We start from the raw sequence: 67,500 nt of genomic DNA, 5'->3' as shown, positions 1-67,500 counted from the left end.
TCTCTCTCTCTCTCTCTCTCTCTCTCTCCCTCTCCTTCTCCTCTCTCTCTCTCTCTCTCTCTGTCTCCCTCTCCTTCTCCTCCCTCCTCTCTCTCTCTCTCTCTCTCTCTCTCTCTCTCTCTGTCTCCCTCTCCTTCTCTCTCTCCTTCTCCTCCCTCCTCTCTCTCTCTCTCTCCCTCTCCTTCTCCTCCCTCCTCTCTCTCTCTCTCTCCCTCTCCTTCTCCTCCCTCCTCTCCCTTTGCTCTGAACGCGATATCTCCAGAATGTCTTGAGGGAATTTCCTCAAATTTGGTGCAAACATTCACTTTGACTCACAAATGAACTGAAAACATTTTGGTGGACAAAGGTCAAAAGGTCAAGGTCACGGTAGCCGCACAAAGTATGTTTATGTTTTTCTTGAACATGATATCATAAGATCAGCTTCAGATTTGGTACAAACTTTGACATGGAATCAAAGATTGAGACCCAGCCGGAGTGTCCTCCCTCCTCACTCACTCACTTTGCACTTTAACAAAAAATACCAACATTAATCAGAAGTGATCAGGACCTGTCCACTACAGGAAGTTTACTTAATACATATTGTGATATAAAACCTGTCAATAAATACTGTGATATTACTTTTACGTCATATCGTCCACCCCGGTGTCTTTGCATCACTTCAGCCTCTGTCTCTCACTCACATCTCACAGTTTGTTCACTTGTCTCGTATATTAACAGACATGACTAATGCAAAATAAATGGAATCAAACAGGAATGATGTTATTAGTGTGCAACACATTATAATAACCCATAAACTGTCTTTCTTTATCCTCCCCAGAGCTTCCCAGGATTTCTCTCCTCCAGAAGTCTCCCTCCTCTCCAGTCAGCTGCCACGCTACAGGTTTCTTCCCCGACAGCGTCATGTTGTTCTGGAGGAAAGACGGGGAGGAGCTTCATGAGGACGTGGACCTCGGAGAGGTCCTCCCCAACCATGACGGGACCTTCCAGATGAGCGCTGACCTGAAGGTTTCATCCATCTCCCCTGAAGACTGGAGGAGGTACGACTGTGTGTTCCAGATCTCTGGTGTGAAGGAGGACATCGTCACCAAACTGGACAAAGACTCCGTTGAGTCCAACAGAGGTGAGACTTGAACCAGTGAGGACGCTGGGACACACACATTTCATCTACAGTAACAGTCCTGCAGGTCGTGTTTGCTGATGTGTAGCAGGAGAAGTTTTCTTTCATCAATGTATATAAATACATTTAGATCAGTGTTAAACCAGTGCATGTGCCCCCCCCCCCTTCATCATCATGTGACTCTGAAAAATTAAGTGAGTTTTAATGTGTCTGCAACAGTGTCTGAGGATTTTATTACTGTTATTATCATCATTGATCAATTAGATTTACACATTTATAAATGTTTAAATGTACTTGTATGATTGTATGATTTTATTCCATGAAGTGTTTCTGCAGGTCTCAACTAGAGCCAGACTGATTTATCATGGGTCAGATGTGAGCCTTTCACAGACACACTGGGATCAGGGTGGATGTTTGATATGAAAACTTTTATTCTACAGAATTAATGAAGCAGAAAAAACAAACAAATCTCTCGTTCTTTACCTCGAGCAACAACAGACATTTAGGGACATTTCTTCAGGCAGTTTATAACCATTTCAACCATTGACTGTAAATAAAGATGGACGACATGACGGCTCCTCAAAAGTGAAGCCAAAGCGTCTCGGTCACTGATTGATGCTATAAAAACAGGGTGAAATGTCATGATTGACAGCTCATAATTGACAGCTCATGATTGACAGCTCGTGATTGACAGCTCATGATTGACAGCTCATGATTGACAGAGCATGTGTATCGGCGGGACCTCGTTACCGTGGCTCCATTCCTCCGTTCACTACTGCACAGAGTCCAAATGTGCAAGATGGCGGCGTTCGTATCCGGGATATTTTAGCTTCATTTGTGGAAAGTGGGAGGAAGTGGAGACGTGTCGTCTGTGTTTATTTCCATTAGTCTATGATTTCAACATGTGAACATTATAGTCACTGTTAAGACTCGACTGCTGCTCTGTTGTAGAAGATGAGTCCATGAAATGATTTAGTTACTGGAAGTAAAGTTTAAGACAAACCAGCGTGAATAAGCACAGATACAGTCATTATGTACAGAAGAAAACTGAAAGTAGAAACACCAGCAGGACAAACTCACACGTTTAGTGTCTGTGTGTGTTTGTTGTGTCTCAGGACAGGATTGTGGTTCAGGGAGATTCTTGTCGTCCAACCTGCTTCATCTGTTCAGGTTGTGATGCTTTGTTTTTTTATTCCGCTCAACAGAGAAGCCCATCAGCGTGACCACCATCATCAGCATCGCTCTCGCTGTCGCTCTCGTTGTCGTCAGCGCTGTCATTGGACTCATCGTGTACAGGAGGAAGAAAGGTGAGAGACCAACACAGAAGCTTTGTCCAATAGTTCTCTGGTGTTTTGATTTTAGACTTTCTAATTAATGCTCGTTCAGATCAAACCTCATGAAACAAACTTCAGCTCCTCACACACCAACATCTGTTTCAAGAGCTGCAGGGTTCACACAAAGTTTTCTAACTTCCCTCTGCACCACAGACTGTTTATAAAAAGCTCTGCACACAGCGTCCAGCACACAAACAATAAGAAGTGACAGAATGTTGTCGATCGTTTGAGGAGGATCGCCACTCGAGAAAAACATGACACAATTCAGTTTGTGTTTTTACTGTAATAACTGAAATCATTTGTATTTTCTTTTTATTTCAGCCCAATGTACCTCACCTGGTAAGTAAAACTTCTATTTCTGTTCTGTTTTCTTTTTATACTAATGTGCTTCATGAGGACATCACGTCACGTTTGCACAGCAGCTGAAAGTACGAACATGTCCAGTTTTATAAAACACCCCCAACACCTCTTTGGTCCACTTTGTACTGGTCCACTTTGTACTGGTCCACTTTGTACTGGTCCACACCGGCGACAGTCAGGGAGGCGTTATGTTTTCAGGCTGTTCATCCGTTCGTCCCCATCTCGTGAACACGATATCTCAGGAAGGCCTCGAGGGAATTTCTTCAAAATTGGCACAAATGTTCACTTCTGCCCATTTTTATTTCAGTGGATATGAGGCTCCCCACAGGAACCTGACCCAGTGCAGGACTCTAGTAAACCCTCTGTAGATTAGACAGGGTTCATTTTGTGCTGCAGAGAGTTTTCAGGACGGTTCCCTGCAGTGTTGGTTGTTTGTAATAAAAGTGTCTGTTCAGAGGAGGATGGACTAACGATGTGTTTCTGACCTCACAGCTGTAAAAGATCCAGGTGCCTTAGAGCCGCTGAAATCAGGTGAACGAGGTTCTAATTCTCCAAGTGAGACGTCCTCCTGAACACAGTGAGTTGCTTCATCTGTTCAACAAAACTGCCTCAAACTAAGTGCAAAGTAACATATGTGTGATCATGTGTAAAACCTCTGTTTTAATTAGAAATAAAAAAATCTGTTGAGAGCAAGGCACAGATCAGAAACCTTCACGTTAATAGGACAGATTAAATGTTGAATTCAAACTCAAATATCAGCAGTGACACAACAATTCAAATGTTAATAAACCCAATATTTAGGGCTTATCAATTTAAGATCAGTGTATTTTTTCTGAGTAAACTTTAATTTCACTGAGAGAATGATGGAAATATTAGGTCTCAATACTGTAAATACATAAAATATGTGGCTTTGTGGAACTGAACATTTCATTTTAATTTCTTTTTTCTCTCTTCAGGTTTATGGACGAGAAGCAGTGTCACCACAGTCTCCCCCTTACGCTGGGAACTCATTGATTATTCATCACTCAAATCATAAACTGATATTCAGGGTCAGATATTGATTGAAATACAAATAATACAATTTTTTTTTAAAAACGACAAATATGAAAAATAAATGGTGGCGTTGATTAAATTTGATCTTTTAGTTAAAAATAAGAAATGTAAACTTCCCTCTGATAAATGTTTGTTTAAATATTGGTAAATCAAATGAGGATTATTACTTTTTCTTTACCTGGAGTGAAGTAAAACACATTTTAAAAAACAATGAAAGTATCACAACACTGTTCACATGCAGTTAATTTATAGATCATCTTAGTTACAGTTTTATATTCCTGGTGTTGGGGCATCCTTATAAATCATTAAAATAATACAAATCTAAATATACATATATAGACACCCACACATCCACATCTTAGGGTCTGGAAATATGATCTGTCTCATGATTCCATAAATCTGTTGCTATGTGACTCACGTATCTCGAGAACCGTTCATTTTATCAGCTTCACACTTGACCTGTGTGTTGTTAAGGGCCCAAGGAAGTGCAGTGTTGAATCTGGTGGGATTTGGACAAGTGATACAATCAATGTTAATGGAATTAAAATAACTTTATAAATTACACACAATAATGAGTTGTTGTCACACACGGACACACAACACGAGCATCAGTACACAATTAGTTTTCCAGTTAAATATTCTCATTTTATTTTATTTCTAATTTGGCCTGAACAAGAAATGAATTAATCCAGAGTTGCTTGTTGTTTTTTGTTTGGTTATATTCATGCTTTGCTGTGTTCTTAACCTTTAAAGTTCATTTTAGTGGAGATTATCAAAGGGTTGTGGGATGTTTTAAGTATCTCATATGAAATGTTAATATTTCCTGTTAGTTTTTAGGGACAAGGGACTTTTCTGTTTTAGCCTTGTTAACATTTACACTGCAAAAATGAAAAGGTTCGAACAGCGCAAAATTACTGAACTTATCTTTCGTAAGTTTAAAAACTTCACATTTTCTCAAAGCTGCGAGTTCCAGTGTCCCTGCTCGTCAGGCTCCAGAGGATTCAAGCAGTTTACTCCACATGCAGACGTGAAGTTGATCACCCTGAGCAGTGATGTTCTCCATATGAACATTTGAATACATTGATATCGTCTTGTTGACCACTCAGACACTTTACCGTACTCACTCAGTCACATTCACTCATACAGTGTTTGTTCTGTCACACGTCAATCACACACATTGTCCACGAAGCTGTCAGGGGTAGTTTTAACATTCTGATTCTTGCTTATGGACACTTGGGCATGCGGACGGGAGTAGCTGGGGATCGAACCTGTGCCCCTCTGGTTAGTGGACGATCCAGTCTACCTCCTGAGCCACAGCCGCAGAACCAGAATTTCTGTCCTGTATTCAACCTAAACACTCACCTTTATGACGTTAGGTCACGTTTCCCCTGATGAGACATGAGACGTGTCATATCACAAACGTACCATTTTGTGTTTTGCCAACATAACTTCAGCAACTTTACAAATTTAACTTAGCAAAGTTAGTTGAAGCAAATACGTTTACAAATCCATTAAATATTTTCTGTTGATTATATTTAGAAATCGCAGTAACACAATTTCAAGTTTTCATTTTTACAGTGTAGAAACTGAACGTTGAGGCTCAACTTCTCTTCTTGTGTTGGGTTTTTATAAATAAATGTTAAATTAAGATGCTTTGCTGTTTCATTCCCTTTGTACTTCTGTTTTTAATAAAGTCTCTGATGTTCTCTGGGATTTCTGCCTCTTTGTGATTCAACGTGTAGAAAAGTTCAACACATCTGTGAAAGTTCAAATGTTCATTATTGTCCCAGAGAATAAACTAATGTGGATTTGACCTGTAAGAGCAGCACGGAAAAATCTATTTGGTCAAACCTGTGAGTCTCAACAGGAAAACGACAAAGACATTTTACACATGACAAGAAAATGATTGTGGTGGTTTTACTATGAAGTAAATTCTCATGTTTGATTTGCTGCTGTCTTTAATAATCTCATTATTATTATTATACAGTAGTTTTTTTAGTCGTGTGTAAAACCACTTTGTGATTGAGTGTGTTTTCATTATCAGACATGAGCAGATCCACTGATCTCTCGCTGACACTCACTCAGATCAGAGCGGTGCTTTGCTTCTTCCTGGGAAAACTGAAATCTGCCCGGAAACTGATGACATTGGAACTGTGAAGGAAGTCGTTTTTAGGCTGCTTGGACTCAGCTAGATGTAATGTGCTGTGGGACCCATGGGCAAAACCTGCAGGCCGGAGTTCTGCACGGCAACAGATGACATCACAGCTGCTGCATTACCAACCAATGAACAAGTACAAACTTTTGACATGATCTGATATAACCGTGTCCTCGACTGCGAGACCAGTTATCAGTGTCACGGTGAGGCAGTCTCAGGTTTAAGGTGGATTTTGCACGTCCTGTTTGTCGTAGTATTTCTCTAGATCCTCCCGTAATGATCAGGTGATCTAATTAGGACCCGAGCACCGACGGTGGGAGGCCCTATTGAAATTGTAAGGATTATTATTATTATTATTATTTCTCCGACAAAAGAAGGGGCTTTTTGAGGGCTTCAACATGCTCAAAAGCTTACCAAAGTTTGCAGAAAGTTAGAAAGTGGTGAAAATTTACGTATTCTGGAGTATTTAGAAATGGGCTTGGCAAAATGGCTCAACAGCGCCACCTGGAACGCAGCCCCTAGGTTTGCCCTCAACCCATCTTCACCAAAATCGGTAGTAGTAGTAGTCGTAGTAATAATAGTAGTAGTAGTAGTAGTAGTAATAATAGTAGTAGTAGTTGTTGTATTAGTGGTAGATGTAGTATGGTTGTATTAGTGTAGTAGTAGTATGTTGTAGTAGTAGCAGTAGTGGTAATAGTAGTTGTAGTAGTAGTAGTAGTAGTAATAATAGTAGTAGTAATAGTAATAATAGTAGTAGTCGTCGTAGTAGTAATAATAGTAGTAGTAGTAGTAGTAGTAGTAATACTAGTAGTAGTAGTAGTAATAATAGTAGTAGTAGCAGTAGTAATAATATTAGTAGTAGTAGTAGTAGTGGTAGTTGTAGTAGTAGTAGTCGTCGTAGTAGTAGTAATACTAGTAGTAGTAGTATTTCTACTCTGATGACCGTTGTGACCTAACACCGCAGCTCGTCAACAGAGTGTTTTATTTTGAAGGTTTCAGCGGATATCCTGTTCCGGTGACTTGTGGGTGTGTTGCCATTAGCAGAGAAGCTAACCGGAAGCTAACAGCGGGACAGAAGTTTCTGAGCTGGTTCTTCACCGGAGTCACGTCACATGTTGAGTGACGGGGGATCGCGTCAGATAACAGGTCGACACACCGGGGACACGTGACTCCGCGGCTGGACGCACCGGTAACTAGTTACTCATCGGTAACCTGGTCAACAGGTAATTTGTTAGTGTTAACTAGCTGTTAGCTTAGCACGAGCGCTGCGCCTCGAGCTGGAGTCAGTTCGGTGACATCACAGAGAAACACGTAAAACTGTTTTTATTAATTAAAAACAAACTCAGGGTTTAATTCGTCTTTAACTCTGTGTTGATTAAACTTAATTTTATTGTGTTTGTTATTAACTTTAATTCTCGTGACACTGTTGCTGCCGCTGTCAGTTTCTCTCGGTTACTCCTCCCCCGACGCCCCTCTCAGCCAATTGAGTCGCTAGGTGGTTTGATTGACAGCACTCCCGACCAATGGCAGCCCCGGATCAGACCCGCTGGCTCTCTCGGCGGCGGGGCGTCTGTTTCCGGCGCAGGAAGCAGCTGCTGCTGGGGCTGATGATGCTGAGGCGCGTCGCTGATCTGTAGCATCTCTCGCTCGCTCCAATGTTCGTCGACATGTTGTGTTGTCTGCGGCTGCATCACTGTGTTGACCTGTGTGTGGGCGGCCTGCTCTTGTTCCTAGCGGGGCTGCAGCAGGTGGAAGCAGCCGCCGCCGCCACCGACGAGATGAGCCACTTGAACTGGAAGCCGTTCATCTACGGAGGCATGGCCTCGATTGTCGCAGAATTCGGTACGTGATGCACCACGAGCCCGCAGACGATCACCGTCATGTGTCCGGCTGCTCCTCCGCGCTTTGATGCTGTGGTTTCACATGCTACATGCAAACAGTGTTTTGTATTTAGAGCACATGCAGCCATATATGGGGATGGGGGGGGGGGTGGAATTGTGCACCTGCTGCTGCAGAGTGATGCTAGTGAAACACGGGGATGATGCATCCAGATGAAAGAGATCAAAGCTCTCCTGTCACTGCAGATTCACTTAAAGGTCCAAGTGGGTAAGATTTAGGTGAAAGGATCTATCGGCAGAAATTGAATATAAAATAGTCCTAGTGATGTTTAATCATCTAAATTGTACAAAATTGTTGTTTTCTTTACCTTAGAATGGTTCCTTTATATTTAAATACTTTATATTTACATCAGGAGCAGGTCCTCTCTACGGAGGCAGCCATGTTTTTTACAGTAGCCCAGACTGGACAAACTAAACCTTTTGAGTTTTTATGACAACTGAAGCTACCACAGGTTCTCTTTCATGTTTTCATGGGAGGGTGACGTGAGGGGTATTAAGCTGCAACATGCAACGTCACCACTAGATGTCACTAAATTCTAAACACTGGACCTTTAATCCAAAACATTATTCAGCCAGGTTGTTGGTAAATGTCCACATTGTTTACTTAATAGTGCACACTATATAAAATAGGCCCAGTTTCTATCTCCTAGCTCTTATCGCTTTTACATTTGAGCCACTTAACAGGGCTATATAAATAAATCAATCAATTATTTGTGTAGCCCATATTCATAAATCAAAATTTGTCTCATAGATCTTAACGAGGTGCGACATCCTTTGTTCTTAACCCTCAACAAGAGTAAAACTACCAAAATATAACCTTTTAGTGCAATAAATGCCACAGATAACAGAGAACATCAGCAAAACATTAACAGTTTGTAACATAACATATTTAAAAGTAATATTTATTTAGAGCATACTTTACACGTTAAAAACATATCACACCTGTTTTATTTTAACCTAATCAAGGACCTGGGCCAGAATTTAAAAGTTTCACTAGTTATTTTTTTAGATAATAATGTTTCTGTCTTTTGTGTTGTCGTATATTTTGTGTTATAACTGAACATTTCAAACCACAGTTAATATCCTCTGTGCCTAATTATTGTCAACTCTGGTATTTCTGTAACTCTACCACCTTAGTCTTCTTTTAAAAGTAAATCTTTCTACTTCTTCTTACTGTTATTATCTTTATTTTCTCATTCTCAGGGACATTTCCCGTTGACCTGACTAAGACCCGACTGCAGGTCCAGGGTCAGTCCCAGTACACAGAGGTGCGCTACAGAGGCATGTTCCACGCCCTCTTCAAGATCGGCAAAGAGGAGGGAATTAAAGCGCTGTATTCTGGGTATGGAACCTTTTCATAATAACAATACCAAACTAATATCTGTAATTCCTGCCTTTGCTCAATTTAAATCTTCCTAAAAACTACTACTTCAAACAGTTTTTCATCTGAGCAGCTTGATTGAGGGCTAACATGCTGCTAATGTGCACTCTCACCTTGCTATCTTGCCAAATTGGTGCATTCACCAGTTCACCCATGTCCCGTTTCCATCACTGCCGATCGGAGCCAATTAAAACCCGTGTGTGAGTCATTAAGTCATTTGACCATCGAGCGAATGCCAATTTGATCCATTCCCATTGCAGACAAAAGACAGATGTTAGTGGGTTTTTTGACCAGTGGAAAAGGGTCTCAGGCTTCAGTCTTAAGTTGAAATCCTTGAAACCTTCACAAGAACTTCCTCAGACGTTCTGTACAAGTGACTCTTAGTTCCAGGAAAGTGAATTAAGTCTAAGATGCCTTGTTCCCTCGGTGGGAGAGAGATTTCCGTTTAAATTCTTAACGTGCTGTTAAATAAATTTACTTGCTTCTCTTTTCTTCTCACTCGCAATTTGTTCCATGCTGACACAAACAGCATGTGTTCACTACAATCAGCAGTAATGAGCTTTTCACAGGGAGCTGTTACACTTGGTGGGTGGTTGAACTGTGACTTTGACGAATCCAACTCCAGCTCTGAAAGAAGCCCAGTGGGACAGAAAATGTTTTGCATGTTGAAAGTGGATGAGCTTTTTTGCCTTAAAGCAGCGGGTGGGATTCACGTGTTTTGTATTTACATTTGTTAAGATTAATTGTTGCTTTCGTGTAGAAGACAAAACGCCTGGATTTCACACTTAAGCAAAGAATTACATGATTTACATCTTATCACATTAAAATAACTAGAGTGAGAAAAGTTAAATCCCAAAGGGTAAAGGTTAATAAACATGAGCCGCTTTCAGACATGAACTCTGGAGAATGTCCAGACCAGAAGGTCCAGAGTTTCTCTGGACCTTGTAGAAGAAGCGGGGGGGGGGGGCAGCAACAGGAAGTAGCATATTCCGCTACGGAGATCACATGTTTTTGTTTACAGCACATTGAAACCAGTGTCAGCCGTTATCACCAAAGGTTTTCTTGACATCATCTCCGGTGATCATCAATCACTAGCTCACAGTGAATCCTCTGGAGAATCTCCTGATGTTTTCTCACCTGGGATGCTTCGGACATTATCTGGAGTTTTTTCTCAGCGACTGGCAGGAGAAACTCCAGAGAAAGTCCGAAGCCTCTCACTCGGACATTTTCATTCTCACATACAGCCCCTCAGGAGAATGTCAGGAGATTATCTGGAGTTCGGTGCATGTCTGAAAGCAGCTATGATGTACCTCTCCTTTCAGGATTTCCCCCGCTTTGTTGAGACAAGCTTCTTACGGGACAATCAAGATAGGAACCTACAACACTCTGAAGAGGCTGTTTGTCACTAATCCAGAAGGTGGGTGTCCTGTCGTCTTCTTCTTTTCTGCTTACTGCTCATATACTGTCTTTCATCTGAAGGGTCTAAACTTACAGTCTGGCAGCAGGGAAGGAGACCACCTTCTTTAATTCACAGGCTTCGCTTACTCAGTGTCACACAAGTCACCTGAAACCTTTTCATCTGCAAGATATGAGTCAGGAAAAACATCGTCAGTTGAGCTTTGCAACCGGCCCAACAGTGTTTTAAATGCTACCAACAGTGTGCAGCGTTGTATGTTAAATATACATTTATATTTGTAGAGATCCTCTGTCTGATTCTTTGTCCTGTAGATTAAGTTTGGTTTATAAGCGTGGTGATTTTCCTCCAGTATCATAATGAGCAAAACTCTTTTAAAGCCCAAAATAAATACACAGACTAAGGCCCCCGTTCAGACTTGGTCCTAAAGCTCGTCGGACAGCTCGTCATTTCAGTCCTGGTTTTAAAATGTGTCCTCTTGGGATCAGATCTCACTTCCACGCTCCATTAATAGTAATAGTCATTTCTGTTTGCAAAACCAAATGTGGTTTTTACTAGAACCTGACCAACTTGTATTTTTCGAGGCAGATGCCGTTTTAACCTCGGGCCCGACTGAAACTGGAAACAAGTTTGGAGCCACACGTTAAAATATAAGTGACACTTCAAACATAACCCAAGCTATTTTTATTTCAAGGATGCATCCAGCCAAAGTATATTAAGTAAGTTTATCTTATTTATAGGACAACAAATCAACTCTGCAGATCACCAGAGGGCTCTAGTGCTTTTAGTGCTTTTAGTGCTTTTACGTTCTACTGTGGAATCATAAATACAAAAAGTCCCACATATTAAAATCAACCTTGCTGTAGTTTCTGAAACAGTTCAACAAATCTTTGTTAGTTTGAACCCAAAAGTTCTTCTTCTTCTTCTTCTTCTTCTTCTTCTTCTTCTTCCTCTTCTTCTTCTTCTTCTTCTTCTTCTTCCTCTTCCTCTTCCTCTTCTTCTTCCTCTTCTATTGCATTCCTTCTCTTTCTGTTTGGACTCAAAACACATTTTGTGCCTCTCACAACACAAAGGCCTCACAAGCCTTCTCTGTTCTTTGTGTTGGGGAAAATGCACACGTATGCATGTTTTGGTGGCAGGTTGCTTCTGTTTACAGTGCGGACAAGAAAGTTCAAACGACATTTAGTTTTTAAATGGCTTCAAGCTCAAGATGTTTTGACTCAAACACGATTGAGATCAATTCTGAGATCTAGAAAAACACGTCTCTGCAGCAGGAACACTGTACCTCAGTTGAGTTTATTTCTGTAAACCGTTCAGAAACGTGATTGTTTGCTGTTTCCACTCTGCCCTGTGCCTCCATGGGGCCACTGTGTTGTGAATGCTTGTTTTGATACAGGCTTGGGTTTGCCCTTTGGTTGTGGTGGGATCGAACGCCCGGTCCCCGGCTTCAAAAAATGAGCGGTGCGAGGACCGCCGCACTAACTGTTGGTCAGATTGATCTTGGATCACTGTAACTATTGTTCTAAACTCTAAACTCTATCTCCTGTACTTACTTTACCGTAGACACCATTCTGGGTTACTACTAATGAGATCCACCACTTTCTAACACTGACAAACTCTGGTGACGCTAACGGCTAACACTTGTTTCTGCTCATTTAATAACCTGTTTACAGTGTTCAGTCTCTTTAGCAGCATTTACAACTTAGTGTCAGTTTGTTTTGATCTGCTCAGAGTGTCACATGGGTGGAGTTTGAAACATCAGGAGAGAGAGAGTGTAAATAAGTTTGTAGGTGTGACCACGTAAATTCACGTAAACACCCGTGTGTTCCTCCAGGTGGATAAAAACAAATGTAAACTCGTGTTTAGACAAAATGATTTCTAATTACTGACAATAACAATGTATGATTTAAACACTGCACACTTAACAAGCTGTAGTTATTAGAGATAGAATTTATAAAAATGATCACTTCCCTTGTTTTTTGATTTGATCTTACAGTTGTATTTTCCCATTTCATAACGATCTTAATTCTGTGACTATGCGAGGATCAAACAGGATGCAAATTTAATTTTGTTTGTGGACTCTTAACGTGTCACTTTCAACACGTTGTCTTGTTTGGGACTCTACGCAAACTGATTAAAAGAAGAGTTATGTTTGATTATACTGATAAAGCCTTTCCCTCAAAATGAATTCAGTATTTGGCAGTAACAGCTACGATCTGTAAGTTATTTACAGACATAAATATGATCATCTTTATATTTTATAGAAGGATTTTATCAAAGTAGCTCAGAGCCGTTTGTCAAAAACATCAGGACATGATCACAAACAAGATCAAGTCGTGTTTTGAAAGTGACACACGAGAGTCTGTATAATGTTTTTTTGATCTATGTGAATTTAAAAAGTTAAAATCATAGCTGATCATGACTTCATTGTTTTAGTGTTTAATTAATAAACTGTCTCTCGTCTGTCAGATGAGACCATGGTCATCAACGTCTTCTGTGGCGTGGTGTCCGGAGTCCTGTCCTCTTCTCTGGCCAACCCCACCGACGTCCTCAAGGTGACTCTCTCAATACTTAGACTTATTTAAACCTTTAATAAACAGTAACTACAGACTGCTGTACTTAACCACGTATTTATGCTTCATAACTTTAATCATGAACAAGAACCTAAATGTTGCATCTCTAATTGAGAAATACTAGACTGGATGTACAACTAAAAACGGCACAAACAAATCTTCAGACACAGAGTGAAGGATTTTTGTGAATCAGGGGAGATCACAGGGTTTATATTTAGTTTGTGTTTGTGTTTGTTTCAGATCAGAATGCAGGCGCAGGGCAGTCTGCTCCAAGGCAGCATGGTGTCCAACTTCATCAACATCTACCAGACAGAGGGCACCAGAGGGCTGTGGAGAGTGAGTGCTGCTTCACTCTGTGTGGGGATGTTTGTGTGGCTCACCAGGTGCTGAAGGAAATACACTTTTCATTATTTTATTTTTTATGAACCCAGTAAGACCTAGGGCCAGAATAAAGTCTCACTCTTGAGACTGACAGAATTGCCAACGTTTAAAAACCTTAATTTCTCAGCCTGTGAAGCAGATAGAGACATGGAATTAAAGCATTTGATAACTTAAACATTTGGATTTAATTGTAAATCATTTCCTTAAACTTCATGAGCATTTTAGAAAAACATATGAATTCGGCGAACTCTCCAGGGTCCAGGTCAAGTCTAGGTTAATGACAGAGCTTGTTTTATGCTGTTTTAACTCTGTGAAATGAATTGTCCTGTAATATCATTACAATCAGACTTATTGTCTTCACCCTCCTTTTCCTCAGGGTGTCATTCCCACAGCACAGCGAGCCGCCATTGTCGTCGGGGTGGAACTTCCTGTCTATGACATCACGAAAAAGCACCTGCTCAGCTCTGGCGCCATGGGAGACACCATTTTGACCCATTTCATGTAAGTTAAGTTATTAAACTCTCTTTTAATCCCATTAAGGCCTTAAAAAATGCCGTTAGAGACTTGAAATAAAAGCATTTAATATCTTAAACATTGTTCTTTCATCCTTAATCATTTCCTTTTCCCAAAGTTCATGAGCATTATTTTTGGGTTAACAATAAAACCAGACAACTCGCTGAGATCCCCTTCATCTTCCTCCTCCTCAGACATGTCTCTTACCGACGTCTGGGTCTGAATCTGCTTCATTTATTCTCATTGTTGGTTTTGTCACTGAAACGCTGCTGTAATCTGCTTCATTGTCGTCTCCCCTTGATTGTCAGCAAATTGTCTGAAACTGTATTTTAAAAACTCCACGGAGGCTAACAAACAAACTACATTGTCCATAATGCATATTTCCTTTCCCACAAGTATTTTATCAGTCACATAAAAACGACGCCAGCTGCTGTAAAGTGAGGCTCCACACGCACATGTTGCATCTGCACTCAACGGGTCTCCACGTCTCTTGTGTTTTCAGTTCCAGTTTCGCGTGCGGCTTGGCAGGAGCGCTCGCCTCCAACCCCGTAGACGTGGTCCGGACTCGTATGATGAACCAGCGAGTTCTGTCGGGGGCCCCCATGTACAAAGGAACCATGGACGGACTGATGCAGACGTGGAGGAACGAGGGCTTCTTCGCTCTCTATAAGGGCTTCTGGCCTAACTGGCTACGACTGGGGCCTTGGAACATCATCGTATCCTTTTTAAAACCCACAGCGTTCCCTCATAGAGACGGATCTCCAGATAAAAAGCCTGCAGTACGATCTGTACACCAGACTGCTGTTAATCTACCTGCTAGTTTCACACACGTCTTAATAAGAGCATCAGTAAGTATCTGTATCGTCTCCAGTCTGAGCTCTGTTGTGATTTGAATCATGGAAGTTCTCCCTTAACTTCACTTCTCAGTTCTTCATCACCTTCGAGCAGCTGAAGAAGCTTCCGTTTTAACAGGGAACAGGAAGTGGGACTGCGCTGGTCTGTGCGACTGTGTCAGGGAGATGTGTGAGCACGGCAGCACCTGGAGTTCAGACACCAGTATTTTCACACTCCCCCCTCTGAATCCATACACACGATACCACACAGTATCCGTCATCTGCCCATGCTCTTCTCCTTTTCATGTGATTTATATTTATTGTCACTGGTTTGTTTTCTTTAATGCAGTTTTGATTTGAACTGTCACCCTCAATCACCTCAGACACTCCCCAGGCAGCTGAATGTCTGAATGAAAGTTTAAATCCTCGAGCTGCTGAGAGAGACGGAGTTTAACTCTGGATTGGCTTTGGGAAAAAAAACCCCAGAGGTGAGGCTCAGGATTCATTCACAGAAGAAACATGGGAAATGTATTAATACACACAGGAAATGTCGGCTCAGACACAGTTTGTGGCGTTTGATAGAGAAAGAAAAGAATATGAAGTTCAGCAATGATTAACGTGTAGGAACCCTGTATTATCTGGACATAAGCACTGCATGAACGTGAAACCTGTTCAGTAAATAACTCAGATTTTCTGTTGAATGTTGAGGAACTGCATGAAAAAATTAGACAAAAGTCCAGTTGACTGTTACAAGTGTTTGCTGTGGAAATCTCAGTGTTTTTGTTTACAGCAAATCGACTCCTGCTTTAACTCCTCTTTTTCATCCCGACATTCGTATTCTTTTCATTTTCTCTGTTTTGCGTCCGTTACTCGCTCGCTGTGAATTTTCCAGACATTCTCCTGCTGTATTCTCACATGGTCTCGCTCATTTTCCAGACATGTTACCAGGGGGCTGCAGGAAAAGTTCCACAAAACGTCTGGGGCAACTGACCCTCTGGAAAACGTCCTCTGGAAAAGTTCTGGAAAATGCTGCGACTTCAGTGCAGGTCTGAAAGCAGCTTTACATGTTTTAGTTGTTTATTGGAACATAAATTTAGTGATCTTGATCTATTTAAAGAGAACAATGTGAAATCTGAACCAAAGCCTCTAATGAGAAAAGGGAGAAACCTCTGTCTTAATCATTCACAACCAAAACAACTGTTTTTTATTTGTTTTTGAGGTTTTAAATGTATTTTTTATTTTTAAGGAAACACTGACAGACACTGAATCCAGACAGGTGACAGATATTGAAGTTTTTTTTGTTTTGTTTCTGTTTTGTGTCGACATTTCATTTCCTGCACCTCCAGTCGGCTGCAGTGTCGTGAGGTAACGTGTTGAGGTTTGCTGCCGTTCATGTCATTATTGACCCACAGTGTAAAGACTGTTCAGACCTGTTCCCTCACGGAGGCAGATTTGATCTTTCGCTTGTCCAGGTGCAAATACGACACCTTGGTGAACTTTTCCTGTTGTGTTTCTCATTCGTGGTCATAGCTCAGTTAGAAAAGAGGCAGCTGGTGTGGAGAGAGAGAGACATGGACTTTGGTGCCAAGTATGTTTTTACCAAACCGGGTTGAATCAATTTGCAGATGATTCTTTTAGTTGTTGTTTTGTTTGCAGCTACTTTGAGATAAAATATGATTTGCAGGCGAAACATTCCCTAAAGTCGACAACTCGTTTGAAAACAACATATTTAGGTTTTTGTGAATCACATTATCTTAACAACCAAAAGCATTTTTTTTATAATTTCATTTATAATTTATGTTATAATAATAAACAAGGTAACTTATTTTATTTTGTTAAACTCACTCAGTAGTACGGCTTCCATCGCAGGTGACCTCACTCTTTCACCCCCCCACACGTCTTAGGTTGTTTTTATTTAAATGTCAGATGTTATATTTAAAGTATTTGTAGCTCTTTTGTTTTTTTCTTGAAGGTTTTTTAAGGTGGTCAGTGGAAGGATTCTCGTCCTGGCCGTCATCGTTGTGCAGCGTTGATCCGATGTTTGACTCAAAATTGTCTTGAGATCGACACAAATCATCGCAAATTAGTGAATTCTACATTTTAACTCGTGCACTTTGAAAACAGCGCCTCGACGTGTAGCTGCTGTCGGCAATGATGCTGGTTGATTTTACTGTTCTGTTGGATGGACGCGGAGATGCCGTGTTCTTTCTGTGTCTGCGTGGTGTTTCTCCCACAATCATGTGCAGCTTACGTTAATTGGAGACTCTGAATTGCCAGTTGGTGTGAATGTTTGTCTCTATACATCGGCCCTGTGATTGGTTGACCTGTACCAAGGTCAGCTGTGATTGGCTCCAGCCTGCCAACACGTCACAGAAATTTTATTTAGCTTTTTTCCATTTATTAAGTGTTCTTCACTTTTGTCATTTTTCCGGAGTGAATCTGCAACATCGTTTTAAAGCAACACTCTGTATCCGTTACTGAGCAACAGCGCCCCCTGTAGCCACATGTGGTGATTGATTCTGCCGCTGTAACAAATCCACCAAACTCTGTTCAGAATTCTTCATATTTTCAAAGTTTCCTGCTGAATATTGGAGATAAACTCTGGTTTTTAATAACTTCTGAGTCTTTTTAACTGATCTCAGTTCAGCTTCACTCTTCACCTGGAGCTGGTTGTGACAGTTGAAGCTGACTCTCAGTCAGTTCTTCTCACAGGAGATGGAACCCACTCACCAGAGTCACAGAGAACAGACGCTCAGGGGAGTGAAGGAGGAAACTTTCTCCATGGTCACACTCACTGATATGTTAAGGTCAAAAAAAAAAGTTGCAGTGTTGCTTTAAATAGTTTGGACGCGGATCAGATCCTTTGCTACTGAAGAGCTGTGCTGGTTCGAGTGGTCGTTGTGGTTCTGAGTGTGTGTGTCGGACTCCAGAGAACCGTGTGTTGTTGGTTAAAGTGTGTGTCAGCAGTGTGTTGCTGCTCTTTCTGATGAACCTGGTGTCGAACCCAGTCCTGGAGTCCCGGGAGTCTTGCACTGTTACAGCCTTACACTTTGCATTGATCACTGGTTAATAATGTGAGTTTTTCATTTTTCTTTTACTGTCCACAGATTTTACTTTAATTTACGATGCTCCACTCTGCTTTTGAAATTACTCTTGTGAAATAACACATGGCTTCTCACTCTGGTAAAGTTACAAATGTATTCTGTTAATATTACAACTTGTTTTCTTGCAATAATACTTCATGCTTCTTGGATTTTGTTTTCTTCAACATGGCCCCAATACTCTGTTGTATTTAAAAACCAAGAGATGGAAGAAGGAGACTTTTCTGCTTTTGTGTTGTTTTTAATTCCAAAACATTAAGTTGATCTCCAGAATATTATGGTTTTATTTATCAATGTTCTAACATTTCCTGGTTCCTGCGCACGTGGTTGTAAATGTAAATACTATCATGAAACATTCGTTGTACTTCACTGGTACTAGATTATTATTTTCACCCGTGTCCCATCCACTAATATGGAGGAGTGATTGTGTTGCGAACAATCAGATAATGCAGTTTTATTTATGATGATTATTAGAAGATGTTGATTTTGACCTTGGAATGATTGATGGATCTATTCACTGTACGTGACTTTGAACACGGCTCAGCTGAGGCTGCTTTTCTTTCCTGCTTCGATTCCTCTCAGATTCCTGAAGTGCTCCGAGTCAACCACATTCAAACCTGCTCATGAATTTAATAATCCGTTCCCTGCGTTGTTCACGTCACGACGAGCAAACCGAGCTTCCTCAGTGAGAACAGCACGTAGCAGACAATCTCAACTGAAGTCAAACCTTCATGAAAACCAAAAGAGAAGAACATTTTCATGTGTTTAAATGTCACAGTGACTGAAGGTGTTTGACCGAGCAGTTCTCATAATTACTTTTAAGGACTAAAGATTAGTTTGACATTTTGGGTTTCGATCCACAGAACTGCTCTTTGGCCCAAATCACAGTTTCAAAGGCTTTAATGTCACCTGTTCTATTTGTTAAGGGAGAGGTGCTTTTTTCTTTATTCACCATAAATGAACTGATTGTGATCGTGTGGTGGTTTGTGTCTCTGAGCGAGAGCAGGAAGAATCCCCCCCCCATATGTCATGTGTTTTATTTTATTTAAGTTTATTTTTTTAACCTGAAGTCAGTGAACTTTTCTGTATGTGGTGTTGTCTTATGAATATTTGGTGCTTTTCCATTCTCTTACCTCAAAGGTAATTAAACATCTGGCAGATTCTAAACACGTGACTCTCTCTCTCTGCCTGTGACTGACACTACTTTGTTTAAAGCTTTGTTTGCTGTTGCTACTGTACTCTTACGGCATTACTCCGAATCACCCAGCATCGATAACTTCAGACGCTGTGCTTCACACTGAACGTCCTCATTGCTCAAACATATCGCCATAAAGGAATCTCCACTCCGCTTCTTTTTCTCCTAATTGTTTTTAATACTGTCTCAACTCCCTGCAATTGGTTGGAAAACCAGTTTGGTTCGAGCTATGGTCATAGAAGCCTTTCACAAAGTTATTTTGTTCTGGAGGAAACTTGAGGCACCTTTCACACCTTCCTTGTTTATTCCAAACCAAAGTAACAGGTGTGAAAGGCGCCTCGGACTAGAGTCCAGACCAGGAGTCCTGACCTGAAGAGGCGGTCACGACCCGGATCAAACTTCGTACCTTCAGACCAATCACAGGAAGTTCAGGCAACAATAGAACAAGAAAACGAAGCAGGTTATCTGGAGGTTGATTGAACATTTTCCACAGAAATCACTTCTCCCACAGCCTTGGTGCAGGTTTGTCTCTGGTGTCCGGCCTCCATCAGCGTGCTGTTACAGAGACTTGAGTTCAGGCAAAGTGCTCGAGTGTGGAAACGGATAAATCACATCCACGTCTGACAGGACAAGGAAATCTATAAATCTCTATTTTTCTCTTCCTCTAGTTGTTTGCACCTCGGTGTTTGCTCAGCTTCACATTACTGTCTATAACCTTTTTGCTTGTTCACTTGAATTCTATGCTGGAAGTTTTACGTTGAGAGTCCTTTTTTTTTTTTTTTTTCTTTGACAGAATGGGTTTATATAAATTCAATGTTCCCTCAAATAAAAATATATGCTGTGATTGTTTCCGTATCAGTGCATTTCTTCTTCCTTGAAGTAGACATGATGCCTTCTCAGTGTTTCTTTCCTCTAGTGTGTGATATACACTCAGGTCGATAAGTAGTTAGACTTTCAGCTTTAATTCAAGAGGTTTAACAAAAATATCACATCAACCATTTAGGAATTACACCCATTTTTATATAGTCCCTCCTTTTTCAGAGGCTCAGGAGTAATCGGACAATTGACTGACGTATCATAGTCAAAGTCGACAATGAAGAGACGTCTTCATGAATGTAAAGACAGATGTTTACTACGAGGTTCAAACTGATGACACTCAGGAACAGAAAGGACAGATTAGAAAACATCTAAATAAGCCTGGAACCAGATTCCCTGGACAGAGGAACCAATGATGGGAAGAGAAGAGTATGAAGATGTTCTATTCAGACATTTTATTTTGATGTTTTTAAGATGCAAGATTTAAAAAATAAGCTTTCCAGATTCACACTTTATCTTTGATTTACTTCTTCTTTGCTTTTTTGATATTGATTGTGTTTCTCTACCTTTCAACTTTATTCTCTATATTACTGATCTTATGTTATGAAACCTAATCTACATCCTTCAAAATAAAAGGCACAAGAATAGTAAATAAACTTACATTTAGAGAAACAACAAACCCACTCTTTATCTAATTACATGAACTAGTATGTAAAGATCTAGTCGACTTCTTGTCTCTTGTTCCCTGCTCCCTGGATCCTTCCTGACTTGGGACTTGGGACAGAACTTTACTATCTTAACTTTTCTTCCACTTTCTGGGACATTTCATCACCCGCGTGTTTCCAGAGGACTTCCGGTTTGATGGGATGTCACGGCCTCGCCCCCCCCAGAGAGAAAGCGAGGGAAAGAGAGCGAGCAGGTGATTAAGTGAAGCGGCCTCAGGTGCCACAGCTCGTCACACACCTGAACTGAGCGGTTCTCGAACCTCCGGAGAAACTTCTAGTGTCTGACAGCATCTGGTGCACGTGCGCTTCCCGCTGCTGCTTCACACGCGCGCACAGATAGTTGCAGGTTCACAGTGGAGATATTTGATTTGTCGTTTCGAGCTGAGTTCTCTGCAGAGCTGCAGCAGCAAATATGTTTGCTTGAGTTGTCTGGTTTCCAGTTAGTTTTATTTCTCCTGTGTTCCTTTAACTTCAGGTAGGATCAGCCTACGCAGGTTTTATTGTCTGGAGGATTTTAACAGGTGGGAGGTTCAGGTAGAGACAGGGAGGCCATGAAGGAGGAGATAGCAGCCGCTGTGTTCTTCGTGGCTCGGCTGGTGAAGAGGTATGGTTGTCTGGATAACCACGGCAGGGAGAGGTTCGCCACTGCACTGACCTCGGCTCTGTTCGAGAACTACAAGAACCACTGGCACCCAAAGGCTCCCACCAAGGGTCAGGCCTACAGGTCAGTAACATCCCATCATCAACCTCCTCACTCCTTCCTCCGGACGTTTGGACTGTCCTCTATAATATACTGTTCTTTTAGCTTTAGCAATATTTAACAATCAAAGATGGAGAAATCTACTGGAGGAGAGAGAGTCTGAGAATAAGCTAAATGTTTGGATGAGGCCTGGGACGCCTGAATGTCACTAGAAACTTTTCCCCTTCATATAGTAACATCCAGGGAGTTCTGCTTTAATCGTCCCAAGTTTGAAGAGTTGAAAGATCTATTTCCTCCATTGCAAGACAAAGTAAAATGTCCAAAAGCTTTTCTTTTACAAATTTAAGCTGAATTTTGAAGCGTTAAAATGCACCATTGTTTCATTAAGAAGACTTGAGTTTGATGAAGAAACTTTATTGATCCCATGTTGGGGAAATTCACTTACAGCAGCAGATGGGTGGACAAGAGAACGTGTGAAAGTCTAAAATAACACTAATAAAGAGAATATGTACATAATTTACACCTTTTACTGCTGATAGAAATATTATTTGAGAAACATACTTGAGTAAAGGTATTAGCAAACTTTGAAATCTTGTTTAAAGGACACATTAAGGTTAAAGGACACTGCCACTGATAGAATCGCTCTCATATGTTTGTATAGCTCTTCTTTTATAGCACTTAACAAAATTTAAGAAAGTCCTATAATTTCTGTTGGAAGAACAGAAACAGAGTTAGAATGAACCCTTTTCACTGCTTTAATGATGGAAGTTAATTTGAATAATTCAGAGCAGTATTTTCCCTCAGCACAAAATATTCAGTGAAATCTGCTCAGTAACGAGGATGTTTCTGAAAATGCATCTTACTGATTTCTCCCTCGCTGCTGTGATTACAAGTGAGATTGAATTTGAACAATCCGGACAAATTAGACAAACTATCACAGTAGATGCAAGAGAATGTATTTTCCAATTTAAATCAAACATTAATTGCATATTTTCAGCAAGACTTGTAAAGGTCTTTAGGTCCAATATCGCTGAGGCAGACTTGTTTGGTTTCAATCTCACAGACTTGTGCATCTTCTGTCTGTATGTTCCAAGTAATGTTGCATCCCTGCACACACGGAATTGCTGTGTGACACTTTGTGGTTTTGGTTCCTTGATGTAGGAACAAGTTTCCTGCCCCTAACTCCCTGTGGTTTTTCAGGTGTCTGCGTATGAATGGCGTGCGGCTGCAGGACCCGGTGCTGCAGCAGGCCTGTGAGCGCAGCGCGGTGCGGTACCAGGATCTGGGCCTTCCCCACGAGCTGACTGTGTGGGTCGACCCTGGAGAGGTGTCCTGCAGGTCAGCCCGCCTCGCTCTTGTAGCACCATGATCGGAGTGTGAAGCTGAAACCGGCAGCTCGTACCTCTTTTCCACCGAGGCAACTCCAGGGGCCAGTTCGGCGAAGAAGCTTGATCTGGAACCTGTTTGTTTCAACGACCAAAGAACTGGCTCTTGGCTAGAAACTCTGGTATAATGGCACCAACTCTTTGCTGGTCCACAAGAAAGAACTGCCTGCAGGAGAGGTCTGAGGCGAGATTAGCTTGACCAACCAAAACGTTGTTGTTGCCACCAATTTTAAAAATCTGGCACCAACAGCATATTGTCTGCAGTGAAGAAATGGCTGCAGCGGTTGAGGTCCAAGGTAATTTAGATGGAGCTTTGAGGACGAAGCCCGTGTTTGAGCAAATGCAGTGAGAGATGGCTGCTTCTTTAAAAGGTTGAGCCAGGACAAGCGCTTGGTTCACTTTGGTGGAAAAGGGGTATGAGTGACTTGTGATGTTCGAGGCCACAGATGATGAACGTGTGACTCAAGCCGTGCGATAAACTGGTGTCAGATTATTTGTTTATTTCTCGCAGGTATGGTGAACGCAGCTCTCCGTTCTGCGTCTCAGTGGTGGACAGTTGCCGGCGTGATGGGGGATTCTCCCGACGTGTCCATGACGCCGTGGAGCGGGCGAGCCTTGACATCCCGTCAGGAAGCTCCGACGACGAGGACGAGGCCGGTGGAGACATCAGCATGAGCAGCAACAGCATGAGCAGCAACAGCATGAGCAGCAGCGGCAGTTGCGGCAGCGGCAGTTGCGGCAGCGGCAGCATCCTGTCGGTTCTCTGCCCTGCTCCGATCCCAGCCAACAACCTTGAACCCAAAACCATCCCAACTGTCAGCAACCCCAACAGCGTCTACCGGGTAAGTTGAACCTGACGGAATAATCACAGGCTCTAGATGATTTGATCTAATGCAAAGAATCATGTTTTATAAGCATATTGTATGGGCGGGGGGGTTACAGATCTCTTGTCACCGCCCGCTATCCATCGGCTCTTCTCGTCCTCAGTTCAGCGAGTTTTCTCCCGGCGCCCCTCAGACCTGGCTGAGGGAGAAGCGGAAGGCCTTCGCCGGTGACTCGTTCCCTCCTCACCCCCCGCACCCCCCTCACCCTCCTCCCCCCTCTCACCCTCCTCCCCCCTCTCACCCTCCTCACCCTCCTCCAACCGGAGGCCCGAGCTCCCAGTTCTCCATCCAGAAAGGCTTCAAGTCCTATCGAGCCACGTTTACCTTCACTGGGCCTCGTGTGGACAAGTACCACTGGGTCAGCAAGTCTCGGTCCTGAAGCCCAGAACCACACTTGGGCTGCTGTTCTGGAAAGGAGCCGTGATGTTATGAATGAAAAAAAGTGTCTGGAGAGTTTGTCTGTTATCTTTAAAAGTCTAAGTTTGTGGTTTAAAGTAGTAATGGTTTAAAAAAAGTTAATGCTATTTCAGCACGTTTTTAAGCTTTGAAATATTCAGGTTTTAACTAAATTCTTCCTTCTAAATGTGTTTTTAATTTAAAATTAATCTTAAGTGTGAATAAAGTAACATTCAACTGTCATTGAAAAGAAATAAAACTGGTTATTCTAAAGCGTTTGCTTCATTTCATGTTCACATGTCCACCAGGATTCTCTGACATTGATAGAATTATAAATTTTATTGTAACTTTTCTTCACCCAGAAACAAAATACAATCAACAGAAAAACTTTAATCAAGGTCAAACCAAATGAGAACAATATTGTTGCTGGAGAACAAAGACAATGAAGAACAGTAAGTATGGCAACAGACGTATTGTTTATGACTCTGGTAAACATGGATGTTACTTTAGCTGGATACAGGTTGTAAATGAGCCTTTCAAAAACATGTTCAATTCAAAGATCTTTATGAAAACAATCAGGGATCTGTACAGTTCTAATGGTCCATTACTGTACGGTCACAAATATTCCCTTCAACTATGTCACAGAATGGATATTTTGTCTGGGTTTGATGCAAATAGTTTGCAGACTGTATGTGCACGTGGTTTATGTATCTGATGCAATATGGTGATAAAAGGGCCTATAGACATAAAATGTAAAATAGACACCAATGAAATTAATTACAGGATTTCTAATACAGAATATAAACGCTGCTGCTCTCTGGCCTGGACACTCGTGTGGAAGAAAGTTTCTCTCCTGCAGATTTCTCCCTGTGCAGCTGTGTGGTGGTTGTACTGGGAGTGAAGTCAGTGATTGGTGTGTAAGAGAACAATCAGCTAACAACACTGCCTGCACGACAACCACAGTCTCATAACCTTTAGTCCAGCACTTTTATTAACAGAAGAAAACTCAATTTAAGAAGCCATTTAAACACTAACAGATTCAAGATGTCTAATCTCAAGTCATTCCAGTGTGTGGGGCCCCGACACCTCAGTCAGGCTCTGGGAACGACCAGGGGGCCACTATCAGCTGATCTAAGATGGCGCCCAGGCTCATATAGGAGGTTAGTTAATCCTCAATGTTCACATGGGCTTGGGTGCGTAAAGCCTGAAGAGAACAAAATACAAATTTTAAATCAATATGAAAACAAACAATGCAGCGAGGCCTGATTTGGTCACGTTTTAATAATCAACAGCTGATGGTGAAAACCTTCCGAGGCCTACGAGCTCTGTGGGACTTCTACGTGCTGACTGGATCCTCGTGTTGCAAACGACTACACGCAGATCAGCGTGATGTGTTTTACTCAAACAGTCTGAAGTGAAGTTTACTGTATGAAATGTGTACATGTGAATGGACAGGAGCTGTGTTCTTACCTGTGGTCGCTGCAGTCCTCGTTCACAAGTGACCATGGCAGGAGAAACACAACCGTCTCCACAGTCACACGTTTCAGTGTGTACGTGCAGGGAGCGTGCACGTTGTGTGTGTGTGTGTGTGTGTATGTGTGTGCACGCTCATATCTCAGGTCGTGCCTCGACTTGCCCCTGGCTGGCAGGCGGAGTTCATGTTGCCAGGGTGAAGCCAAACACTCGCCCTGGGTCTCAGGATTGGTCTTTTTCTCATGTGTTTAATGTGATCACAGTTTGATAAGAACTTAAAACGATAGGAAACACCTTTGAGAATTATTTTTAGTTTGATCCTATCCACGATCATGGAGGTCAACAGGGGTCCATGAAAACATTCAGTTGTAAACGCAGTTTCAGTTATTTCTACTGAAATAGAAACTGTAAAAAACTAATTCACTTCTTCATAGATTCATTCCTAGAGCAAAAAAAAGGCCTTAATAAAAATGTACCTAAAATCATATTCTACAACAGCAATATAACAAAAGTTCGGTGGAGAAAGAGCTCAACGCACTGCAAATTAAGAAAACATCTTTATCAGTTTGATGACACGAAGTCACATCACCTGCAAAGAAAATAGCGAAAACAACAATGGAAATGTTTCCTGGGGACTCAACAAAGTGATGAACCTGCTGTAGTTCAAATTCACGTTATGGAAGTTTGCTACTGGTCAGTGGTGATGAAACTTCCCTAAGCATTGAGCTACAGCCAGGTTCATCAAAGTGATGATGTTTTATGTTTTTGCACATGTTGAGACTTTTTGTAGCACGTTTTTGTATTTGCATGTGTTTTGGCAGCTCGTTTCTCTATTTGCACGTGTATTTGCACATGTTGTGACTTTTTGCAGCACGTTGCTGTTTTGGGACATGTTGTGACTTTTTGCACCGTGTTTCTGTATCTGCACATATTGTGACTTGTTGTAGCACATTTAGTCAAATTGAGGAATATACTTTTTCTACTCGCACATGTTTTTGCTGGTTGCACGTGCACGTGTTGTCTCTGTTTGCACGTGTTTTCTTAATGTGCTGTGACGAGCTCTCTGGGCCAGCGTGCACAAGTCCCATACTGTATGTATCACTGTAGTGCTGATGCTTTGTGCACAATGCGGAGGTTCGACAGATACCTCATCGAGCTCAGTGTTTGTTCATTAAGAAGTTTGAAACCTTCACTCGGGAGGAAAACTCGTCCTCAAACTTTAACCCTGAACTTATATTCTGTCGTGTTTTTAAATCAGATCCCAGCAAGAGTGAAAGCAGGAGTAACAGGAGCAGGGAGGCGACAGGAAGCAGGAAGGTTCTCCAGTTCCTTTATGTGCTGCTTCTCACGTCGCTCGTCGTCATCAGCCAATGACGTGACGCCTTCAATCGCGCCGGGGCCCCTCTCGTCCAATCGCAGCCGCCGTCACTGTGACGTGCCGCTGCGCTCCGTTACATCCGGTCATATAAATCCTGCCACGAGTTAGCGGCGAATTTGGAGAGTGTCCATTTTGAGCAGCGGGTCGGCGTCGCTGGTTTTTTCCCCTCAAAGTAAGAATGTGATTATTTGTTGTGTCTGGCGGAATCGAACGCGAACCACGATGTTCGGCGGAACGCGACCGTTTCGCTCCCTGCGCCGCTTCGCGTTTATCTCCGTGTTGTCCTCTTGTTAGCTTGCGAATCTAGCTTAGCTGCCCGTTAGCCGCAGCGATGCTAATGTGGCTTCACGCCGCCATCGCGTTGACTGAAAAGCTCGTTCGGCGACAACACGCGAGCCGGAGCTCCGCGGCCGCTTCGGCTTTAATGTCGGTTGTGTTTTCCCGCATGTTTCCGTGTTTTCCCCGGTTGGTTCAACCACCGGGGAGCTGCCCACCTGCTAGCCGGGCCTGCACGCTGCTCTGAGCGGTAACGGAGCAAAGCGCGGTCCGCTGCAGCGTTAGCATGGAGCGGCACGTTTTCTCTTTGTGTTTCCGGCGAACCGGTCACGTTACCGCGCCATTTACCCGATTATCAGCCGACTCTCCCACGATTTCTCCAGCTAGCTGCACGATTTATTTCAAATGCATGGTTTGAGTCCAGCCGGCTAGCTAACGGCTGTAGCTGCATGCTAACGGGCATGTTAGCCGCCGAAACTGAAGCACAATGAACGATCCGCATTGTTGAGCTCGAGCAAACGTTTCGACACGGATCCATTGTCTTTGTTTAACAATGTTTCCTCGGGTTTTGAAGCCGAGCCACTCAGTTCACGTGGATCAATAGAAAACACGATGTCCCTGTTGTTTAATTGATTAACCCTTTAAGTTATGCATGGAAATTAAAATCATGGTTGAATTGTGCAAGAGAAGCATCTGGAATTAGTGGATTCGTTCTTTTACTTTGTAGTATTTCTGGGTAAATGAACTATGCATTTTTTGTTGTAAAATGGCTTCAATCTCATTGTTACCTACCACATGTACTGATTGTTTGAATAAGTTCAGAAGCAAATCCAACAGCCTTAAGTAAACAGAAACTATTATGAATCTGTTGCCAGCTTTTCCCCAACTAGAAATCAGTTTACCAAGCCTGATCCTTATGTCATCAAATCAAGGGTTATTACTTATGTGCTGTCCTTTCCTTGTTGCAGTCTTTCAAAGAGCCTCACCGTCACAATGTCAGACTCCGAGAATCTGCTCATGGAGACCTCAGAGCAGAACGGCAACGAGGGAGAGGATGACCAGAACGGAGCCGAGCAGGAACAGGAGCTAATGGCCGGAGACGAGTGCCCGGAGGAAGTTCCAGAAGAAGTTCAGGACGAGGTTCCAGAAGAAGTTCAGGAAGATGTGCCGGAAGAGTGTCAGGACGAGTGTCAGGACGAAGGCCAGGATAACGGCACCGACAACGGCACAGACGGAGGCAAGATTGACGCCAGCAAGGGAGAGGAGGATGCTGGGTAAGTGTTTCCCTTTGATTGGCCACATTCAAATTGTACGAGCACCTTTTGGTATTCAGAAATAAACTGACCATATCAAACTTACTGATATAAGTAAAAGTAGAAATGTTTAAGCTTTCTCTTCTACCTGGGCAATAAGTGGGGAAACAAGAGTAGGAAATTAACGGAACGTGGTCTCGTTGTTTGCAGGAAAATGTTCGTCGGTGGTCTCAGCTGGGACACGAGTAAAAAGGACCTGAAGGATTACTTCAGTAAGTTCGGCGAGGTGTCAGACTGCACCATCAAGATGGACTCCAGCACCGGACGCTCCCGGGGCTTTGGCTTCGTCCTCTTCAAAGACGCCGTCAGCGTTGACAAGGTGAATACACGTTTCTTGTTTTATCGAGGAACACACGAGCAGATGAGGGCTGTGCTGATGGCATGATGCTGACTGTCCTTTCTGTAGACGTGATAAATTAAGGTCTCATCTTTCAACTCCATGTTAATAATGTGTATGTGTGCAGGTGCTGGAGCAGAAGGAACACAGACTGGACGGGCGTCAGATCGACCCCAAGAAGGCGATGGCCATGAAGAAGGAGCCCGTTAAGATATTTGTCGGAGGTTTGAACCCTGAGACGACGGAGGACGCCATCAGAGAATATTTTGGCACCTTCGGAGAGGTTGGTTTCACTAAACATTCAGACAATACTTCGCAGACCTCCGGGTGTGACAGTCGCCCTTTTACTCTCAGCCTTTCTACTGTTGTGTTTTAACAGAAGGTCAGATTAACAGTTCATTTTTACAGAACTAAATCTCATTGAACTGAAGTTTGAGTTGCCTAAGAGAAAAATTTTGGTGACATATCACATCGTTCTTGATTGTTAAATCAGTTTTAATCCTGAGACTACACTACAACCACGTTGGCTCAGCACAGCCTCAGGCCGGGCGCGGTGTCCTTTCCTATTTAAGCTATTGGCTAATGTACAAGTGACAAGTCAAAACCAAGTCGCAGGTTTATTCATACCAAGCTTCTGTTGGAGCGGTTAAGCCTGAATGTGTGTTGTGTAATTGTTGGCGGAGGCAGCTGATTTTCATTCACAGATTGCATGACCAACGCGTTCTAACAGATTTCTCCACCCTGTACTTCCAGATCGATACCATTGAGCTTCCCATGGACCCCAAATCGAAGAAAAGGAGGGGTTTCATCTTCATCACATACAAAGAAGAAGCGTGCGTCCACAAGTGTCTGCAGAAGAAATTCCACAACATCCAGGGTGGAAGGGTACGCACACACACACAGTTTTACTTCAGCACCTCTGGGTTCATTGCCAACTATCAACTGAAAAAAGGTTCTGGCTCTCGCCCATTTCTTACATTACAGCTGTGAGCTCTTTGCTCTTGACAAGGAAAGTGTGGTTGTTTATTGTTGTTTTATTAAATGAACATGTAATGGCCACCTCTGATCTTGAACACCGTAGGGATTTCAGTGTTTGGTGGGTACGGCCAGGATTTTAAAGTGTGCATTTACATCTCCTCCGCAGTGTGAGCTGAAGATCGCTCAGCCCAAGGAGGTGTACCAGCAGCAGCAGTACGGAGGAGGACGCGGCGGCGGCGGTGGTGGTGGTGGTGGTTATGGTGGAGGCCGGGGCAGAGGCCGTGGAGGTGGAGGTAAGGACGAGGAGTCTGCACAGTGGCCTGACTTGTGTTTTTTTTAATCCTTTGTTGTGGGGCTCGTATAAGAAGACTTGCCCCATTTATTCTACCTGCATCAAGGCCACTAGCTTAGTATAGAGAGGAATGGTACGACCCGTCCACTCAGCAGAGACTGTTCTCATTTCATCTGTCTGACTGTATATATTTTAAATAACTTGCAATATTGACCTAAGAATCAAAATTCAGTCGGTTTACCTGCTCTTAGAGTTCGTAACCTGATTTGTGAAGTGATAGAGTCAAATCAGAGTTTCACCATGAATGTTCACCTAAACCATTCTGGTAACCCGACCATAAGACGTAGAGCTAATTCAACAAATCCACATATTGGTCAGACTGTTGAAACTCAAACTGTTTCGCTCTTTGTGACTCAGGTCAGAATCAGGGCCCGAACCAGGGCTATGGAAACTACTGGAACCAGGGATATGGTAACCAGGGCTATGGCTACGGTGGATACAGCGGCTATGGCAACTATGACTACAATTCTGGTTACTATGGGTATGGCGGTACCGGATATGATTACAGTAAGTATGCGGAGACAAACTGTCATATGCTTGTGTCCTTTTCCTATTTGTCGCCAGCTTTTCCCGCTCTTTACGTTGCACCATTAGCTACCTTGAGCCGCTGCAGTCCGGTCACCCGCGCCGTTAGCTCATTAGCTTTGTCACCACCGGCACGCAACTAATCCTGATAGGTCGGCCTTCAAGACCCAGCGGTTGAATCCGTAGTTGCTTGGGAGAGGACGGACGCATTTGAAGGAGCTTTTGAAATGGGACGCTGTAGTTGTACTGCTGTGACGCCATCAGTCTGCAGCCTCTGGAGGATACGGCCCCTGAATTCAGACACAACTTATGAAATTAATACTTAAAATTTGTGTCGTTAACAGGAATACACATTAAATGATGAGCAACCTACGGGAGCTTCATCTACTATTGGACTGTTAAAGTGCAGACACCGTTAATAGGAGTAATTTGACATTTTTGCACACGTGTTAAGTCACTACACCAGTCACATGCCTTTTGAGTCCAGGACATGTTTGACCACAACAACTCCTTTTTTTAACATCTCTAAATTGAAATCTGTTTCTAACTTGGTCTATTCTGTCTTTAGGCTCCACAGACCAGGGCAACGCCAGCTACGGCAAAACCCCCAGACGGGGGGGACACCAGACAGGCTACAAGCCATACTGATGATGACATGGTATTGCAAGGTATCCCATGGCTTTAAGAACCTCCCATTTACATACTCTCACGACAACCATGAGCACAGGCACTGAAATCCCACCCGCACAAAGCCATAGTTCCGATTTAGGGCTTTACGTGACGGGTAACCCCCGACCGCCGCAACTCGAGAACCCTTATGTGCACGTGTGTCACCATAGTTGAAGAACTCCGTCGATTGCCATTCATGTTAGAAAGTCTACGAGGCTTAAAAGCTTGTATCACTCTGCTTTCAGGTCATTTGAACTTTTGCTTTGCCTGCCTTTCCTTTTTGGAAGAGAACTGACGCTTGTGTTCATCTTTGCTTTTCTGCAGCTCTTCCTGCATGACATGTTTTTGTTTTGTAGTTTAGGTCCAGCTCTGGCTCTCACCTGTACTACCATGTAATCTTTTGGTTAAATTGCCAATAAAGTCATTGTATATTTTTTGGTTAATTTTGGAGCCTTTATTATGTACAGAAATGAAACCTTGGTCCTCCAGTGGACCTGGAACAGTTGATGTTGGGGTTCAGAGTTGGTGTCTTGACCCTGAATCTACATGTTGGAGGAGTTGAACTGGAAACTGTCTTGACAACCATTTTGATCGGGATGATCTTCAAATTCAATCCACCGCGCTCTGATCTCAGGATCACGAGCTCAAATTGGATAAAATGTTGAAAGTGTGAGATGTTTTAAATGAAGACGAAGTGACCAAGTGTTTGTCTCCTTCCGCAGGACTTCAGCGATCCAATGAAAACGACCGCTGACCGGACACACCAGGCCGAACTCGACCTCTTTTATGACAGAAGACCATTTGTACAGAAAACATCTGAAATGTAACTTTTCCATGTTTATTTTTTTTTTTCCTTTTTGTTTTTTTAATCCTATAATTTTTAGCTTTTACTTTTCCCTTCTGTGTTTATTTTTTTTTTCTCCCCCCTTCCACATTTCCATCGACGGAAGTGTAATTTTTACTGTACTTTTTGGTACCTGTTTTGATTCTAATGTATTGTAAGGGTTGTATTTTACATGTTTGTTGGCTTTACAGGTTGAAAAAAATCATGGCGCTGTAAAGGAGCTTTTTTGACAATAAAAACAAGTTTTCAGTATTTTTTATTTTTTTGTTCTGATGCTTCCAGGTTCTGGGGTTGAAGAGTCAAAGGTTTAGAAAGTTCTGTTGTCAAAATTGGTCGAAACTGGCTTTGTTTTGAAGCAGCAACACAACCCAGTGATCTGTAATGACAAAGTTATTCTGCTTCACTATGAACTTTTCTTTTTAAATCTGGAGTCCAGTGTACCAAGAATGAATTTATACTTGTGTTGTGTTTCCTCAAAGGCTGAAGCGTCTTCCAGGACGTTCTGATTTTTACCAGGGAACTAACATCTGGAAATATCCATGTAGAATTGGGGGGGGGGGGGGAACGTGACTCAACCACATGTAACTGTGGGTCAACTAATTGTTTTCTAGTTTGCTTTAGTTTGTGTTTGTTAGGTGTCACCTGCGCTCAAGTTAAATGTCTGCTTAATTTCTTTTTGGTCTGACTTCAGGCCTCTGAAGTCTCCTCAGCTAGTGTCTGACCATTTATTAGTAATAAACATTCTCGTTTGTGATTTTGTGTACTGTTAATGATTAATATTACTCTTGATAATGATGTGAGGCAAATATTGACTAGTAAAATAAGTCTTTTTTTTTTTTTTATGTTTCTTGTGCAAGAACATTGTTTTCAGGATACACAAAGTATTACTGTAGAGAAATACACAAACCCAGAGGACCTCAGAATGCCAGTTCACATTAGTGCATGAATCAGTTAAAGTTGTATTTTGTCTCGGGAAAGTGGAAACTTAGTGGTGGTGTCTAGAAGAAATGAGCCATGATCAATAACTGAATAGTTTCCTGGTGGTTGTATAAATACACTGAGTTCAGGGGTCACTACAATAACATTCATTAGGGGAGGGGCTTTAAATATTGACAATAGATTTCTTAATTCAGACGTATAAGGGATTGTTTCAACACATTTAAAATAAATAATAGATATTAGCTTCAGTGAGTAGAGAATAGAACTGGAGAATAATTAACTTTAGTTACTGACTTTAAAAGTATTGGTTCACTGAAACACATTCACTTAGTCAGTGGGATCTTAATAAACTAGAACAGTTATATAAAGGAGTTATTAATAGATATAAAGTAGTTATCTCAGCCTACACTCTTAGATAGCGGTCAAGCAGAGTAATCAGTTTCCGTAGTGTAGTGGTTATCACGTTCGCCTCACACGCGAAAGGTCCCCGGTTCGAGACCGGGCGGAAACATCTGTTATGAACTTTTCTTTTTTTTTTTAGATAATGAAACTTACAAGGTTTTATAACAATTCTCCTTCCAACCAGAGCAGATTATTCTAATTCTTTCCAAAATAAAAAGCATTAGGATGTTTCTGACACGTTAGAAATCAGATAATTCAGACATAGTTGTTTATCTTTTCGTTATCGGTACACTTGTAATTCTCCCGTTTAGCTGAATGAAAAGTTTAGTTTTTAATCATTTTATCTTTTGTGTGTGTTATTCATTGGATTAATGACAAATCTAATTAACTAAACTAAAATGTAGGTGTTAGTATCTAATGTTTAACAGTTGGGTTTATTCTTTATAGTAGAATTAAGTAGAATTAATGTCTTAACTACTGGTGGATTTATCAGCTCTACTCATAAGTGCAATGACAGGTATTCTGTCATATTTGCCTTAATACCGTCTCAGGAATGTTACATTTTTATTGTTATTGTTTTTACTTATTTATTTAGTTTGTTTCATTCATTTGAACTGTTTTATTTCTTATGTGACCGGCGTCTCTTTACTCTTCTGCCTCGTCTACTTTTTACTTCTTCTTGTTAAGCGCTTTGTAACACGTTTATTATAAAGACTATTATTATTATTCTAAAGTCAATGAGATGCGTTTTCCTATTTCCCCTGATTTGCACAATGTTTTATTGGTGATTAAAAAAAAAGATAAACATAACAGACCTCAACTGAAAATGTTCTAATTTTTGGGGGGTTTATTTTTTCACCTGTATTTCCTTTTTATTTTAGTTTTCCCTTCATGTCTTTGTTTTCATAAAGAGGACATGAGTGTGCACACCATAGTTTGGTCCATGTCCCATCTGTTAACACCGAGGAGACGCCGGTTAATGAGGGCCAGCCACCAGGGGGCGGTGAAGACACTTTGGCTTCACTTTTTGGGGACCTGTCGTGTCGGCCATCTTTATTCACAGACTATAATTCACACGACGGCACCAGAAGACCAACACGTATTATTTGGACACATCTGAATTTTAATGAGCAGAAAAAAACACATTACACCACATTATCTTTTCATAGTATTCAACGTCCTCCCCTCGTGGCTGCACACGACTAAAGGCTGTTCTAACCTTGTTGTGGTTTTCTAACGTGCTCGCCTACATCTCAGATATGACTGGAAGGATCGGGGCCTTGAATCTCCGGGGCCGTCTGCACGTGATGCGACATCCAGACGCCCAGATACACACAACGCCTTTCTGTCTCTCCGCCTGTCTGTAGACTGAGAACGCCCGTCCAGCTTTCTGTTTGAGTCCATCTCTCTCTGTTCCTCCGTCCGTCTGTTTTACTTCATCTGTCTTTTTTACTTCATCTGCAGAGTCTGTCTCTCTGTCCTCAGCCGTCATCCCACAAAGTCGTCCTCTCCTGGGGTCCTTCAGGCAAACCTCCACGTGGTTGGGATCTCCACCGGACCTGAGGGGACAGGTTTGACGTGCTGGCTGAGTTAAATGGGAAAGCTGCAGCTCCTCCACCCATCCTCCGCGGAGGAGCCGAGCCGCGGTGAGGAAAGAGTCCGTCTGGCTGTGCAGCTTCTCCTGGAGGTCAGGGAGTCGAGGCCCTGGCGAGGTTGAACTCCTGCCCAGGACAGGAGCCATGGTCTCTGGGTTTCTGACGACCGCCATGTCTCCACCTCAGCTGCAGGAACTCCTCGTATGAAGCAATGAATCTTCAATTCAATTTGGAAAAACCTGTAAAAGGAAAAGAGATTAGAAGATATGACATCAGTGTGATTCTCAATCTAAGAAACAGGATCCTGAAAGACGTAGATGAATAAGAAATAATAACAGGATTCAAAATTTCACTTTGGCAGTTTTATTATAATTTCCATCACCTTCTCATTTGCAGTTTACTTGGCCATAAGCAGTGGTTAAAGAACATGAATAAAAAGGCTGTGGCCTTCTGCTGCATCACCAGGGGGAGGCAGAGATCCAGTAACAAGCCTCCATGAAGAAATGCAGAGGTGGAAACAGGATCTTTTCCCGCCTGTAGTTAGTCTGAACTAACCTGAGGCTCCTGAAGCTGCTGTTCACAAAGTTTGGAGAAGAATGTAGTTAGAGACCCTGACTGCAGCCACCGAGCTGAGGGAGGACGTGAAGATCAGCTTCTTCTGTGAGAAGGTGCAGGATGTAGCAGCTCGTGGCAGCAGGTGAACCTGCAGTGGTGGAAACATGTAAAAAATATGAATATGAAATTAAAACACATTATTATACGATATATCTCTGTAATGGAATAAGTTGGGGCTGTTGTCCGAGGATCATCAGTGTACTTTCTGAGTTCGATGACAAAAATCTCTTAACGAACACAATTTAAACCAGTTTTTAAGTCTGACTCTGCATGTTTGACATATTAATAAAATAATGACTCAAATATGTTTTCACTAAAAACAATTGTCATTAAAACAACATGATGGAAATCTAACTGACCCACTCAGACATAACAAACTCAGGCTTTGCAGATTACAAGTGTTCAAACTAACAAAACTTTATTCAAAATTTCAATGACACTGAATATATGAGCCTGAATTTGGGGAACATTTGTGTAAATACTCAGATTTGAACCTCTCACAGTTTAGTTCTGGATGCAGATTCTAAATGAAGCCATAAGATAAGAAGTTAAAATGATATAAAAACAAGATGTTATAGGTTTGATTTCATTCATCCGCTCTTTTGAACTTTCGGTAGTTCAATGTTTTTGGTTTGGTGACAGAAACATCTTTCATCTCCAGGTCTTAAGACGGGAAAGATAGATTCATGAGCCAAGAGAGCATCGACTTCATGATGCATCCGACTCAGCTCAGCTCAGCTCAGCTCAGCTCAGAGGTGCAGGCTCAGTAGGAAACGAATTTAATACGTGTTTCTAATGCAAAGATTAAAAAAAGATATAAACACCTACATGTCACTGACCTTCATCAAGGTGAATAATGTTTAACATCTCTTTGCTATACATCAGCCACACTTATATAGGATTTAAAAAGAAAATGTCCACAGCAAAAGTATTTTTTGTCTAAATCGACGTGTTCTTATTTTGCCTTTATGCAAAAGATTAAAGTTTTCTTTTTTATCTGTGGTGCAATATGTTGCATATTCTCATTGTGATTCAACCTGTGCTCTGCTGCCAGGTGAATGTTCACCAGCAGGACAATGAACTGCTGAACTGACCTGAGTCTCATCAACGCCCCAAATAAAACTGTGCAGATCGATATAACAAAGAAATCAGAAAGGAACCTCTTCATTCTTCATTTCTAACTTTACAGCTACAGACACATGAAGACACAGCGACATGCAGCAGATCCATATGCAAACTACCACAGTCAAACTACCACAGTCAAACTACCACAGTCAAACCACCACAGTCAAACAGTTCAACATATATGAACACAAACACACACAAAGAAGTAAATGAGCACAAAGCTGTAGATTCAGTTCAAACCTGATTTCTGTCTTCTCTCCTCGTCCTCCTCTCAGGACCGACTGTTCCATCTGACCCCTCACTCGCTCTTTTCCAATCTCCCCCCCTCACTCTCTCTCTTTCTCTCTCTCTCTCACACACACACACACACACACACACACACACACACACACACACACACACACACACACACACACACACACACTTCAGCCCCCCTTAACAGTTAATGAGCTTTACTCGGACAAAGTTCGACTCCTGACGTGGCCAAGTTTGTTCTATAGAATCTGGCGATGAAATGTAATTTGAAAAGAGGTAAAAAAAAAAAGAAAACGTGCCAAATACTAAGGCCTCCACATTGTGTTATAACTGAAGACGATGGAGAGAAAACAGTCGGTCTGTGCATCAATCTAATGCACATACATGTCACATTTTACACGGAAAAACTTTAGCAGCTTTTCCCGAGCTGTCCACTGCCTCATGTGGTTTTCATCAGCACATGGAGCTGGCTCCGTTGTTCTGGAGATGTACTTTCCCACATGTGAGAAGCAGCTGTTCTGCTTTAATCCACAGCACTTATAGAACCTCTTCTGCAGACTGAGAGCATGTCTCCTTCCAGCAGCTGAATCTCTGTTCTGTACCTGCACCAAACCGCCGGCAGGACAAGACGAGGAAAACGTCCTGGCTGGTGAACTAAGTGGAGCATTAAGGAGCTGAAGCTGTTGGAGATAAAACAGAGCTGGAGTGAAAACGAGCAGAGCGTGCACAGCTCTGCCAAGGCCCCGCAGTCCCTTTAGATTCAGCCCAAATTACACACACTCATAGACATCAGTCATCTGAATGAGCCTGATGATTTCATCAAGATCTCTGTATTATTAGCTCCACCAGGAGGTTCTGTAGTCATCTGCTTCATTTAGTTTGTTTGTTATTTCGCTGGATTACACAAAAAACCACGAAACGGATTATCTCAAAGCTCGGTGGATGATCCAGGAATTCCTTTTCTCTTTCTTTAACATTGTGAGATAGGACGTTTTTGTAGAGGGTTGATATGAGTGTGTGCAGTTTGGTGCAGATTAAAATAAAAACCTGGATCTAGTGAAGTTAAATGTGGTGTCATCAGGGGACGGTCGGGCCTTGGCGGTGGTCTGTGCCATTCTTTAGACTTTCACAACGATGCTACTGTAAAACAGATCATTAGAAAACCTTTTTAGACTTGAAACCATTTCATTTGACCAAAGTTCTTGATGGTGAAACTATATAATAACTAGAATGTCACTCAGTAGAGCTCATACCTCTGCCAAGGAAACAAGGTAACACCCAATGTTAAAGAAAATGCAAAAACCACAGTAATCCACCAGGTTTCATGGAAATACATCCTGTAGTGTTTGTGTGACGCTGCAGAAAAACCAACACAGATGAAAACTCCTTGGTGGAGGTAGTGAACAGATTCATCAGGCCACAGGCACAACCCTCATTGGATGCTAATGCTGCTCCGTGTACATATACAGTACATGTGTAAAGGCAACTTCATGTTTTTAAGGTTTAATCCGACACATGTAGATGATAGTGTTTGTGCTTTGTTGATTTGAATCATGTAGTTTCATCTATTTAAAAATCCATTGAATATCTTGAAAATAAAACGTTTTCTGGAGACAGGTTTGCTGCAGCGGCTTCATTCGGTGTTTGATTAAACTCTGAGTTATAATCCTGATTTATCGGCTCTCTGTTAATCTTGATCACCTCATGGGACAAACTGGACCGATCGTCTTCATCGTGTTGACAGGAGATGGACTGTAACCTCCGGGCTGCTGCTCTGCTGTTTGCTCTGAGTTCAGCAGGTTTGTGAGCCAGATGGACACCAGAGAGAGAGAGAGAGAGTGTGTGTGTGTGTGTGTGTGTGTGTGTGTGTGTGTGTGTGTGTGTGTGTGTGTGTGTGTGTGTGTGTGTGTGTGTGTGTGTGCGTGTGTGTGTGTGTGTGGCTCAGTATGGGCCTCTCACACTCTTATATGAAGACATTTAGCTTCACTATAGAAAAATCTAAAAACTAAACAAGAAAAATACTCATTTGACTTGATAATTTAATAAATCTCTTAGAAATATGTGAAAATGTCAAAAAAAAGTCAGATTTCACAATGTATAAGTAAGTCATATAACAAAATTTACAATTTCCTGGATCCACACCAAAATTTGATGAAATCTGTTGTGTGTTTTTTGTGTAACACTGTTCACAAACAAACGAAAAACTGCCAAATACAACATGTCCTTGGTTGAGGTAAGAAGTTGTAAAACAAGGAAACTGGATTGTTTATAAAAGCTTTTAAATTATAAAGAAATAATCACGTACAGTACATCGTAGAAATCTGTTCAGTAGTTTTTACCTGCTGACAAACTTTATTCACTTATTAATTATTCCCTTGGAAAATGCTGATCAACACCTTATCTCACAGAGTCAAAGAAAAGGGAATGAAATCCTGCTTCTTTTCTTCTTCTCTGACCCATAGATCTCATCCTTCCACCAAGTTTTAGGGAAATCCATCTGTTAGTTTATGTGCAAAATCTCTTACAAAAAAAGGACGGGGTGAAAACTTAACCTCCTGGGCGGAGTTAATATTATAAAACTTTCTATTCTGGTCACCATACCAACACTATTGTTATGTAATCTTTTCTTATTGTTCAATATGAAATGTTCCTTTGTTGTGGGGCACCTTCAGACGTTTGCGGTTGTGTGACACGCAGTGAGCTCAAAGTCAGGAGAACGCTCCCTGTTGTAATCTCACATGTTTGCAGCTATTCCAAATATTGAAGGATTTCCCTGAATCATGTGCTCAGCGGCCTCTGGAAGCTGCTGCTCACATGCTGACTCGCTGCTTCACAACTCACTGGGGAAACGCTGGAGCTGGATCACGGTGCACAGGGGCCATGTTTGCTCAGTCTGTGCTGGCTCATGGAAGTCAGAGAACTGGGTCAGAGGTAATGGGAAAGCTGCCAAGGCACAGGCTGGATCCACATATATATATATAGACATATATACAGATATATATTTTGGCTACACTGTCATGTTAAAGGACAAAGCTTGAAATGAATCCGACGAATATTACCTGTGTCAGCAAAACCTGATTATTCCTTGTTGTCCAAAATCTATTTAAAGCAACACTCAACATTTTAACCTTAAAATAGCAGCTTCAGAATGAGTCTGATGTTTGAGTGTGAACGTGGAGAAAGTTTCCGTCCTGTTCTCTGTAACTCTGGTGAGTGGGTTCCATCTCCTGTGAGAAGAACTGACTGAGAGTCACAGCTTCAACTGTCACAACCAGCTCCAGTTGAAGAGTGAAGCTGAACTGAGATCAGTTAAAAACACTCTGAAGTTATTAAAAACCAGAGTTTATCTCCAATGTTCGGCAGGAAACTGTTAAAATTTGAAGAATTCTTAAACAGAGTTTGGTGGATTTGTTGCGGCTGCAGCTCTTCTGGTTCAGGAAGCAGAGGATCATGGGTAATATCCAGCGTTCAGTTGTGTCAGAGCTCAACTCATTGACAGACGTTGGGGTCGATACTCGGTTATGATATATGTGCTGATTATTTCAGCGGAAGCCACAGACGTGAGGTCAGGTTATATTGACCTCCGGCTGGTCTCATCTTTCCCTCCCTGCTAACTTCCTTAGCCTCTGCAGCTGAGAACATAACCACTCGAACGCAAAGTTGATCGTCTGCATGATGTCAAGTGTCGCAACTACGAGCTCACAAGTTGGGGTCGACTGACTTCATGTGCTAACAACTGTGGATTTGGGGAAATCGCATGAGGCCGAGTGTGAGCGGTTGTTGGCCTCACGTGAGTCCAACACAACGTTTACACAAACTCAGGTCTGCAGCTTCTCAAAGGTTAAACACAGACGTCCACTTTCCCTCGATTCAACCGTGACCTCTAATGATTCATTTCCTGCAAAGTTGATCCTTCGTGCTTTTGTGGTGCTTCGCCAGTTGTTTCATGCTTTAAGCTCTCGGCTGAAATGGCAAATAAAAGATGTTGTCGTCTGGTCGCTGATCAGCCGATGTCTCGTTGATACGCTCTGATTCCTGATCCGCTCATGGAAGCTCGACGTTTAGTTTCCATCCACAACAAACACAACGCTGTGTTCAGGTATTTCCAGTTTGTTCTGTCAGAGTTTGTCCTGTCAGAGTTTATTCACCGGTGATTAAAGAATTCCAGCGTGCACATTGAAAAATGTATGACCGATCACACAAAGCACGACGTCATGAAACCTTTGTCTCTCAGCTGAGCAGGAATTCAGGGCAGATTCTGTTTTAGATCCCTGATGTCACATCAAACCTTTTGTGTTGCTCAGAGTTCAGAGGCAACACGGTTCTCCATCTTTAAACCGGCTGCAGGAGCAGAGTAACCCCCGATCTCTACCATCTGTCTGCTCTTAATCTGTTTAAAACATCCACACAGGCCTTTTCTCTTCTTCTCTAACAGGCAGCGACAGTCTTTACGGTGGTTTGTGGTTCACAGTCGCCGTTGTTGCTTCATTACAAAGTTTCTGAAGTGTAATTGTTTAAAAAATGGGAGCGGTTTATTTACCAATGTCTCACGCCCCGGATTTTCTAAAGGAGGCGACGTCTGTTGTGTCATGTCCATCTGTTCGGTTATTGAAAAACTTTGTGAGCCTGTGATATGACTTGTTGGTTGTGTGACTGGAACATCACAGGTTTGATCCCGGCTATTATTACGTGCTGTGCGCAATACAGGGGAAACCGAGCGTTTCATTATTTTAAAATGCTTTGGCTACAGAATTTATTCACCCTCAACTTAGTGGTTTATGAACAAAGGTTTAGAAGAAGAGTTATGACAAACACAACCCCCCCCCCCCCCCCCCCCCCCTCTTCTCCACCCGTCATCCTTAAAAAGTCACGACTGACTTATACATGACCTCCACCAAGAATTCTTAACGTTCCAGTTAATTAGATCTTTATCGGTCGGCTGTGTAGAAATCCAGTTCCCAGTCAGACAAACAGGAAAGTCAATCCTTCCTGGTTCAAGTCGTGAAATGAAAAAAAATCAAGTTGTGATGTTTGCTCTTCACGGGTCGGAGGTCGAAGTCGGGTTAGAATTAGTTTTAGGGTTAGAATTAGGGTTTGAGTTGGGGTTAGAACTGGGGTCAGGATTGGGGGTCAGGGTTATGACCGGGGTTAGGGTAACACTTTTTTATAACTGTTCTTAAAGTCTTATAAATCTGACTGCAGCTTCACCAGCTCTGTTCATCAACTTGAACCGAGCTTAAGAACAAGTGTCACATTATATTCGCTCATCACCTCAAGGCCCCGCCTTCGTCTCGATGCTTATTAAAGCTGCGTGAGTTGAAAGTCGTGCAGGAAGAACCAGTCCGTCCAGTTTCCTGCTCTCAGGCGTTCTGTGGGTATTTCTGCACTGACGGACAAATGACAGCTTCTCCTCTCAGACCTCAGCTGTGACAGAACGACTCCGAGCTCCACAAACAAACACAGGTGAGACGACCGGGATCTCAACTCCAATTACACCTCCTGTGTCATCCAACCTTTTGTTTCCCATATCGAGTTCAAATGTGATGTCCTTTGCCGCACGGTTCGTAACTGTACTTTCTTTATTTCAAGTTTAATACTAAGTAGTCAAGATGTCGAAGATGGTCGTCAACCAGCCGCAGCCTGTGATGGATTCCCAGGAGTCGGACGAGTGGGGATCAGGGATATGTGACTGCTGCCAGGACGTCCCTGAGTGTAAGTGACGTTCGATAAAGAGTTAAAGTACGAGGGGGTAAAAACTATTTACTTCCTCATGTCTTAAACATGTGTGTGTGTGTGTGTGTGTGTGTGTTTCAGGCTGTTTTGCTTTCTGGTGCTGTCCCTGCTTCGCCTGCATCACCACCAGGGACTACGGACAGTGTCTCTGTCTCCCCCTGCTGGACATGTTTGGCGTCGTCCCGCCCGTCACCATGTCCATGAGGGTCTCCATGCGGCAGCGATACGGCATCAAAGTGAGGACAAAACTTAAAGCTTTATTCTCACTCATTGTGTTGGATGGAGATTTCTTCAATGACAGAAAAGATTATAACGCAGTCTAACCCCTCCTCTCTGGAGATATTGTTATTTAACTTATTTCTTATTTTATATCCTATTTTATAATCAAGTTACTCATCAGAATTTATTACATTTTAATCTGACCGAGCTGTTTGCGTTGCCCTTGTTTAAATTTGCATTTAAAGTGAAGTTGTGGACATTCACGATGTAAAACCTTCTTCTAAAAGTTTGTAAAACCAGCGTCTTGATGTGTGAATAACAACGTGAATGCATCTTTAACTTTACTTTGGCCAAATACAGTAATTACTAAAACCGATCTCCTCACAAGCTGCAGTTAACAAGTGTGACTGATATTATAGCATAATAAAGTTATCTAGTCATTTAGTAAAGTATCTAACTCACAGTTATTATATCAGAGGAAGCAGTTGGAAGCCGGCGAGTCTCTTCACCACCGGCTTCATCAGAAACTCTATTAGATTCATGCACATAAACAGAGAGCTCGTGTTTTGTTGTGCTTTTACGTAACTATTTGTCAGTTTTTCTTTGCTTTCAAAATAAAATGATTTGCTCAGTACGGTGTTGCAAACACAGGAAACTAGAAAGTCACTCACCTGCTTTTAAATAAGAGCTGACCCTGACTCGTCCCTGTGTTGCTTGTGCAGGACACCATGTGCAGGGACTGCTTGTTCGCCACCTTCTGCAACTCCTGCAGCTGGTGTCAGATGTCCAGAGAGATGAAGAGGAGGAAAATCCAGGTCCTTCTGGTCGGAGCCAAAAACACATGAGACACACGTGAGGAACACGTGACCTCTCGTCACTCGTCACATGAAAAGGACGAGTGACTTCAAGTCCAGACTGAAAAACTCCCACAGTGAATGTTTGCCTGAAATATTAAAGTTATTTAAGTTGATAAAAGGAAAAATGAATGGAAACTAGATGATTTTTTTGTCTTTTCTGCTGAGACTAAAATTGAATTCTTATCATTTGTATTTACTCTTCACTCTCTTTACTTTCAGAAAGAAATGACGCAGTTAGAATCATAAGAGTCTTTTATATATGTTTTCTATTTGTGATTTATTTAAAAGATAGATTTATATTTTTTCCAGATAAAAATTCACACTTTCATACATTGAAATATTAGCTTTAAATTCATCTTAGGAATTATTTCTCTGTGATTTTTATCCCTCATCTGTAAAATTGTAAACACTTTGCAACACAATCCTTTTTGTACGAGTGTGGACGATTCCATCGAACAGTAATTACCAACTAACATATTGACTATCAACTAACATATTGATTATCAACTAACATATTGATTATCAACTAACATATTGATTATCAACTAACATATTGATTATCAACTAACATATTGATTATCAACTCACATATTGATTAAAGCCCTTTTCTTCTTCTTGCTCTTATAATCAAACCTGTTGCTTATGTTCATCATCAGTCAAATGTGAAGAAGCTTGTTCAACATGTTGGCTTTAATTATTGATTTATTGTCAATAAAATGAATTAAAATGTGTAAAAGTTGCTGTTTTTCTTAATGTATTGAATAGTGTTAAGAGTACATATATCTATAAATCTAAAAATGTGTAAAATACAAAAGGAACACTGCACAGTAAGAGGGAAACTTTAATAACTTAAATATATACTTTTGTCCACTATAGTGATTCTCAAATGGGGGTACTAGTACCCCTAGTGGTACTTTGGTGTAAATCAAAGTACCTGGTGTAAATAAATCCTTTAGGACTCAGGAAAACAATTCTGTGGCTGAAGCAGAGAAAGTTTTCATTCTTTTTTAAAAGTTTTATAAATCTGACTGCAGCTTCACCAGCTCTGTTCACAAATATCAACTCAAACGAAGCCACAGAACAAGTGTCACATTATATTCGTTCATCACGTCAAGACCTCGTCTTCACGCTCAGCTCGGAGAAGCTGTGAGACGTGAACTAATCCGAACTCCAGTCAAACCAGTCCGTCCAGTGTCTGCTCTCAGGCGTTCTGGGTATTTCTGCACTGACGGACAAATGACAGCTTCTCATGAACCCTTTGTTTTCCACATTGTGTTAAAATGTTGTGTTCTTTGCAGCACAGTGCGTAACTGTAAATATATTATATTTACAAGATTGATATTTTGACATTTTTAAACCCATACATTATTCTGCTGATTTAGAAAGTAGAATACAAACTTTATAAAACTGTGTTGATGTTGTAGCACAGGTACAAAGTATGTGTGTGATTATATTTCATACATTTGACATTAATAAACACGTTAAATACAAACTCTACATAAGGTCATTTGTATGAAAAGCGCTGTATGAATAAAGTCTGGTTGATTGATTGATTGATTGATTGATTGATTGATTGATTGTGTGTGTGTGTGTGTGTGTGTGTGTGTGTGTGTGTGTGTGTGTGTGTGTGTGTGTGTGTGTGTGTGTGTCTGGTGCTGTCCCTGTTTCGCCTGCCTCACCACCAGGGACTACGGAGAGTGTCTCTGTCTCCCCCTGCTGGACATCAGTGGCCTAATCCCGTGTCCATGAGAGTCTCCATGCGGCAGCGGTACGGCATCAAAGTGAGGACAAAACTTAAAGCTTTATTTTCACTCATTCTGGTGAATTGAAAGTTCAGTTCGACATCTTTTAACCAGTGTAGTTTCATGCTGGAGACCTTTAATGAATTTTTAAATTTGCATTTTAAGGGAAGTTGTTGATTTTCACTTTGTAAAATCTTCCAAGACAAGTGGGACTGATATTATGGAACAGTGAAGTTATCTAGTTATTTAGTAAAGTACTCAGAGTTATAATATCAGAGGAAGCAGTTAGAAGCCTCTTCACCCCCGTCAGACTCTATTAGATTAGAGCTCATGTTTTTTATGCTTTTGTGTAACTATTTGTCAGTTTTTCTTACACACTCATATAACAATATGTGTGATTTAAAAAAATAAAGATCCACCAATTGGATGGAAATTGGGAATCTGGGAAATTCTTGATGATGAAGAAAGTGATAAAATAAAATCTGGAAGTGCATCAAAACCTACTGAGATCTTTCCTGGTCCATGTCCCAACCTCCCACCAAGTTTCAGAAGTTTTTATGTGACCCTGCTGATGATAGTCTGTCCTGTATGATCCCTGTGTTGTTTGAGCAGGGCTCCATCTCTGAGGACTTTGGGGACACGACCTGCTGCTCGTCCTGCGTCTGGTGTCACGTGTCCAGAGAGATGAAGAGGAGAAGAACCCAGGTCCTTCTGGTCGGAGCCACAAACACATGAAAACACACGCGGATGATTCTTTTGACCGTCACTCACACTGTAGATCGACGCCCTTTGAAACGGACGAATGATTTAAAGTCCAGACTGAAAAACTCCAGCAGTGAAAGTTTGCCTGAAATATTAAAGTTATTAAAGTTGTTGTAAAAAAAGCTATTACAGTGAAAAATATTCACACTTTCATACATTGAAATATTAATTGTTCCATAATCTCCAGTAACTGAAGACAAACACACAGTCGATCAATTCCAAACTTCAACCAGAGGTTTAGTCCTTTGTCTTTTCAATAAAATGAATTAAAATGTCTGAAGTATGCTCCTATTTCTTTATGTATTCAATGTTGATAAGAGGACATATATCTATAAATCAAAAATACAAAAGGAACACTGCATAATAAAGTTTAATAGGTAAATACATATGTTTGTCCACTAGAGGAAGCCGTACTCTTCACCACAGCCTGTGATGTTGGAGGTTATGTGGGGTCACAGCGTCTCAGACCAGTGATCATCACTTTGTTCTGGTTCTGTCTGAGGACAACGAATAATGATTATATATTATTAATTTTAATAAATATGTAGGAAAATAAGATTCTCTACATCAGAGAATCTCTCAGCTTTTCAAATTGCAGAGAATATGTGTATTTCCTGAAAACAGATATCGAACTTATCAATAATTATAATTATGTTGTACATTTCCCTTCAACCAGTTCCAATCGACTATGAGGAAAATAATTAAACATTTTTAATTCGAGGACATTTCTGTTTTCTTCATAATTAAAATCATGTTTAAAAGATCTCAGTTAAAATGATGGATCCGTAAAAGACATAAACATTTTAATGCCATGTCACTTTATTTTGAAAATCCCCTCGTAAATTCAAAACAAACACGACTTTGGCTTCAGAATGACATCACTTTTTATATTCTGTGTTTTTCATTAGATTGCACAACGTTGTTGTTTTTCATCCGTACAAAAGAAGTAGATTACACGACATGAACAATAAAAATATAACGCAACACCAAGAATTAAAGAGAGAAAAGTATCGTAAATATTTATCATAATTTGGACTTTTGAAATATTATCTCATAAGTTTCACTTTCTATATATTTTGTTGGCATTCCTGACTTACATTTTTCTATATTGTTCTTTACTTGGCAGAATTAAGTTTCTATTTGTCTCTTAGCATTTTGTTCTCACCTGTTCTCACCAGTTCTCACCTGTTCTCACCTGTTCTCACCAGTTCTCACCTGTTCTCACCAGTTCTCACCTGTTCTCACCTGTTCTCACCTGTTCTCACCAGTTCTCACCTGTTCTCACCTGTTCTCACCTGTTCTCACCAGTTCTCACCAGTTCTCACCAGTTCTCACCTGTTCTCACCAGTTCTCACCTGTTCTCACCTGTTCTCACCAGTTCTCACCAGTTCTCACCAGTTCTCACCCGTTCTCACCTGTTCTCACCTGTTCTCACCAGTTCTCACCTGTACGTCTCAATCCTGATGTTTTCACTTGTTGTTTTGTTTTTTACAGAGTTTGAATATGCCTCCATATACATAAAAGTATATGAAGAATAGCTCGTAAATATTGTAGAGCAATATTCAAGGTGGTGGAGATCAAAACAGAGCAAACACATGTTGGTTATTGGACCTTACTTCCTCAGGTGGATCCTTTTCAGTGGAAGTTTTCTGTGTTTTTCTTGTTTTGTGTATTTCTGCCCCCTAACGGCCGTAAATTGCCGTAAATTGATAAACGAGCGTGTCTGCTCTGTGTGGTCAGCTACACGACCTAATGAATTTAAAACTGATTGAGGACGGAGACATTTAACCTGGTTTTCTGTCGTTCAGGTGGAACCGACGCTCCCGTGGCCCCGGGGGGGGGGGGGGGGCGATCCGACGTGGCCCCGGTGCTCACTGTAAACTGCTCCGTGGGTTGTTTTTTTAATAGGATTATAATGACAGTTATGGTTCGCAAGAATTGATGTTTGTGACTTTTACGAGGTGTGAGTGGAGGGGCGGGTCCCGGCGGCTCATAAAGGCCACAGGAATGTTAATTGGTGGAGGCCACTGCGTCCCCCTTTGTTCTGCTCGCTCAGACTGGGCTTCTGTTGCGCCCGTTAAAGGCCGAAGCGCTGATTTAAAATCTGTGACTTTAACCCCGCACACACTCTGCTGCAGCACCCCCCCCGCCCCCGCCCCCACACACATATGTACAGATTGTATCCCACCCACAACACCCCCCCCCCCCACACACCCCCCCGCGTCCACATACCCTCCCATTCTTTCTTCTGAGGTTTTCCTTCCCTCTCCTGAAGAAAATGGAGCCTTTGCTTCCCTCATTTCCTCCATGTTGCTTAATCAGGTGGTCGGCGCCCCCCCCCCCCCCACCCCGCTGAGTTTGATCCAGTGTTGGGGGAGTAATTTTATCACAGGTTTCTCCCCCCCTGTTCTCCGGAGGCCACACGGGCGGCTGCACCAGACGACTCTGCACGGAGGTGAGGAGGGAAACAACAGAGGATTTGTGTCGGACGGTCGTTTTCTGTCGTTTGGAAACGTTTGATAAAGACAAAGTTTCTGTTTGGTTGAATGTTTCTGATAAATCTTCGTCAATCATTTAGAAGTTTTCTTTAACTTCTGCAGAGGAGCTCGTGTTTTCCTCTGCGTTTGTTGGTTTGTTAGCAGGATGACACAAAAACTACAGAAAGAACTCAATACATTTTAGAACTATTATCATTTTCTTTAACATTGCAAAATAGGGAATTTTCTCAGGGAATAATAAATGGATCTTGACTTTAAATATCTATCTTATTCAGAGAACTGATATTTATGAGGTTGTGAAAACTGCGGCAGCTTGACTGAGTTTAAATGACCGTTGGGCCTCGGTGGTTTTCAGGTATTTGGCCGAAAAAATATTCTTGGACAAATGAAGATTTGGACTTGGCATCCGATTTCTAAAACATCATCATCATCGTATATTTGTTGAATAAGAATCAAACACTTGTGGAGGCGCTATGAGAAATACATCAGGATTCATCCTCTGGGAGCCATGAATGTTGTGAAATGTTACTTTCATAACTTGATTGTACTTTTATTTTATGTTTTGGAGGCTCGGTTTAATAATAGTTTAGTGTTAATTTAATCTTCATATCAGCAGGAGATTTACAGAAACAATCTGTTCTTACTGAAGGAAACAACTTTAAAACTGTTTTTCTCTGTGGACATCGTGAGACACTGAAAAGCTGAGGTATCAACTTGGTGAGTCCAGCGAGGACAGAGTTTGAGACGGCGCTCAGGGGTCACGTGATGGATTTGAACCTGGAATCTGATCGAGTGTCCCCCCCCCCCCGACAGTCCGGAGCACCTTGACAGACAGAAATGCCGTCTATCTGCCCGAGCCTCTCCATAATTTCCTGGGGAAGTGTTCCTTTTAAAAGACAAGGCCTGAGCTGCCGGGGGAGTCGGCGCTGATAACGGCCCAGGTTAAGATGAGGCGGGGGGGTGTGGGGGGGGGGGGAGGCGTAGTCCGACACACGCTATCAGACGACGGGCCTCCGAGCAAACAAACAGCCCTGACCTCTCCAAACAACGGCAGCAGGGAGCAGCTGATAGGGGGGAGACGGATAGGTAGAGGTTGGTGATGGTGCAGCGAGTGTGTGTGTGTGTGTGTGTGTGTGTGTGTGTGTGTGTGTGTGTGTGTGTGTGTGTGAAGGGGAGGTAGAGATCAGGGGGCAAAGGTGCACGCAGGGCAGGAATTATCTGATCCCTCCGTGATCTCAGTGTCTCAGTGTCGATCAGAGGCCTGTGTGGGTGTGTGTGTGTGTGTGTGTGTGTGTGTGTGTGTGTGTGTGTGTGTTTCTGTGTGAGTGGTTCTTTACACTTAATGAGTCACTCGGACTCAAAGTGGGTTTCTATCCAAGAACAACAGAGGTTTTGTGCCCTGACCTCTGGGGGGAGCTGACGTTCATCTTCACAGTTCTTCAACCAAACAAGAAAACAAGTCACATTTCAGAAGTTAACGTCAAAAGATTCCGAACAACAGAAATATCCAGTAAAACAAAAATCTTTTGATCGGAGCTGGATCAACGAGCAGCAGAAAAACTCTAAATTAACTGTATTTATATTTTTATAGCTCCACAGATTTTAAAACCGTGCACCAGCGATGTGAAGATGGAATCGTGTGTGTGTGTGTGTGTGTGTGTGTGTGTGTGTGTGAATGTGCCTTGTCTTGTTTCTTTAGTTTTTTAGTACTAGTGATACTTTTTGATCTTGATTCTTTATGTGTTGATAATTTTGCACTTTTTATTTTATTTTGTGAAGCACCTTGTAACTCGAAAGGCACGACATACAAAAAGTGTATTATTATTCTACAGCAGCAGACGCACGAATAAGAATAAGAATAAGAATAAGAATAAGAATAAGAATAAGAATAAGAATAAGAATAAATTGACAAAGAGCATAAAGGTTAAACTAATCAAAGACCAGTAACGACAGTAATAAAGCATTCGTCAATATTATTTTAATATATTTTAGTCATGTACATCCCAAGGAAACATTTAAAGTGAGATAATATGGTCTTTAAAATAATTACTAGATAATATATAGTGGTAAAGTATAATAAATACTAAAACTATTATAATAAATAGTAAAACTACAACTAACTTTTGACATCATAACTCATTGATATACAAACAAATATTTATTTTGTGTCTAACCCCCATATTTTGGAATATTCCATGTAAACAGTTTCTGCAGATCAAACTTTGAGTTTTTCCGTCATGAAACCTGTTTCTGAAACGTCTCACACATGTGAACAAGACGCAGGAAGCTCCGGTCGTCACAAGCAACTCATAAGACGTCGAGCTGCCACTTCAGCGACTGGATGGATTGTGGGGGAACGGCTCCCTGGACACAAACAGGTAAAAGGCCCCTCGTCTGCACGGGGCCCTCGGACTGAGATGATGGAGTTCTTATGTCTTCACTGAGTCACTTCATTCAGAGGCTGTGGCTCCAGGGGCCTCCTGACCTCAGGGGTCCATCCTCACCTCTGTGGTAAGTTTAGGCAACTAGAGCTTCTTGGTTAATGTCGGAGAAAGGACGACAGGAGCTGGAGCAACAGTTTGAAGTGTTGAAGTGAGTTTCACCTCCTCACGTATCGATCGGACTGAGGACGACACTTGGTTCAAACACCACAGGAGGCCGAGTCCGTGTGAACGAGCTGATTCAGGTTCTGCTGATCTGATGATCGACTGGATCTTCAGATGGTTGAGGAACAAATCCACCAGTTGGAGTTGAGAGATTCTCAGACACCACATCACTGCACAGGGGACAGTGACATTTAGTTTCTTATGTATAAACTTTGTTTTACTAATGTGAAAGAAATATAATATAACAAATGTAAAACAGTACTACAGCTCTCATCCAGGATTTTATAAAAACGTGAAGCACTTTTATCCTTTGGCTGATAAACTCACATCTGAGCCTCATATCTGTATCTGAGTTTATGTTGCTAACTTTTATTTTAGGGAAAAAAATCAACACATGAAATATGTTTATATTTTACATTAAAAAACATGTTTATTTCTTTAATTCAAGTTCTATATATTTGGTTGTATTTGTGTTTTCTATTTATTATCACATGTCTTTGGCATAAGGCCTCGATAATGCAATGACATATAATCTTTCAATATTCAAAATGGTATAAAGACATCGGCATCAGAATTATTTTACTTATTATTGACTTGTCTGCTGCTCTTTAGTAATCTGTATATTTCATGTTTATATGATTATATACTCTCCCCTGTAAATATCGTCCCATCAGCACCTTAATCTAATATCTACGGTTAGATGTAAAACTGCATTTCGTTGTACTTGTACTATGTGCAATAGATAATATAGGATATAAGATAAGATACGATAAGATCAAGTAAACATGTAATTTAAACACAAGGAAAATATATAAAAATAAAAAAATAAAAGAAACACTATGTCCACAGTGTAATCTGATTACACATTAGCCATCGAATCACACAGATAGAAACAAATATTCCTCACTGAAACGCAGAGAACTTTAGAAAATGCTCAGTTTTTTTTTGTTACTTTAAGAATCTGTAGCTTTAGATGCACATTCACATGTATTATTGTCTCTGTGGACGTGGCCTGAACGTGCACGTGTGTGTGTGTGTGTGTGTGTGTGTGTGTGTGTGTGTGTGTGTGTGTGTGTGTGTGTGTGTGTGTGCGTGACACATGCAGACAAACGAGCGAGGAGAGGGGAGGAGGGTGAGGGGGAGGGAGGGTCAACAGATTCTTTGATTACTGAACCTTGTCATTCAGATAGTCGAGGACTCGAACACACGGCCGGCACACAGAGGAGCTCACCTCCATCTGCAGGGGCCTGGCCCGGGTTTTATATAAATTATATAAATGCTTTTAGTCTCATTAGAGGTTGTATGTGCACTTTTAATATTGTTGTTATTGCTTTTAATGGATTACAAACAATTCTGATGGTTACTTAATTTGTTTAAGTTGGTAACTGCAAAGTTATTTCATATCTTATATCATATTAGTAAGTTAAATGTGTTTGTTGTCTGGACGAATCAAAATGTCTGAAGACGTCACATAAAACTCAACACAACTAGCAATAAACTTTTTATTCCATTTTCTGGCATTTTAAACAATAATAATAATCATGAGAAGAAGAAATTATGTTTCTTGGCTCTTTTCTAAATATCCAAGGGCAACTTACAGTCATCATAAATAAACAGAATAACAGAATAAAATAGAATCAGTGCATTAATCAATTTAGATTTTTTTAAGTGGAACATATCTTCAGTTACATCCCATAATATCAGAGTAAAAAATGAAAGGTTTCAGTAGTAAGAGGAGTCACAGGAGTCCTTCCTCCACTCGGGGGCAGTACTGAGGCCTCAGGCCCCTGAGCCGTGTTGTTAGCTGTTGATATACGGCCGCTGCAAACAGCCTCTGAGTGCATCTCAAGGTTCATTGAAAGGGTGAATAAGCTCTATAACTAACATCTATAACTAAGATCTATAACTAACATCTATAACTAACATCTATAACTCTTCTCCTGTTAACGTCGTCTGTGGTGTCACACGTTGACCTGAGCGCGTTCGATTCTTCAAAACGCAGTGAAGCAGAGCCTCTGCTCATGATGTGATGTGGTGAATCTACAAGTTTTCATTTGTTTAAAAACTAAACACGTTCAACAGAGGATCCATGAATCCAAGAGGTCGGAGATATTCTTACAAGTTTGTCCAAAATGCATAAAAACAAACTGAACAGAAAAGAGAAACCACAGCTCTTCACACTTTATCTGGACATTATGATAAAATAATCTGCAGCAAAAATAAACAACTGCAAACAGAGGTTAAATATGAACTTTGGCTCCTTCAATAACAAAACACATTAATTAACATTCATACTCGAGTCCAACATGTAAAAGAGCCGGATTCTGTCATGCAGACAAGTTTTCATCTGCAGTATTATGGTAAAAAACATACAAATAACATATAAACACATGTATAAATCCACACAAATACACATTTAACATGTTTAATTACTAGATGAATAATATCACTTCATGATGGAGAGAGGCACAAATTATTAGGAAAACAATATAAAGACATATCACACAAGAGCAAATCAATGATGTATCAAAACAAGGAATGAATTTTTCTGATCTGATTATTTGGTGACATTAAAATGTTCCTGGATTTAAAAAAGCTTGAATTTTAATCTTTGTGTATCTTTTAATTCTTCATAACCTTAAAAAACATGCACAAATGTCTCAGAAAGAATTTTAAATAGTTTGTTGTTCATCTGGATTAAATGATTATTCACAGAAAATCCCAGGTTTTATATCGATAAATCTTAAAGCAGTAATTTATTGAAGGTGATTTCTTGTTGCTTGATGTTCTTCTCCTCAGTCTCTCAGGCGTCAGCATCTAAATCTCTGATGCAAATCAGAAGCAGCAGAAAAAAACCCCCGATTCCATAAAACAAACCCAGTAACTCCAGCGTTCACAGACAGCAGAGACTTACTGTGTGTTGAGGTGAAAGTGGCGTCTCACCGGAATCGAACCTTTCACAGTCAGCGGGAGTTTAAACTGTCCAGAGCAGCTGAGGGGCTGCGTGAGATCAGTGGAGCTGCACCGTCACTGGAACAGCAGAGCTTTAGTTTTGTGTGTTTGACAGAATCACACATGTTGTTTAAAGTTGATGCTGCATCTAGATTTTCAGACAGAATAAACCTTCGCACCGTTTAGAAGCTGCTGGACTCGGTTCTTGAAGATTAATTATTTTTATTGGTGAGTCTTTACATCTGAAGGTGAACATCTGGAAACATCTGTTGCTGTTTTCAGGAAAATGAAGAGTTGATTCTTTAAATTAAAAAAGAAATCTAAATTGTGCACCAGCGTTAATCTCAAAGTTTCCTGATATCAGGTTCTTTTACTGTTTTTATTTGTTTATCTCGATAATAATTCCTTTTCTCTTCCAGGATTTTAAATAAACTTCTGTGGGTCTTGACTCTTTATGGTCACGAAACATAAACTTATCATCAGGTGTAAGACGCCAAAACACAAGGTCACATGTTTGTTTTGTAATAATAAAAACATGACGCTGCAACAAAATCCCTCTGAAGCAGATTCAGTGTAAGAGAAGCAGCATCAGTTACAGTTCGGTCTCAAACACACATTTCAAGGTTCAGCTTCAGATCAGATGAGTTTTCAACTGTTAATCAAATCAGGATCAAATCAATCTCCTCTTTTTGTTTCCTCGAGCTGCAGCTGAAGAAGAGAAATGAAAACTTCAACCACGTTCGAACCAAAAGTACGAACAAAGAAAGTTCCCTCAGATTGTTGAACGTCTGTGTTTCAATGGACCAGGAAGAGATCGGACAAATTAGCTTGTTAACGTACAAACAGCCGATGGCTACAACAAAGTGTTCCACTCCAGTCCACCAGGGGGCAGTAATGCAGGTGTTGCTATCGAGCAAACGTCCCAACAACAGGAAACGTTACGTTATTGCGGGGATTGACTGGATCCGTCTTCAGTGCTGAAAGGTTCCTGTTCTTTTTGTGAAGTTCCACCACTTGAGCTTTTTGGTGAGTAAAACGATGAACTGGATCTTAACTGGGACCCTGATCGCTGCAGTGGAAACACACAGGGTTCCTGCAAAGGTTCCTAGTTCCTGGAGAACGTTCCTGCAAAGGTTCCTAGTTCCTGGAGAACGTTCCTGCAAAGGTTCCTAGTTCCTGGAGAACGTTCTAGATCTAGGTTCCTATATTTTGTGCAGAAAGTTGATGAGGTGGAAACACAGCTTTTGATTTGTCTGCTGAAGCCTCAGAATATAAACCTCAGAATTTATTTTGATATAGTAACAGTTGATTTTAATTCTTAAACTGAAATTACAATAACATGGAATCTCTTTGTTTTCAGAATAAACTGAAAAATGACTGATTTCAATATAGAAGCACGTGAGCGTCACTGAATTCATCAGTAAAAGCGTTTGGACGTCGTCTGAACCTCCGAGTCCGACTCACTAGGAACTCGTGCACACTTGGTCTCTGTTGTTTCTCTGTTCTTCCTCTTAATTTGAAATTACTCATTTCCTGTGGGCGGAGAAGTCGTCCAGTGCATTCAAGGCAAAAAAAAAAAAAAAAAAAAAGAAACCTGCCGTGTCACAATTAAGAGAACTCACAGTTGCCCCCGGTAACTACCCCGACCCACCAGACCCCACCCCCACCTTCCCCTCTACCTCCACCCCCCCGTAATAACCTAGACTCTTTGTCACCGTGGTGATTGGTAGACTAAACAGCGCAATATTCACCAGATCCACAACCAGCGGATCATTACAAACATTAAGACGATACAAAGGGAAACAAAACTGGTGACCCCGCCCCACCCACACGGCCCCCCTGGCCCCTCACACTCTCTATTTTAAGTGCACGCCATCACGTGGGCATGCAATTACACACACACACACACACACACACACACACACACACACACACACACACACACACACACACACACACACACACACACACACACACAGTGAAGCCTATATATTCTTAACATTCTTCGGCCAGTAAACAAACGGGCCGGACAGATGCATCACCCCAGGCAGACAGAGAGATTCTGAGGGCTGGGAATGTTTACACGGTGCTGTCGCCTGCCGAGGCCTCATCCAGAGGCGGCGAGGACTCAGACACGCAGAGAAACACTGAGAGACAACGTTCATCAAGTCAACCGACTGATACCAACTCTGATACGACCACTGAGGCAACAGGGGGAATCTCATCGTGCAAGAAAGACTCGATTGGAGAAAACGTTTCACAGAAGTCAACTTAAAAGAAAGTGAAATAAAAACATTTACATTCATCGACCTAAAACAGCGTTTGTCCAGTTGTCCAGTTACATGAGTTTGATGAATTTGAAAAAGTGTGTGGACAAACATCACGTTAAAAACGGATGGATTCTGGACCAAGCCTCCAGGATACAGGCGTTAGAGGGCCCCCTGGTGTTCGCCTGCAGAATAATACCACAGGAAGAAACGCTAAATGGCGACAAAGATGCAAAACGTGTGCAAAGATGTGGGGGGGGGGGGGGGGGGGCTCAGGTTTGTGCCCAGTAGACCAGGGGCACTTCAATCTCAAAATGTTTTGTTTTGTTTTGCTATGGTTGAACGAGATGTTTGATAGAAACGGTGCACAACAGGTTTCAACGTATATTTCATCTTGTTCGGTGGGTGTGTCAGCAGCAGCGTGTTTATAAGACAAGATGTATTATAAAGGAAGTGACACAATGGATTCTAAAGTTCTCTACTAACATGGCAGCTGCTGTTTGGTGTTGAAGATGCTTGAAGACATGTTTGTTGCAAGTATTGTATAATGAAGTTATTTAATAGAATATGCACGTATTTAAACCTGTGTCATCAACCTTTCAGATCATTGTTTGCATCTTTCCACAGTCGATGTTGTTTATTACAACCGAAACCATCACCACACAGACTTTATGAAAACAAATCAGACCAGAAAAGGTTCCTATCATCAGTTTTTCTAACATTTACTGAGGTTGTTGGACTAAATAGTCTCAACTTAGGGTCCAATCACAGTGCTAACTTTAACCAGAGCTTTCTACCATCTCACACCGTCAGTTGATGGCATTTGCTCAGTTGTCATTTTAACCTGAGATCCTCCGCAGTTTCTCCGGAAGCCAAGTGTGTGTGAACACAAATGTCCGAGTGAACGTCTCCAGACTTTCTGCAGAGATTCTCCATGTGGCCTCCTATAACGTCAGGATGAAAAAGTGATGTCACACACGCAGACGACACGGACAAAGATGTCAAGAGAGTTTGTGGTGATAAGAGGCGACGGACGCAGATCCTCCGGAGGGACACGTCTGAAAAACGGCTCAAAACTAAACCTGTGAAAGGTAGAAAGAGCCAACTTCACTTTAAAAACATGTGACCAATTCATCCCACTCCCATTGGCCCTCTGGTCGAAGCTACGCTCCTAAAACACATGAAACAAGACGACTTCTCTGTGACTCGCTCGCTGTAACTTCTGGCTGCTGCAGGTCGGTTAGCGACAGACGTTCATCTCTGTCCTACGAGGGCCACAGATCTTTTTAACTTTATTTATTGATGGCTATCGGTAATTTTCCAACCCCTAAATGTAAGTGTGTTACTTTGGTCACATGACATCATGGTTTCAACGGACTCCTCGATCGGCTGTTTTCATGCAGCTGAAGTCACGTTAGGACAAGTGAGCAAACTGGACGACGATGAAAATCACGAGCTGCAGCGGGAAAATCTGTGGAAAAATGTCGCCTGACGTTCGTGCTCAGTTCCTATTGGTCTGGTTGTCTGCTGCCCTCCTCTGGATAAGATAAGATAGAATAACACTCAGTCGATCCCCAGGGGCAGATTCAATAAGTGAGCTGCTGTTCCGCCCCAAAACTGGAACGTTTGAATCTATCCTGAACTTTATTTTTCCTTTCCTGAGCTTCGTCGTGTTGAATTGGCACCGAACTCTTTCATTTATCGGCTGCAGATGAAGATTTTCGGTGGTGGGGGGGGGGGTCGATCTGACCTCGGAGGAGAGAACAGAGGTTTGCGTGCGGCGCTCAGACGATTGGTGGGACTGAATAAGAACCAGCCAGCAGACATGTTGGAGTCCCCGCGGCCCCGGATACGAATGAGCTGACCGCATTCTACCGTGACTCCACATCAGTCAAAAAGATATACGCCACTTCCTCCACACACACACACACACACACACACACACACACACACACACACACACACACACACACACACACACACACACACACACACACACACACACACACACACACACACACACACACAGCAACGAGCCTCCATCCCCGTCTCCATCAGTCAAGTCCTGCGGCCGATGAACTTCCATCGTCTCCAAGGTTGATAACAAGCCTCTTAAGCTTGGCGGCTAATCAAGCTCAAAGGAGGGAGCGAGGGAGAGATAGTGGAGGAGAACAAGAGGTCTGCCTGTGGATAGGGTGATGTCTCTCTCTCTCCCTCCCTCTCCTCTTCATTTTCAATTTTCCCTTATCTCCCTTTCTCCACAGGGGGAGGTGGAGGGAGGCCTAATAGCTTGTGAGGAGGGGTGAGGGCCCGGAGGGGGGGGGGGGCTCTCCAGAGTCTCTCTCTCCACATACCAGTCATTTACTTTAACTGGAGAGAGAGAGAGAGCGAGAGAGAGAGAGAAGGAGAAATGTCTTGATAAATCATCCAGGGTCACGCGGCTTCCATGTTCCCCCCCCCGAGTTACGGAGATAGTGGGTGAAGAGAAAGAAATGAAAGAGGGAAAGAAAAATGACAGAAGTAAAAGAGACGAACAACAATCTGTCCCAGACGTCTCCCGTTTGAAGTTTGTCTCCTCTGACGTCAGGACGCAGAAATCCACAGAAACCGAGTTCAACTGGGTCCATTGAATGTACGACTGAATATCAGGAGGAGGGAGAGTGGAACAATGTGTTAATACTCGGAGGATATGTCATATTTTTACAATAATAAAGTGGTAATTTGATAAGAATGAAGTAGTTAGATTAAATTCTATTTAATTCACTTTTATTACTACAGTGCCAAATCATAAAAGATATTATCTCAAGACACTTAACATACTAAATAAAGTCGTAAGTAAGTTTAGGCTACGTTTCATGTTAGAGGAGGAGTATCAGAAGATTTGACCATCTATTAATGTTTTTATTTTTTAAATTACCACTTTACTTCCTTAATATTATGAAATTGTCTAGAAAAAAGTAGCCTAAGACTCCTTGTGATTTTATTAATTCTATTCTCATTACAGTGTGACTTTATTCTTGTAATATTACGACTCAATTCTTGTGTCCTTCATTTCGACTTTCTTCATTTAGGCCCCACTTCTCCATCGTACTGCAGAGTTTCTGTTCAGAGATCAGATTTAATTTTATGAACTGATTTTATAATCCCAGGTTTCATTTCACAATCCACATTTCTGACGTGTTTGTAGTTTCTTCATTGTGAGTTGCAGAAGTTGCCCAACTCACGTCTCGGCCGCAGCATTAACACAACCAGATGTTTCTTTCCGTTGGTTGGACACAGTTTTGCAGATATGAGAGCAGTGTTGTCCGGCTGCTCATTAATCTCTCTCATAACTTTCTCTCACTGTTTCACAAGGTTTTTACTTTGTGACGTTTTCACTCCTCTGGTTCGTTTGTCTTGTAAACAAGAACACGCTATCACCGCGGATCTAATCCGTGACGGGGATGAATCAGGGGGAAGCTGGGAGCAAGTTTACAGTCATGCTTCTTCCATGTTTACTTTTATTTGTCGATGGAGCAGGTATCGTCTTCAACTTGATGGGTTTGCACGTTGATGTGGAAACTTTCTAAGGAGAATTGGACTCGGTGGAGAACAATCCTCCGACGAGGCCCAACGGTCCCCAGAGTTTAATCAATGTCCATCTCACCATGTTAGAAAGAAAGAGTCATTTCTTGGCTCATGTCGAATCCAAGTGTCCGAAGTGAGTTTTGTCCGTCTGGTGTCTGGGCTCAGCCTCAGAGAAAAGGTTTGAGATGGTTCGGGCATCTGTTACCGGGCAGGAGGAGACCTGGAAACCTGCTGGAGTGACGACATATCACATCTGGCCCGGAAGAGCCTCAGGATCCCCGTGGAAGAGGGACGTCTGGGGTACTGGGGGATACTCTACTGGGCCGGGTACCTCCGTGATCTCCAGCTGAGACTGATTCAGGATTGGTGGATTGATCAGCGTCACCTTGAAATCACAGCTTCGCTCCTCGATCGATCCTGAACAGGCTCCAAATAACGTCGGCGGCACAAGATGGCAGCGTTTGTATCCGGGTACTTTTCATTTTTCTACGTCGTCCGTCTTTCTATGTTGACAGTTTGGTCGTCTTTTGAACACAGAACTAAAAAAACAACATATAGATCTGTTTTGCACATCATCACCTTTTTAGTAATTAATAACCAAGGTCCAGGAGAAAAGCCCCTGAGGCCTGAGAGCAGTCGGACAGGATCCTGATTCCTGATCCTGAAGAAGAAGACGATATTACTGAACCAATGAAAGACAAACTTTCTCCTGTTGTTTTCAAAAAAGTACGATCTGAGTTTTATCTTTGTTTCGTCTGCTCATGATCATTGAGTCTGAAGAACTGCAGCATCTGCATTAAAATAAACAACAGATGAAAGCTGTTGTCATGACGTCCTGTCAAATCAAAGACCAGCGATGCTTCTAGAGAAAACTTCTTGAATATTTAACCCTTTGATGCCCAACATGACAACGAGTGAGTTTTCATTTTCTATATGTTTATAATAAATTATGTCATTATTCAGTGTTCAATATATCCCTCGTTGAACTTCTTATTTTAATTAATTAATTTCCAAAAAAATGACTTGTGTCAGTGTCTCTTTGCTCAATCTTTAAAATATTTTACCATTTAATATTCCAGAGATTCATTTTATATCTTGTTTTTTACGTGGAAGATTGATTTTGTGAAAGAAAATGAAAATGAAACATTATATAATCACTAGAAAATAATATTTATGTTATTTGCCTTTTATTTTACATCTCAGAACGGCTACTTCGACAAATCTGATGTGTGTGAGTCTTATTTTCTGATTGATTTATCTACTAAAACATTAGAAATGTAATTCTACATATATCAGTTATATATCAGTTATATATCAGTTATATATCAGTTATATCTATAACTTCCTGATGTCATGAAGCTGCTGCAGCTGCAGGTGCTGCAGAAGAGTTGAATGATGTTTTTTATAAATCCACCTGGTCACCTGCAGAGGCTTGTTTAAGATTCATGTCGCTTCTCTCTCCCTCTCTCTCTCATCACTCTTCCTCCTCTTCCTCTGTCACTCTCTCTCATCTCTTTCCCACGAGTCTCTTACCTCATCTCCTCTCCTCCCTCCTCCCCAGCCTCTTGTCATCTCTCCGTCTCAAATCACCTCCTCCGGCCCTCGTCCCGTCCTCCAGCCTCCTCTGCCGTCTGCTCGTCTTCCCTCCGACTGGCTTCTTTTCCCAGAAGCCGGAGGACGGCCTCTTCTTAAAACCTGGAGGGGACAGTGGGTCTGAGGCTCTGGAACAATCTGCACCAGGAAAATAAGTCAGCTGACTCGGTCGTTTCTTTAAAATCCCTTTGTGAGACGCACCTGTATCAGCCTTTCCTGATTTTGTCACAGTCTTTATTGTCTTTTATTTCTAATGATATTACAAAATCAATGCTTTTCACTTTGTTTCACATCTTTAAACATGCTTCATGTCCAGGAGCTGTTCACTCCAGACTTTAAAAGTCTTCTGAAGTGAGTAATGATGAGATAACACACATTATTTACCTGTTTCACACAGAGAAAAACCACAAAGACTTTAGAAATGTTTAACAGCTCACTTTGGAGAAGATTTCCTGTGATTTGTTTATTCAGAGAATTACAAAAACCACAAAACCACATGAAAGGACATCTCAAACTCTCTAATTTAACATTTTAACAAACATTGCAATCACAACATAAGCAAAATAAAAAATAAAGGTGAGGATTAAAGACGTTTTAATATGGAAACAATGGTGAATGAGCTGCATTGACACATTTCTTTTCTTGTCTCGGACCCTGAAAGTGCTTTTCACTACTGTTTCGAGTTGTGTACAGTAGCTGAGGCGAAAAGCTTGAGAGGATATTTACAGTGTTTGTGAATCACCAAAACACTGAACTCTGTTCTCTAAACACAACTTTCAACTGGGATTTCAACTCCATCGGATCCATCACACAGTTCATCTGGTTAGAAGCACTTTGCAAATCGGAATCACACACTTTGCAAAACTCTAAATACAGTCAATAATCTGTGTGGTGCACTTTGACCCAGACGGACACACACAGGCCTCGAAGTTACACACAACTAACACCCTGTTGTCATCGTTAACACACTGAACACACACGTGTCCACTCATGCGACTTCAGGACTTACTACCTACTGTAAAATCATATTGTGCTTTTTTTTGTTGTTATTGTTGCTGCAGGTTTTCATGTTTACACAGACGTTTTCATCGGTGTAGGAATGTGCAAATATATATATAAAATACAGCAAGTTTCAGGAAATGTATTTTAGCAATTCAGAAAAAGCTGTAACATAAAGTTTGAGGAAGAAACATAAGGAGGAGGTGGGAGTCATTCAAGTCACATTCATTCAAACAGGACTATTATACGCTGCACTTTTCTGTCACACTCAAATTAGGCAATTTGGGGGCAATTTAGGGATTGAACCACCAATCTTCAGCTAAGTGGACGACCCGCTCCTACTCCCGAACCGCAGCTACTACATCTATAATAATGTGGTTGGTGCTTCTCAGAGTTTATGACAATATGATGAAAACAAATACGACTGTGTTTGTCTCTTTCTCCCACAAACACTTAATCCATCAGAAAGGAGAGCAGATTGGATTCAGCATTAATGTCGTTACACACATTTAATAACTGAGAACAGAGTTTACATAAAGATAAATTAATGTACAGAATAAATATTGGACAATACACGATATAAATCTAATAAAAATAATGTAGAGCAGCTATAATAAGTCGGTTTGTGGTATTGACAGTATGAAGAGAAACCAGTATGATGTAGAATGAGGAAAGAGACAGAGAATCTCACAGATTTTACATGCATTCGTTTTAAAAAATGATTTAAGGGTCTTGACATGTTTCCCTTGATATGATGTGAGTCTCATACCCTTATAGTGACTTTAACACAGAGGCCCCTCTTATGTGTGCATGCAGGGTGAACACAACCTATACAACAAACTGCTTCTCCTGCAGGTTTGACCGAACCGTTGGTCACTGCAACGTGTTTCTATTCCCGGCTTTTTCTTTTTCCGTCCTTTTCAGGCGTTTCACATTCTTCTCCACAGTGACTCAGTCCGTGAGCGAAGCAGCAGCAGCAGCACGAGCGTGATTCAGCTTTGAGGTCATCGGCGTCAGGAAGTCTGCGGCCGCAGCCGACGGGACGGAGAAGAGTGGACGAGGTCACGGCGTCGGGAGAGGAGGAGTAAAAAAAAATGAAAGAACAGGAGTGAAGAGTGTGTTGAAAAGACAAACGCACAAACACAAAAACACACTCACACACACACACCTCTGCCTCTCTATCTCGCCCCCCCTCCCCTGCCCCCCCCCCCCCCCCCCCCTCCCTGCCTCTCTAACGTCACTCCTGCAGTGCAGATAAGGCCGAGCTGGGCTGTCAGCGGAACGCCACACACACACACACACACACACACACACACACACACACACACACACACACACACACACACACACACACACACACACACACACACACACACACACACACACACACACACACACGGTTATGGAGCTAACGTTTCCCTTTTGAATGGATTGTATTGACGACTGGCTGAAGCAGCAGCGACCACATTAGTTTCCAACAGGAAATGTAACGTGTCTCCTGCCGAGCAACAGGCAGCTCCGGCAGTAACAAGTCACATGTTTCACAACATACATGTGCTGAAGAACATGTATGTTTCCCCTCTGAAGGCCTCACGACGCTGCCTGGGTTTATCTCCAGTGGATCGTGGTCGTATGAAGGTTTGACTTTGATACCAGAGAGCGAGGATCACGTCCTGACTCCTGCAGGTGCGTTTTATTCCTCTCTGAATTTCTCTCAAACCTTTTTCTTGCAAACTCAAGACGCCTGATCTCATGGACGTTCATCCGTATTTCACAGAGTCTGTAAAGATGGACGATGATCTCCACTTCCTCCTGGTGCACAGACATGACGATGGGAAAGGAGTCTGCTCAGCTGTGAGGCGATGGAGCCGTGGTATCAAGGTCCTGTCTCAGCTGTCAATCACGACGTCTCAACCCGTTTCACAGCGTCAAACAACTTGAACGAATCCGTGTGATGAGAACGAAACCATCTGTGGGAACTGTTTATTCAATGTGTACTTTTATCTTATAATTCACAAAATGTCAGAGCGGTAACTAACTGTGAACATGTGCAAAACTTGCTAAACTCTGCAGTTTAACTTCTCCAGTAGATCAAACCTGAGTCGTCACGTATCAAACCTCCAGGAACATGTGGACCAGTCTGCGTTCATCACCTGATGCACAAGGATCCGGTGAATAAATGTTCCTGAGAGACACAAATCCTGCTAAATGATCTGAAGTTTGTTTGTTCTGTCAAACAACTTTTGAAAAGTCGAGATGGATAATATGATTATTTTATTTTGTCCCTGTCATGACTCTGGGAAACAAACAGGAAGTGTCAAACGCTCCTAAAACGCAGAAAAACAAATATTTACTTTTTTACTCTCCATAGCGCCACCAGCAGGTCAAAATTTCACTTTGGACTAAAACCTGTAAAAACTAATGACATCATCAGTTTCAGATCTACTTTGTGCTTTTCAGTAAATTATGAAAGATTCAGATTATACTCAACTTTACTCACTCAGTTTGTTAAAGAGTGATCATGTTTGTTTTCACATAATTTCACCAGGAGGCAGAAACTCGAACAACAGCCGGAGGAGAGAGAAGCTTCACTGAGCAGCGAACACAGACGTCGAGGTTCAGGCTTTTCTTTCTCTTTTTGTAAAACGTAAACAAAATCTAAAAAAAGATGACCTTTGACCTTTGAAAGAATCATTAACATGGTGTTTACCTGAAGAGACTTTTCTACAAGAGTTAGAAAATAAGACTTTTATTTGTAAGGTTTTTTTTATAAATAAGAGGTTATGAAGATGGATTGCACACACACACACACACACACACAGACACACACACACACACACACACACACACACACACACACACACACACAGACACACACACACACACAGTCTCCAGGAAGGCTGAAATAGAGGCGACATTATACCATTAAGGGGTCACTAATCATGGTCGACCATTTTCCTCCTCATCTTAATGTGTCTCTGCTAAACCCCCATTAGTGGCGCCCGCACCCCCGCAATACACACATACACACATGCACACACACACACATGCGCACACACACACACACACACACACACACACACACACACACACATTTTAACCCCGACAATCCTGTTATATTGGCTAAAACCTGTTTTTATAGTTTTCTGTGACTGAAATGAAACAAAAAAATTACTTAAATTAAACCGAAATATTTGAAACATCTCCAAGTGCTAAAAGAAAATAAGTAGCTGGGACTTAATTACAAATTTGACCCTGACCCCAGCCCCTCCTGCCCCCCCCCCCCCCCCCCCCCCCCTGTCCTCATCCTGAGAGAAGTTGAGGAAAGCCGGGCGTCCCCTCGCCAGGAACATACCTCTGCACTTAACAGCAGCATCTCTGGAGTAAATTCCCTGAGACGGCCGCCTCTTAAAAAGCTCAAGGTGTTGTGTCGTGTCAAGGCTTAACACGGGAGGTGGAGGAGAAGCCAAGAGGAAAGAAAGGCCGCTGAGTGGGGGGGGGGAGAGGTTGAGTGAGAGAATCTGAAATAGAGACGAGAGAAGTGATAAAACGTCGGAGAAGGAGTGAAGAATCTCAGAGGAGGAACATTAAAAAAGGCGAAGGTTCAGGCCGTGTGGAGAAATGTTCGTTTATTTGCTCTTCACCCTAAAGCGTAAACTGTAATAAGTCAGCCGGCGGGGACCTTTGGATCTGCGTCCAGCCGTTTCACAGTAAAGGATTATGGGTCATTAAAAAGAGGAACCGGATCAAAACAATGTGTTGCGTTGAAAAATGTCGAAGCCTCCCAGACGCGGTGAAGCAATTACACCGAGAAACGCCGTGTACTTCCGCGAGCGACCTTCCAAAATATACACGCACGCCCTCGGACGCTCTGACACTCGGCCAAGCTCTGATATGTATCCCATGATTCTTTGGGTCCCATTACTCCTCTTGTAAACGTCAGCGGTGCAGGGGAGGGGAAGGGGGGGGCAGAGACGGTGTTAAATCCTGCAGAGGTTGAACCCCGCAGAGACATTTCTCTTCCCGAGCTTCACCTTGTGCTGAAAAGTAAATGTTTAAGCGAGCTGCGATAAACAATCCCTAAATCATCATCGCAGGCCGCGAGCGCCGCACACCTTATGGGGGAATGGAGGAATTCTGGGAAATAAAAAGTTGTCCCTTGGCTGTATCTCTGCGTGCATCAGAAGTGTGACAGAGCTGAGGCGGTGCGTGGACGCGCGATAAAGACGACGCACGCTTTCAAAAGACAGATTTTGTTTAGGCCCGGCGCTGCCAGCCTCCGGGCCGCCGTGGCCCTCGCCGGGTCTGATGCAGCAGAGATAGGGCGGCGGGTCAACGCGTCCTCCAGCCCTGCAGACTGTGCACACTTCATCCTGGCGGCACAGAGAGAGAGAGAGAGAGAGAGAGAGAGAGAG

At 42.0% G+C, this 67,500-nt stretch overlaps 6 protein-coding genes, 1 long non-coding RNA gene and 1 other non-coding gene across 14 annotated transcripts in view; 7 read left to right on the top strand and 1 right to left on the bottom strand.

The window, feature by feature from the left end:
* The window catches only part of LOC117774925 (major histocompatibility complex class I-related gene protein-like), a 15,424-nt gene extending 9,907 nt beyond the window's left edge, over positions 1 to 5,517 (top strand). The window contains exons 4-9 of one of the 2 annotated variants that reach the window (XR_004616136.1): positions 818 to 1,120; positions 2,323 to 2,424; positions 2,773 to 2,790; positions 3,304 to 3,388; positions 3,768 to 4,758; positions 4,971 to 5,517. Coding sequence is in view for 1 of the 2 variants with exons in the window: in XM_034607636.1 (XP_034463527.1) it covers positions 818 to 1,120; positions 2,323 to 2,424; positions 2,773 to 2,790; positions 3,304 to 3,383 (503 nt within the window). In the remaining variant the exon portion in view is untranslated. Of the gene's footprint in view, positions 1 to 817; positions 1,121 to 2,322; positions 2,425 to 2,772; positions 2,791 to 3,303; positions 3,389 to 3,767 lie in introns of both variants that reach the window. The other variant, XM_034607636.1, reaches the window with a different exon arrangement.
* A 1,511-nt stretch (positions 5,518 to 7,028) lies between these two features.
* Positions 7,029 to 16,436, top strand: slc25a14 (solute carrier family 25 member 14). 4 transcript variants are annotated; one of them, XM_034607640.1, is made up of 9 exons: positions 7,029 to 7,242; positions 7,754 to 7,861; positions 9,121 to 9,259; positions 10,621 to 10,715; positions 13,182 to 13,267; positions 13,526 to 13,621; positions 14,043 to 14,167; positions 14,682 to 14,895; positions 15,107 to 16,436. In XM_034607640.1, exons 2-9 carry the CDS (start codon positions 7,798 to 7,800, stop codon positions 15,146 to 15,148), a joined length of 861 nt encoding a protein of 286 aa, XP_034463531.1. In that variant the 5' UTR covers positions 7,029 to 7,242; positions 7,754 to 7,797; the 3' UTR covers positions 15,149 to 16,436. The 4 variants fall into 4 exon arrangements, with proteins under 4 accessions (XP_034463531.1, XP_034463530.1, XP_034463528.1 ...); XM_034607639.1 differs by having other exon boundaries at positions 7,047 to 7,208; XM_034607637.1 differs by having other exon boundaries at positions 7,050 to 7,242; positions 7,462 to 7,861.
* Positions 16,437 to 21,025: 4,589 nt separating this feature from the next.
* On the top strand, positions 21,026 to 24,487 carry btg4 (B-cell translocation gene 4). The gene is made up of 4 exons (XM_034606515.1): positions 21,026 to 21,573; positions 22,750 to 22,887; positions 23,446 to 23,776; positions 23,922 to 24,487. The coding sequence occupies exons 1-4, from the start codon at positions 21,401 to 21,403 to the stop codon at positions 24,195 to 24,197; spliced, it is 918 nt and encodes a 305-aa protein (XP_034462406.1). The 5' UTR covers positions 21,026 to 21,400; the 3' UTR covers positions 24,198 to 24,487.
* A 2,601-nt stretch (positions 24,488 to 27,088) lies between these two features.
* LOC117774219 (heterogeneous nuclear ribonucleoprotein A/B-like) lies at positions 27,089 to 33,113 on the top strand. Of its 2 annotated transcripts, XM_034606458.1 has the most exons (9): positions 27,090 to 27,237; positions 28,310 to 28,615; positions 28,805 to 28,973; positions 29,119 to 29,274; positions 29,745 to 29,876; positions 30,136 to 30,256; positions 30,679 to 30,828; positions 31,415 to 31,514; positions 32,238 to 33,113. In XM_034606458.1, exons 2-8 carry the CDS (start codon positions 28,335 to 28,337, stop codon positions 31,492 to 31,494), a joined length of 1,089 nt encoding a protein of 362 aa, XP_034462349.1. In that variant the 5' UTR covers positions 27,090 to 27,237; positions 28,310 to 28,334; the 3' UTR covers positions 31,495 to 31,514; positions 32,238 to 33,113. The 2 variants fall into 2 exon arrangements, with proteins under 2 accessions (XP_034462350.1, XP_034462349.1); XM_034606459.1 differs by lacking the exon at positions 31,415 to 31,514 and having other exon boundaries at positions 27,089 to 27,237.
* Positions 29,881 to 44,234, top strand: LOC117774220 (cornifelin homolog B-like). Of its 2 annotated transcripts, XM_034606462.1 has the most exons (5): positions 29,881 to 29,893; positions 38,904 to 38,907; positions 42,880 to 43,002; positions 43,105 to 43,259; positions 43,965 to 44,234. In XM_034606462.1, the coding sequence occupies exons 3-5, from the start codon at positions 42,900 to 42,902 to the stop codon at positions 44,085 to 44,087; spliced, it is 381 nt and encodes a 126-aa protein (XP_034462353.1). In that variant the 5' UTR covers positions 29,881 to 29,893; positions 38,904 to 38,907; positions 42,880 to 42,899; the 3' UTR covers positions 44,088 to 44,234. The 2 variants fall into 2 exon arrangements, with proteins under 2 accessions (XP_034462353.1, XP_034462352.1); XM_034606461.1 differs by lacking the exons at positions 29,881 to 29,893; positions 38,904 to 38,907 and adding an exon at positions 42,607 to 42,753.
* On the top strand, positions 33,737 to 33,809 carry trnav-cac. Its single transcript has one exon. It is a non-coding gene; the product is annotated as a tRNA-Val (tRNA).
* LOC117774221 lies at positions 34,775 to 37,389 on the bottom strand. The gene is made up of 3 exons (XR_004616035.1): positions 37,276 to 37,389; positions 35,851 to 35,998; positions 34,775 to 35,534 (listed from the first exon to the last, which is right to left on the bottom strand). It is a non-coding gene; the product is annotated as an uncharacterized LOC117774221 (long non-coding RNA).
* Positions 44,235 to 45,755: 1,521 nt separating the features above from the next.
* On the top strand, positions 45,756 to 46,576 carry LOC117774795 (cornifelin homolog B-like; the record flags this gene model as incomplete). The annotated part of the gene is given in 3 exon segments (XM_034607449.1): positions 45,756 to 45,822; positions 45,825 to 45,880; positions 46,454 to 46,576. Coding segments are annotated over 3 exon segments (246 nt in total), but the record flags the coding sequence as incomplete, so codon positions are not given.
* Positions 46,577 to 67,500: the final 20,924 nt, after the last annotated feature.

The sequence above is a fragment of the Hippoglossus hippoglossus genome, chromosome 14 (genome assembly GCF_009819705.1).
Source record: "Hippoglossus hippoglossus isolate fHipHip1 chromosome 14, fHipHip1.pri, whole genome shotgun sequence".
In the NCBI taxonomy this organism is placed as follows: Eukaryota; Metazoa; Chordata; class Actinopteri; order Pleuronectiformes; family Pleuronectidae; genus Hippoglossus; species Hippoglossus hippoglossus.
Note: the sequence above shows the minus strand (reverse complement) of the source record. Positions and strands in the feature narration are given on the sequence as shown.

Coding starts and splice junctions, on each gene's coding strand:
- slc25a14 (XM_034607637.1), top strand. CDS start 7,675: ATGTTCGTCGACATGTTGTGTTGTCTGCGGCTGCATCACTGTGTTGAC. Junction 13,268..13,525: donor ACCCCACCGACGTCCTCAAG/GTGACTCTCTCA, acceptor TGTTTGTTTCAG/ATCAGAATGCAGGCGCAGGG. Junction 14,896..15,106: donor TGGGGCCTTGGAACATCATC/GTATCCTTTTTA, acceptor TTCACTTCTCAG/TTCTTCATCACCTTCGAGCA.
- btg4 (XM_034606515.1), top strand. CDS start 21,401: ATGAAGGAGGAGATAGCAGCCGCTGTGTTCTTCGTGGCTCGGCTGGTG. Junction 21,574..22,749: donor ACCAAGGGTCAGGCCTACAG/GTCAGTAACATC, acceptor GTGGTTTTTCAG/GTGTCTGCGTATGAATGGCG. Junction 23,777..23,921: donor ACCCCAACAGCGTCTACCGG/GTAAGTTGAACC, acceptor TCTCGTCCTCAG/TTCAGCGAGTTTTCTCCCGG.
- LOC117774219 (XM_034606458.1), top strand. CDS start 28,335: ATGTCAGACTCCGAGAATCTGCTCATGGAGACCTCAGAGCAGAACGGC. Junction 28,974..29,118: donor ACGCCGTCAGCGTTGACAAG/GTGAATACACGT, acceptor GTATGTGTGCAG/GTGCTGGAGCAGAAGGAACA. Junction 30,829..31,414: donor CGGTACCGGATATGATTACA/GTAAGTATGCGG, acceptor TTCTGTCTTTAG/GCTCCACAGACCAGGGCAAC.
- LOC117774220 (XM_034606462.1), top strand. CDS start 42,900: ATGTCGAAGATGGTCGTCAACCAGCCGCAGCCTGTGATGGATTCCCAG. Junction 43,003..43,104: donor CTGCCAGGACGTCCCTGAGT/GTAAGTGACGTT, acceptor TGTGTGTTTCAG/GCTGTTTTGCTTTCTGGTGC. Junction 43,260..43,964: donor GGCAGCGATACGGCATCAAA/GTGAGGACAAAA, acceptor TTGCTTGTGCAG/GACACCATGTGCAGGGACTG.